The 72,089-nt window shown below is 32.5% G+C and overlaps 4 protein-coding genes across 6 annotated transcripts in view; 1 reads left to right on the top strand and 3 right to left on the bottom strand.

The window, feature by feature from the left end:
* LOC108463186 (serine/threonine-protein kinase RHS3-like) overlaps positions 1 to 2,367 on the bottom strand; it is a 2,589-nt gene extending 222 nt beyond the window's left edge. The window contains exons 1-4 of one of the 2 annotated variants that reach the window (XM_053023829.1): positions 2,097 to 2,367; positions 1,801 to 1,871; positions 974 to 1,710; positions 1 to 894 (exon numbers count right to left, since the gene is read on the bottom strand). The exon at positions 1 to 894 is cut by the window's left edge and continues 222 nt beyond it. In XM_053023829.1, the coding sequence (XP_052879789.1) occupies positions 24 to 894; positions 974 to 1,710; positions 1,801 to 1,845 (1,653 nt within the window). In that variant the 5' untranslated portion in view covers positions 1,846 to 1,871; positions 2,097 to 2,367 and the 3' untranslated portion in view covers positions 1 to 23. Of the gene's footprint in view, positions 895 to 973; positions 1,711 to 1,800; positions 2,032 to 2,096 lie in introns of those variants that run through there. The other variant, XM_017763132.2, reaches the window with a different exon arrangement.
* A 525-nt stretch (positions 2,368 to 2,892) lies between these two features.
* LOC108464203 (uncharacterized) lies at positions 2,893 to 8,631 on the bottom strand. Of its 2 annotated transcripts, none has more exons than XM_053024118.1 (22): positions 8,306 to 8,631; positions 7,942 to 8,089; positions 7,782 to 7,861; positions 7,617 to 7,703; positions 7,477 to 7,527; positions 7,265 to 7,382; positions 7,117 to 7,173; positions 6,956 to 7,020; positions 6,777 to 6,860; positions 6,632 to 6,682; positions 6,482 to 6,544; positions 6,327 to 6,373; positions 6,077 to 6,146; positions 5,927 to 5,989; positions 5,629 to 5,718; positions 5,505 to 5,543; positions 5,160 to 5,387; positions 4,986 to 5,071; positions 4,822 to 4,870; positions 4,650 to 4,730; positions 4,425 to 4,518; positions 2,893 to 3,748 (listed from the first exon to the last, which is right to left on the bottom strand). In XM_053024118.1, exons 2-22 carry the CDS (start codon positions 8,057 to 8,059, stop codon positions 3,561 to 3,563), a joined length of 1,809 nt encoding a protein of 602 aa, XP_052880078.1. In that variant the 5' UTR covers positions 8,060 to 8,089; positions 8,306 to 8,631; the 3' UTR covers positions 2,893 to 3,560. The 2 variants fall into 2 exon arrangements, with proteins under 2 accessions (XP_052880078.1, XP_052880079.1); XM_053024119.1 differs by having other exon boundaries at positions 7,942 to 8,086.
* Positions 8,632 to 49,383: 40,752 nt separating this feature from the next.
* On the top strand, positions 49,384 to 55,621 carry LOC108464033 (lysine-specific demethylase JMJ26-like). Its single transcript, XM_017764099.2, has 14 exons — positions 49,384 to 49,947; positions 50,025 to 50,108; positions 50,198 to 50,298; positions 50,421 to 50,520; positions 51,049 to 51,190; positions 51,287 to 51,350; positions 51,446 to 52,157; positions 52,270 to 52,599; positions 53,045 to 53,618; positions 53,815 to 53,966; positions 54,280 to 54,352; positions 54,433 to 54,518; positions 54,876 to 54,995; positions 55,356 to 55,621. The coding sequence occupies exons 1-14, from the start codon at positions 49,570 to 49,572 to the stop codon at positions 55,419 to 55,421; spliced, it is 2,982 nt and encodes a 993-aa protein (XP_017619588.1). The 5' UTR covers positions 49,384 to 49,569; the 3' UTR covers positions 55,422 to 55,621.
* Positions 55,622 to 57,161: 1,540 nt separating this feature from the next.
* Positions 57,162 to 65,552, bottom strand: LOC108464034 (zinc finger CCCH domain-containing protein 37). Its single transcript, XM_017764100.2, has 12 exons — positions 65,162 to 65,552; positions 64,187 to 64,434; positions 62,549 to 62,608; positions 62,373 to 62,450; positions 62,225 to 62,287; positions 61,938 to 62,132; positions 59,919 to 59,956; positions 59,776 to 59,822; positions 59,521 to 59,672; positions 58,227 to 58,280; positions 57,819 to 57,950; positions 57,162 to 57,640 (listed from the first exon to the last, which is right to left on the bottom strand). The coding sequence occupies exons 1-12, from the start codon at positions 65,334 to 65,336 to the stop codon at positions 57,503 to 57,505; spliced, it is 1,380 nt and encodes a 459-aa protein (XP_017619589.1). The 5' UTR covers positions 65,337 to 65,552; the 3' UTR covers positions 57,162 to 57,502.
* Between the last annotated feature and the right edge of the window lie 6,537 nt (positions 65,553 to 72,089).

Below are 72,089 nucleotides of genomic sequence, written 5' to 3'. Positions count from 1 at the left end.
GAATTAATGGGAGAAATGTGGTGCTAAAAGTACTCAAATTGTACATAGTCAGAGGAATTGGCTTTTTGAGGAGCTCCAGGATCTCCAAGTTCATGTTGAAGATGATGATTCCTCTTCTCTTCCTTTGCAGACAACAGCGAAAAATCCACCGGTTCCGGCACGTGCGGCGGCATTGCGCTCCTCACCAGTGCCCAGTTCACTCCTTCGAAGAATGGGTGCTGCTTTATCTCCGTTGCTCCCCTTTTGCATGCGATTCGTTTGCTGGGTTCCTTAACCAATAGGCCTCGTATAAGGTCGCGAGCCACGAAGCTTACTTGTGGAGTTTCCGGAAATCTCAATGGCTGCCCTACTACGTTGAACAGAGTGGCTCGGTTCCCTTGGCCCTTGAATGGGGTCGTCCCGTGCAGGAGTTCGTACAAGAAGATCCCGAAGGTCCACCAGTCGACTGCGCTGCCGTGACCCTCGCCCCGGATGATTTCCGGTGCTAAATATTCGTGTGTTCCGACGAAGGACATGGATCGGACGTTGGTGGGTTCCGCCATTAACTCCGGCATGGAGCCTCCCACGAAGAGACCGAAATCTGATTTGGATTTGCGATTCTTTTTGCCAGGCAAGATGCGGGGGAAGAATGTGGATGGCTGCATGCAACCATGCGCGGGGACGTGCTCGTTGTCCAAGATGCCACCGGTGGAGCCGCCGCCGTTGCTCGCTTGATGACTGGATGAGGATTTCACCAGTGTCGGACTAACGGAGCAACGGAGCGATAAGTCGAAATCTGAGAGCATTATATGGCCTTCATCTCTTACCAACACGTTTTCTGGCTTCAAATCCCTGTATACTATACCTAGCATATGCAAATACTCCAGTGCCAGCAACACCTCTGATGCAAAGAACCTGCAAAACCCAAATCAAGCATTAATTAAGCTGAATCTCCAAATCAATGGCCTACAACTCCAACTAAATCGATATGAACCTTGCAGCTTCCTCGGTGAAATGCTTGTTGGGTTGCTTTTGGCGGAGGGAATGAAGATTGCCCCCACTGCAGAATTCCATCACCAGACAATAGAATTTTTCAGTCTCAAAGTAGGAATAGAGAGTTGGCAAGAAAGGGTGGTCAAGAAGGCCAAGAATCTCTCGTTCCGTTTGGGCCCTCAGCAACTTGTTCCTGCTTGCCAGGGATGCCTTGTCCATCACTTTCATTGCGAAATACGCATTGGTTCCTCTAAGTTCAACCAGGTACACGCTCCCTATGTCTCCATATCCAATGCGCTTCAGAAGCCTAAAGTTGCTCAGACCAATAGGACCTTTGGCACTCACAGAATTAATTGCATCCCACCGTACATCACCCCCGGTATGCGGCCTAAGCGGCGCGGTGGTGCTCTCCATGCTGTCACTGCGATTGCTGTTCCTACTCCCTTGATGATTGGCATTTCTTGCATCGTTGGTTTTGGCCCAGGAGCTGTGAAAGTCAGCATCTGATGGGGTATTGGGCATCTTAACAGGATCCATCATTTTTGGGGCATAGTGGTGGTTAGATGACACGTTTTCATTCACTTTGGACCCATGTCCATGATGTGATGCACCACTGGAACTGTTTTTACCCATCCCTTCCACTTTCCTTTGGTCTTGAGGTGGTGGATTGCAAGCTAAGCTGTTCTTTTTCTTGGAATGTTGTGAATCTGTTGCTGCTCCCGATGACATATGGCTCGACTTCATCACATATCAACAACACCATTAAAATTAAGAAAAAAAAAAAAAAAGAAAGAAAAAGATTGTACCAAACAGTTACGCATACGCTACCTCGGTATTGTCAGAGTTGAGGGTTTTGTTAATTTTTGACGACATGTACCAATTAGAAACTCGAACGACTCCTGATCAACACATTAAAAAAACACACACACAAATCATGTTTTGCAATTGCATGCATGTTTTGATCGGTTAAACACGTTTTCTAAGATTATGGTAGGCACGTAAAACATGATCCATGCATGTAATGTAAAGACAAGATCTTCAAAGAACATGACAAATAATTAGTATATTTTTTTTTTGTATAAAAAAGGGAGAAAACAAAAGGAAGGGTGAAATGGAGGACTGACCAGAAGGAAGGGAATTTAGTTAGCATAAATTAAATTAAAGAAGTCTAGGACACAGCAGGCTAACAAGATTTTGGTCGGAAATGAAAATGGAGGAGCAGCGGCACCAACACCCATCATAGATGTACAGATCTATCTAATGGGGAAAAAATAAGGGAGTTTAATTAATTATGATTGTTTTGGTAATGGGGAGAGAGATTTGAGGGATTAAAAGAATAAATGAATTGTGAGAGATAATAAACAACAAACAAACCCATTAGCTAATTCAAGTATTTCAGGATTTTTTGAATGGTTCACCGTTTAATCCTCGGCTTTTATGAAATCGGAAATTTCTGGTTAAATAATATTTATGGCAGAGTAGTTGCCTATACATTTCCTACCCTCAGTTTTTCCTATATCACAGTTACCTTTCCTTCCTTTTGATTACCATTTAATGTTGTGTTTTTTATAAACAACCATTATGTTGGTTTTCGCCTTGCACGTATGAATAATCTACAACTAATTAATCTCTTTGTGATACTCAACAAACTAATGTCTGGTTGGCAACACGAATTTGCCATGAACGACTTCATAATATGATATTCTATTTATGTATTTGTATTTGTATTTGTATTTGTAACCTCTTCATCCAGTGAGATTGACTAATTTGATTCAAGTTCACGTGAGACCTAAATTTACAAATTGAATACGTTAAAAGAGATAGCTTAACAAAACAGATAGCTTAACAAAACAAAATTGGACTCAAATATAAAATCCAAATAATTCGGAATCAAATATTGAAACTCAAAGCAAGCACAAGTTTTGTTATTGAAGATTTGGATCCGATATCATGATCAATTTTAACTCCATAACAATGATGATAATATTTGTCTTTATATCAGAGAATAAAATCCAGAAGTAGGCTTGATATGAAACTGCAATACATATATCATAAAACTCAAAACTCAAATCAGTTTGAATGAAAGATCAACCTAGAATAATATAAGAGAGATTCCAATTTCTCTAATCTAAAATGCAACATCATCAGCATCTTCATCATCATGCAGTTTCTTCTACTGCAAACACAAAGGCTTGTGTATAGTTGCAGAGGAATGCTAGGTCTTCAATTGTTGATAGAGCATTCTCTTCTTACAATCTAAATGAATTAAAGCCAAAATCCTAGCAAACAGAGGATATTAAGTTCAACTTTGGACACCTCTTGTCCATATTCTCTAACCTCCTGTTGCATATAATGATATATATATATATATCCGTTTCATCAAACACCAAAAACCCAACAACTCCCTGGAAAAAAGTATGTTTCTCAATTGCTAAACCCTACTTGTACTCAACCACTGTACAGACACGCCCAAGTTCTATTGAAAAACTCTTGGGGAAACTTAAACCCATAATAAAAAACGTTGTCCATGTAAAGCTCTTGGAGACGCACACTTAAACCCATAACCAGAAGAGTTCTATCCAGCTTCCTTAATGGTGGACACCATTACCATTGCTGTATACACCATTTAATGATCCGTTGGATGACTTGAAACAGTTTCCGTTTGCCCGGGGCTTGGAAGTTGCTTTCCCATTTATCCCATTTGCCATTCCATTGCTCAAATGATCAGATTTGTTTAAAAGCAAGTCCATTTGCCCACATGATGCAGCGATAAGCCCTGGAGATTTACAAAAATTATATGGTGACCTTTTGACTGCCAAAGTTGAACAGGTGATTTTTAGGTGTTCCTTTGTGAAAGAGAAATATCCTACTGCCAAGCATTAGTATAAGCGATATTCGTACATGCTAGAGACATGACATAATCACAACCCAACAACAAATTCTCCAATCGTGTTATGCACTTCAATGCAGATCACAGACGTCAACTGCATTGAAGTCAATCACCTACCTAACATATTATTCAGAATTAATCCAGGCAAACTGTCAGCAATCTAGGCAACTAATTCTCCAGGTTACAGATTCCAATGCAGCAGCAAGATGCACTTTTGCTGCTTTGGCATTCTAACTGAGCTCATTTATGGCACAACTAACAAATATGCAATACTTCAAAATATGGAGGAAATATTTTTGTATTGAATGAGAATCAGGAGCAACAAGAACGAAAACAGCACATCACCTTCAATTGTTGCACATTACAAAATGGCCCAAATGTCCTACATGCAGTGGCACCCCTAAATTTAGCTAACTGTTCTAGTGGACTGTGGAGAAAATGCAGCATTAAGCAAGTGGAGGCACAACACATAAAGATGAAATAAGCTTAAATACCAAATGCAATTATGCTACAATCACCGTAAACCCTTTATTCCAGATATTACAAAATTGTGGATAAGTACCTGAGAAAAGTGCAGATGGTTTTCCAGGCCTGGACTTGAATTCAGGATGGAACTGAACACCAATAAAATATGGATGACTTGGTAGTTCTACAATCTGCGCAGCCAACATACAATGCTCATAAACATCAAGCACTAAATTCAAAAGTAACAATCAGTGAAAATGTAGAGCCAGGGAAGTATGGGCTTTCATATAGATAAACTATGCTACTCTTGTATGTAAATTACCTCCATCCGCCTACCACTTTCATCTCTGCCAACAAATGATAGACCAGCTGCTTCAAGTTGTGATATCATATCAGGATTGACCTACAAAGGATGAACATCATTCTTAAGAACTTAAAAATAAACAGTCTTCCGCTCACATATAAATTGCAATTCCCATGCATGAGTAGACTACCTCATATCTATGCCGATGCCGTTCATCAACAAAGGTTGCATCACCATACCTAGAATAAACAGCTATTAAGAAAAAGATATGATGCATAGAATATAAACCTAAAAATTTCATTAAGTTTGTAACTTCACATATAAGCATTAAGCTTAAGAGAGCCACGTTCTTACAACTTGGCAGATTTGCAGTCAGGAACCTTGAAGTAAGTCCTCCTTGATCCCAGACGCATTGTTCCTCCCATATGAGTTTTAGAACCCTGTGAAATAAAACAAACAATACATAATATACTTAATGGTACTAGACAAGGGTTTTTTTTTTTTTTCAAAAATAATATGTTTATAAACCTCTGGCATAAATATGACACAAGGATTTGGGGTTTGAGGATCAAACTCTTCAGTATTTGCATCATACAGGCCAAGAACCGAACGTGCATACTCTACTACAGCTATTTGCATCCCAAGGCAGATGCCCAGGAAAGGAACTTTGCTTTCACGAGCATACTTCGCAGCAAGAATTTTCCCTTGCACTCCCCTATCACCAAAACCTCCGGGAACCAAGATACCATCAGCACCCTACAGTAAAAGACCTTTCAGAGGTTCTTTCCGAGGAAATAGCTCAAGAGAAACTGAAGGATATAAACACAAATTTAAAATAAATCATTCCAAGTTAAAAATTGTGGTGAGAAAAACCTTCAAACGATTCCATGCTGCTTTGTAAGTGTCAGGATCCTGTAAGGTGGTAATTTATAGACATTGTGAGTATATAAGTACTACAAGTTAAAAGTGGTAGGGAAGTATTACAATCAAAACTGACCTCTTTAGCAGTAATATCTTCAAGATGACTTGCTTCAACCCACTCGACAACTAGCTTCTTGCGGCAGCGAACAGATGCATGCAAAAGTGCCTATCACAGTGAACCGAAAAAATTAGAAACCAATTTCACTGCATGCCTATTTGCTCTTCCCAACTAGGATTCTGTAGGGAAGCATTGTAAGAGTAGAGTAAGCAGCACTAGCTGAAATGACTTGGTAGAAGGGGCAGAAATAAATAAATGAACAACAACCACAAAGGATGGAGCTTTTCATATTTTTCAGAACAAACAAAGCTTTCACCTTCAAAACAGAAAGGTAAGAATCTTTAAGCCCAACATATTTTCCAACCATGGCAATTTTAACCTGCAATGTAAAAGAATGCAAATGCGTTATGATTTTCACCATATGCAAATAGATGCAGATAACAATTTACTGATGCTTTGCACCCACAGGATCATGAAGTATGTCATAAACTTTGGTCCTAGCAGTCCACTCTGTTAAGTCAGGTTTCCTTGCAATCCTGCAATTCATACAAGTGTAAATATATGTACCAGAAAACTAGATCCAGAGGTGGCAAAATGAATAAGTGTCCTCATCATAGCCAAAACATAAAGAGAACATAGACGAATTTGAGATAGATCATGCAATCAGAAGGAAAAGATATGAATGCAGGGTGGATTAGAGAGTTCATTGGACAAACCCTAGGAGGTTCAGTTCTTTCAAGAGTGCTTCATGTGCCTTTTGATCCTATTCATGACCAGAAAAATAAACAAATGAATTAGTAAATAGATATTGTCAGTTCTAGTTTTGTCCTAAGATGGTAGACTACAAATACTCAAAAAGTGAACTACTTACCCTTAGTAGTAAAGGAATGTGCCAAATATTTGGAACGTCATAGAGTGTGACAATATTTTCTGCCTGAAAATAGGTCATATTGCTTAATAACAGTAATTACTGATTTCAGAGATGGACAAGAAGCAGACAAAGAGCTTTATGTTGCATTACCGGCACATGGCAAAACCGAGAGAGCTTTTCCTTGACATTTTCATCAAGCGCCTATTGCACAAAAAAAAAAAAAAAGGTGAGTGAATTAAGAAATGCCAAATCAGCACTGGAAAATACATTCGAAAAAGAGAAATGAGAGTAGAACCATTGTACTGCGACAAGCAAGAATATTTGGTGTCAAGCCAAGTCCTCTAAGTCCACGAACACTATGCTGGGTAGGCTTTGTTTTCTGTTATTCGATTTGGTAATAATGATAATTAGAAATAATGACACGTCAAAACAGAGAAGTTCATTTCATGTAAAAGATAAAGCATCAAGAAATACCTGTTCACCAACAACGTTGAGAACGGGCACAAGGCTGACATGAACCAAACAGAAATTGCCAGTGCCTAAGACGAGAAACACAAAGTAAATCCCACCAGCAGATCATTCAAAAGAATTAGTATAAACCGGTTAGATAAGGATGCATAACAGAATAGTCTTACCTACGCGGTAGGAGAATTGCCCAAGTGCCTCAATAAATGGCATAGATTCAATGTCCCCTGGACCAAGAAAAGTTGCAAGTAAGAAACATAACAAAAAGAAAAAATAAAAAAGAAACGCAACAAAGACACAATCTTGAAGTGAATGTACCTATTGTTCCACCTAATTCAATGACACAAATATCGGCAGGACCTTCCTTCCCATCTACTGGTATCAATGCTGCACGTTCTATCCACTCTTGTATCGCATCTGTAATGTGAGGAACAACCTAAAGCAAAGAAGGAAAACAAAATTAGGAAATTTAAAGTATAAAAGATGTTGGGAAGCTTTCTTGAAAAAATACCACAACCTCTAAAACAGACCTGAACAGTCTTTCCAAGATAATCTCCCTTTCTCTCCTTGTTAATAACATACTGTCAAAATCAAAGGCATGTGAGTGATAAGAGACTTTCAGAAGCTAGAAATCTTGAATTGAAAGAGAAAAAAAAAGATGAGAATAGACCTGATAAATCTTTCCTGTTGTTATATTATTGTCACGCGTTAACGTAATGTCAAGAAACCGCTCATAGTTTCCAAGGTCTAAGTCCACCTTCAAATGCAGAACAGGGTTTAATTTGCATCATCAACAGCATTTGATGATAAAAAAAAAGAAAAAAAAAAAGATTACCTCGCCTCCATCATCGAGGACAAAAACCTCGCCATGCTCAAAAGGGGACATTGTACCGGCATCAGTATTGAGATAAGGATCTGCAGATGGTATTAAAACAAAAGGGTTTATTCTATAGGCGAAAGCATTGGGATTTCAACGTAGAAGAAGAAATAAGTACCAATCTTAATGGAAGTGACGCGAAAGCCGCATGATTTAAGGAGAAGACCGATACTGCTAGCGGTTACCCCTTTCCCCAGACCGCTAACAACGCCTCCAGTAACCAGCACGTACTTCATATTTTTTTTCTTTTCCTTGAGAAATGCCTTCTTTGAAACAAAATTAAAAAGTGGAGGAGCCAAGACAGTGGTTATTTATAGCAGTAAAAAAAAAAAAAGCAAAAAAGCAAGCTTTGGTCTTGCTGTGATAAAACCAAAGTCCAAAGCCAAATCCAAGGCCTAAGCCGAAGGGCAGCCTCTAAATCGAAATCGAAAACGAAAACGAAATGAAAATCAAAAGAAACAACGACAGGTGACGGTGTTTACGATAAATTTCGCAGTATGGGAATGAGAAATGGAAAGGAGGGAATGTGGATAAGAGAATCAAAATCAGGAAAAGCTGCCTCCCTCTGTTTATGCTCAATGCGCTTCAACAATGCAAATATATATTTAACTTAAACTTCAAGGCGGCGGGTGAGGGAAAGGGATGGGATGGGAAGAAAAGGGTTTTCATTTTTTATATCTATGTATGCACACGAGCGACCAAGTCACAGTTTTAGATATTAAGCATAATCACAATATTAAGGTTACATGTGGATGAATGAATAAATCACTTTGATTCGGTGCTGTGAGATTCGCATGAGCCCTAAACTTATAATCTATACATTTTTTCAAGGTTTTGGAGTTATGGTCATTATTTTATCTGTCCATATATCAATAATATTACTTCAATTCAAAAATTTATTAAATTATCTTTTATATTTAAAATAAATTATATTCATAAAAAATATAAATTTTATATATTTTTGGGATTTAAATTATATATGTGTTATTATTAATTTCAAACATTATGCTTAATTATTTATTGTTTGATTATTTTAAACTTGATTTTCACACATACACGAATGTGGTAGAATTTTTGGTACTTATATTAAATCCTTTATTGAGTTAGAGTCACGAAACAATCAGCACTAATTCAATTGAAAAATTATTAAAATTATTTTTAAAACAAAAATAGTAAATAGTAATACATGAAATTTTTTATCTTTACATATTTTTAAAATAAAATAATACTATGGTAAGGTTTGCATTTAAGAGACGTGCATGATAAACTTTTAACTTTGTCATTATAACTAAAGCATCATTTAAGCTTTACCTGAATTTCTAATAAATATGTTTATTATAAAATAAAATTCACATGCATCATACGTGTATCATAAATTTAATTTAAGCTTAAACATTTTATTAAAATGCTATCAATCACTAATTACCAAAAACACTTACTTTTAAAAAGTAACAAATATTATTTTAAAAGTAATATTGTTTTTCATATCTCTATACAAAAAATAAATGTGCAAAACCTCGTTACATTTATATATCTTAAATAATTTCGTATAATATTATTTTCCATATATAATTATTTAAAGAAAAATTTATTTTAAATAATTATTAATATTATCTAAATCAAGCTTATGGCTATTGACAAACAGTGATTTAGACCATTAGTAATGACATCTATGTATAAAATTTAATATAAAATAACCATATTACAAATAATTGCACATTAACTTCATTTGCCATATATAATTATTTAAATAACTTTTTTAAAAAATAATAATTTGTAAATTTGATCTAAATCAATAAACTACTTTTAAAGTAATGATTTAAAATTTTAACAACTACAAAATAGATGCATGTAAAGATGATTTAATAAATTTATATGTAAAACATTTGCAACTAAAATTAAACAATTGATTTAGATCCTTAGCAATAACACCATACCTTTATACAATAGAAAAATATTGGGAATTTTATCCCTGTAACGTAATATAGCAAATATACTTCAATCAAGATCAAAATGAAATAACTTTCCTAAACATTAAAATACAAATAAATATATACATAAATATGCACCTTCTCAAAAAGATTTTGTAATTGTTGGACACTACATGGAAAGAGTAAATATAACCAAATATTCTCAACATATCAAAATATATGCATGATATATTCACATAAAATACATTTATCATTTGGTCATTGTATGAATACGCAATGATATTTTATGCAATTCAAAATTATGAAAAACAGTAGATTCATATTTATTAATTTTAAGGTATATAAATGTGCAAATTTCAATCAAAATTAATAAAAGATCAATAAAATAAATTTTACAAAACAAAATCTTAAAATAATAAGTCAAACATAATTACCATGAAAGCTTGATAAGATATGGATAATGCTTCCAACTTCTTATGCAATTAGCTAGTCTCAATAGTAACAAGTGGGCATAAAAACGTACAGAACTAGAACTTATCTATTGCTTGTAACTTGGCCATGTAATCTCACCTCATTTAACACTTTGAGAATGTGAGCTATGTGAACCTCTCAAGCTTGTTCTAGTAAACTGCTAATGGCGCAAATCAATGTCAAACCACTAGCATTTAAGGTAACACCATTAAGGGCCTTAGTAACTTCCTCATTATCACACTCCAGGTAAAACTTCCTATACCCCAGGTCCCAACCAAGGTTCAAACCATCCAATACTCCCCATAGCTCCACATGCCTAACCAACCAAACCCCCAAATCCCTCGTACATCTTATGAGCCAATTCCTATCATGGTCTCAAAAAATGCTTCTCTCTGCAGCTCAACTAGAATATTGACTGACATCATCATCTGAGTTAATCTTCACCTAGCTCGTAGGAGGTATTGTCCATCTGTCAACCCCCGATTCTTGTTGTTATCTTATGTCTATTGCAAACCAGGCTTGCTTTAGATGCCTTGCCCATGCCCAACATTGCATCATGATCTCGTCCGCACAATGTCTAACACCCTTTAAAAAAGTATTACAACGATTCTTCCAAATCCTCTAACAAATTATACTAAACATAATTTCTCAATTGATCACATCAGAAATCAAACAAAACTGATTTAGAACATTGAACAAAATCCATTGCTCAGTTGGTATTGAAAAGAACGCACCCTATAGTTCCAAAGGTATCACCCGATTCCAAATAGCTTTAGCAATCACGCCGTCCTTTCAAACATACATCAATGACTCATCATGCAACAGACAAATACCACAACTAGCATCGACAGGTAGCCCCCTTTTTGTTCTTTCCTGATTTGTCCATATCCGGTCCTTGAGAACTAATTAGAGAAAAAAATTAACTATAAGAAACATTCAACCTCCATGTAACTTACAATTTAATCTCTTTCAGCCCCCAACTAGACTTTGAAAACGTAGCATAGATTCTACAACTAAAAATATACCATGCTAGGACCATCTCCAAGCAAGTATGTCTCACTTAGCACTTGAATTTGGAACAAGTACAACAACCATTCTCAATAAATTCTTGTTGCTTAAGTACCTCAAGAATTTATGCCATGACTAGTTGCCATTTAGAGTCACCATCTCACTAACAGTTGCTTTAATGTTCAGAATTGGTGGTAAACTAAAATTCACAAGCGGGTCTAACTCAAGAACCCACGAATCAACCCAAAACTTCACATTTTTACCATCTTCCACATCCCAACAAATATTATCTTTTAAAGAGTCCTGGATCTTTGCCAATGATTTCCAAACATATGAACACTTAGCACGTTGAAGCTGGTTAGGAAGAACATCATGAACTTTATACCTCTTTTGTAGAACTCAGATCCAAAAAGAGCTCGACTCAATAATCAAATCAACACCAAGCTTAAGGAGAAAAGACTTATTCTGATTATGAAATGGCATATGTTGTATCTGGTGCCCTAAGTGTAGTATATTCATTTGTATACTTGTAATTTTTCGAACAGATTGGTTTACTAAAATTATTCATGAATTACATTAATACTCTTTGTACATTGCCCTCAATGGTTTTTGCATGCAAAGCAAAATAGAAAGAAATATTAGCTCACTAGTTGTCTAATGGTTAACTAATACTATGTGGTATTACATGGTTAGATCGTAATACGGATAGACAACTTATATTAATAAATGAACCTAAACATGTCATTAGTCTAATCGGAAATGAGCAAATCGATCGAAAGACTAATATGTTGTCTATCAGGTCAAATTGGGGAGATGTTTTGTATTGAACATTGAATAAGTAAAGAACTGAAAGCTGGTGCATTGGGTATACGACTTCTACAGTATATAACATCATTTACAATAAATGAGTTTATAGCCCAATACATGGGTAAATGATATCCTCTCATTGGTATTACATGATAGATGAAAAGTAAACATGGTCACATGTCATTCGTCTTTGTGAGGAATGACTTAATTACTTAATAGTAATTGACTTTTCATGAAGGAAAATGTAATGATTGCCGTGAAATAAAATATGATCATATTGGGAGAGTAGATTTATCCTAAAGAAATTAAGGATATTCTATGAGGGTAACACACTTATGAATAGATTATTGGACGAGCATTGATTGAGTAGCTTTGGCAATGATATGTTATTAGAAAGAGCTCAATCACGATACTATAGTGGAATGACTTCATGACTAAATGATTTTATATAATTAATAGGCGAAAAGTTGAAACTTAATTATAAATCATTTGAGTCTAATTATATAAGTCTGATCGATCCCTTTACTAGTTTGTTGAAACTAGAAATGAATTGTCTGTTAAATCAAATGAACAAAAAATGGTTGGAAATGATATAGTTATAGAAATGAGTTACATTTGAAAAAGAATATGGTTTCTTACTAAGTATGGAAATGACTTGAGAGTTAATTTGTAACATCTCGTCCGATGAAACCCTGTTGTTCAAATAATGTCTAACGAAGTAAGGCGTAAAGAGTAAGTTTTCAGTGAGTGTAAAGTATAAGAATTATTTGAACGAGTTAATAAAAATTGAGATCGTAAATTGGGCCCGAGATCCCAAAACTGATACTAAGACCCCAAAAACCAGTTAAACTGGGCCCGTTGTGTGAAACTGGGTTAATGGTCCAACTGATGGCTAGGTCGAACTTGTTGGGTCATCACTGACCCAAACCAAACTGGCAGCAGTTGAATCGGCTCTGGGTGTCGTAAGGTGTGGGCATCTGCAGCATCGGACACATCGGTGCCAACGGTTACGACAGTGGATCCCGGTGCCCAACGGTGGTTGGTTGTCAATGGTTAAGCAATGGAAGAGTTACACTCCTACTAGAACTCTACCAGAGAATTCGATTTCAGATTAATTATTCCAAAAAAAATATTATTTTAATAGTTCAATATTAAATTTAATTTAATACTTATCTTAATATTATTTTATTAATTTAATATTAAAGTGATTATCTTAATATTAAATTAAATCTAATATTTGTCTTGATAAATATTATATTAATTTAATATTAAAGTGATTAATTTTTTTCGATAAAAGCTATTGGATATTATTATTAGAAAACCAAACCAAACTAAAACAGTATACAATTCAACAAACAAAACAATAACATAAATCCAATAGACTAGGCCCAATCCAACAACCAACCAAAGGAGTGTGCTCTAGAATCTTTTACCCAACTGCAGCAACAATTAATAAAATGCCTCGACTCTTAAATTTTTTTTTTAGAAAGAACAGTAATAAAAACACCCATCTAAAATGTTTTCACCCTTTTATCTACCTCTCCCTCGTCTCCCAATCTTCTCTGATTCCCATCTTGCAGATCCAATCTTCTCCAGTCTTGGAAGCTAAGAACCTTTGACAATCCTTCGGCACTTCTATTGCTACATTGCTACCTTTTCAGGTATTGTATATCTCATATCCCATTGTTCTCCTCTCTTAATTCCTTCTGTAGCCAACAGGTGTGCTACTTTGTTCACAGCCCTAAACCCATGCTTGAAATGACAGATCCGAAACCTCTTTATAAACAAAGACAATCTTAGATGATAGCATAAATTTATGATTTATCTTCTATTTTCATCTACAATTTTCTAATAATTGTTAATGAATCTCCTTCTATCTCACAGTCTATAGCCCCCTATCTAGACCCAACTGGCTCCCTTGTGCTCACGCTAGCGCTTCAACTGCAAATAGGAAAGGTACATTTTCATTTAGCACTGTTCTTGAACCCACTACACTTCATCAAAAATCCATTATCACTATGCCTAAACAAGACTTGTTTTTCAGTTTTCTATATGTAACATCTACATTGATTCTGACCAATAGATCTACTAGCAGTTTCCAACTATTTTGCCTCAAAGTTGGCCTAGGCAAGGCATTCTCTAGCCTATCCAAATCTGTAACGTAATCCTTCACGAATCTAGCAAGTTCAACCCCTGATCTTCTTTTTCGTTCATGAACCTATTTATTTCTATCAGTCCACAGCGCCCAAATCGCACATGCAATAAGACAACACTATCGAGTAGGATTATTAACAAAGAGCTAGGTAATCCACTCAAGGAATCTTGTTCTTTTTAGATCAATTGACCATGCACAGTTTATCCATTACTATATGTCCTTTTTCGCAGCGCAGTCTTTGAATATATGCTATCTAGACTCAACCATCTCTCTACATTTTGGGCATGCAACACTACTCACCAATCTTTTGTAGTGAAGATTACTAAAACTAAGGCTAATTTTTTTAGCACCTCTATTTTGTAAATTTTAATTTGGAAGGCAAATATAAATCACATACCTTTTTGTAAAATTAATTGTAATTTGCATGGGCTAGTAATTGTTTCGAACTAGTAGATTTCTGTAATATCTGTTTGTAAGCACTACGAACAGAAAAAACACCAGTGGGTTCACCTCGTAAGACTAAAAAATCAGTATGTAGGGTCTTCGTCAGAGGGATAGACATGATCTTATTGGCATCTACCTCATTAAAGGTATTTTCTATTATGTCCATTTTCTACTGCCTTGAATCTTCATAGATGAAATCTACCACCATCAACGTATTTGAAATACTATCATTTCTTGCAATTCTGAAATCAACCGAACTAGGTACCTAAGAAGAGTCTCTAACTGGAATGTTTGTACCAGTGCCAACTCTCCATCACATCCCTTCTTGAAGTATACCCTTGGTGGACCAAACGCTCTTCCAGGTATATAAAGGAATATTCCCTAACTCTGACTATAGAAAATCCGAATTGGGATAATATTTTACTTTTAAAGTATTGGTTAATAATGAATCTGGAAATTTCAAAAGCCTCCAACCTTGTTTAGCAAGTAATGACAAATTAAAATGTGATAAAGATCTAAAACCCATACCTCTATTTATTTTCAATTCACAGAAATTTTGCTATTCACTTCAATGTATACCACGCCTTTCATGCCCTTTTTGCCACCAGAATTTGGCAACAGTGCTCTCTATTTCTTAACAGAGAGATTTTGGGAGTAAAAAATAAGACATTTCATAAACAGGAACAAACTATAAAATAGATTTAATGAAGATCTCTTTTCTGCCTTGAGATAACTACCTTGTGCTCCAGCACTCAATTTTGCTCATTAACCCGTCTTTAAGCAATTGGAACATAGTTTTTTTCCTATTGCCTACCATATTAGGAAGGCGCAAGTATTTTTCCAGAGTAGCCGAACTACAAATATTAAGAATCTGAGTCACCAAATCCTTGTTTCGAGGTAGAGTGTTCATACTATAAAAAGTCGTTAACTTATCAAAATTCACACATTGGCCTAAAACTTCCTCATACTGTTTCAAAATGTTTTTAAGCACATTTACCCCTCTCTCTGACGACTCTCCAAAGAGAATACAATCATCGGAAAATAAAAGATGGGATATCACTAGTACTCATCGACAAACCTTAGCTTATTTTAAAGAACCATCTTGTATCGCCAATCTTATTAAAGAAGACAATTCTTCACTACAAATCAAAAACAAATATGGACTTAGAGAATCTCCCTGTCTCAGTCTTCTAAATGGTTTAAATCTATGACCTTCTTTCCTATTTAGCACAATTGAATACGAAACAGAATGATTCATTTCATGATAAAATTCACCCAGCCAGTATCAAAGCCCATTTTTAGCATCATCTATTGTAAAAAGCCCCTTTCAACCCTACCGTACGCCTTGCTCATGTCCAATTTAAGTGCCAACGAACCTATTCCACCTACTCTTTTTTGCTTCAAAGCATGAAGAACTTTAAAACCTAAAAGAACATTATCGGTAATCATACGCCTCAGGAAAAAAGTACTTTGGGACTCATCAATAAAAAATCCAAGACTTCTTGGAACCTAATTGCCACGGCTTTTGAAATAATTTTATATAAAATTGTGCAAAGACTTATTGGCCTAAAATTATTCAAAGCCGTCGGTTGAGCAATTTTTTCTATGAGCACTATATTTGTGATATTAATGGAATCCAAAGACATACCTCCGTTTACCACACTCAGACAAAATGAGCTAACCTCCTCCCCAACAATATTCCAAAATTTCTAAAAAAAACTTCGGACCCATGCCTTTCAGTGTACCTACCACCTCATCATACATGTAACTACACATAAGCACTTGATTCATAATGGTTGTAATGATCCTCTTTACTCTGGACAAAATCTGATCCAAATTTCCTACCCCATTGAAGCAATCAGGTCATTAAAATAGGCTATTGCAAAACTTTCCACATTTTTTTCTGTTGAAGCCACCTCCCCATCCTTATTTTATAGTCTGTGGATGCAATTTGTGTGCCTCCTTTGAGAGGCAAAGCTATGGAAAATTTTGGTGTTTTTACCCCCCAACCACATCGAAATTTCTCAAGCTCTTTGCTCATAGTATGCCTCATCTTTATCCATTTCTATATTCAAGTGAATTTTTTAATCTATTATTTTTGCAATGTTACATCATCTCTTTCACTTTTCATAAGGTGTTCTAGTTTATTAATCAGACTCTTTCAAACTTCTGCTCTTTCCCGTTTAATTTTTCTTCCCCAAATAGTTAGACTCGTTGCTACCTCCACCAACTTTTCTAGTATTGTATCTGAGCTACCCTTCCAAATTCGTTTTATTTCCTTTTCAAAGACTCCTTTAGCATCCACCAAGACTCAAATCTAAAAATTTTTCAATTATCACATAGATTCTCTTTATCAGTTTTAATTAACAAAGGGCAATGATTAGATATGGAATGTGATAAATGTCGAATTTAAAAATTAGGAAAATAATCCAACCACTCTGCATTGGCCACTCCACGATCCAATCCTTCACGAATATTCATTTCAGGTAAATTCCCCCTCTCCCAAGTGAAACGAGCTCTAGAGAAACCAACGTCTATTATTTGACAGTCTTCTAATACCCTTACAAAATTCTCCATTCTTCTCTCATCTCTTAGCATCCCAACTTTTTTTTTTCAAATGGGTAAAGAATTTCGTTGAAATCCCCACAAACCATCGAGGGAGAATGTTGGTTTCTCCCTAAATTTCTAAGCAACTCTCACCCTTCCTCTCTATGTCGCACATCCGAAGGCCTATAAAAACCTATAAAACACCAACTCTTATCCCCATAATCCATCATTATACCGATATCTATGTGATTCTTCGAGAAGATTCTTAGCTGCACTAAATCATTACCGTCAATGCTAGACTTAATCTACCTCTTATACCACCGGTATCCACATTTATGCCATTATTAAAATCGCATTTCCTGCGAACCTTATCCATTTGATTTCCAGTCAATTTTGTCTCCATTAAGAAGACAATTGGAGATTGTAAATCTTCAACATATGTTGAAGTCTTCTAATAGCCCGCAAATTCCACAATCTATAGACATTCAAGCTTATCATTTCCATTGCTCCCGGTTAACTTACTATTAGCAACCGCTTATCCTTGTTCAAGTAGAACATCAGTGTTCTCTAAAATAGAATTTGACGAATTTGATAAAATAGAAACATCACAATTCCCAAAGTCTAACTTGAACCTTTTAATACCCCCTCATGACCCATGGGTTTATCCAACTTATCCACTAACTTTGTGTCACACTTCCTTTTACCCATCACCATTCCTTCAATATTCATATAAAAAAATCCCTGTTTTAGTCATCTTTTTCCAACTATTTTTTAAAAATAAACCTTCATTTCCTAAGAACCAGCAGGCCCACTTAAAATCTCTCTTTTTCCACATTATTTACTACATCAATTTGGCATTGACTTTTCCCCCATCACATCTAAATCAATGGCATTAAATTGAGGATGAAAATTAGCAATTGAATCCCCAAAAGTATGACGCACATTATTAGATTCCAAAAAAATTAGAAGTCATCACTGATTCTAATTTCTTCTCCATATGTTGAGCAAATTCTGGCACCTCTTTAACCAGTGACTCACCAACGCTAGTCACAGCATCTTCACCCAAGTAATAACACTATTTCATTGATTTCTTTGTGAAAAAACTAATTTTTTTACTTTCTTTACCTAACAAGTTGGACTCTGCTTTTAGCGCAATTGAGTATGGTTGTTCATCCTCCCCTTTTTCTCGTGCCTCAGATGAAATTTTAGTGTATTCCTTAAGCCCATGACCCAAACAGCCACACCCAAAACAAAAAATTGACAAATTCTCATATTTGAAGGAAAGCCAAACTTTTTCTTGTATAGCAGTAGAGATAAAAATCACTCTCCTTAAAGGAATTTACACATGTAACTGAATTTTTAAGTGACAAAACTCACATTTTTTCTCCGATTGAATAAGTCCTCCAAAAATGGTGCCAACCGCATGCATCAAATCTTTCTTGTCACACTCCGAAGGACACGACCAATCTTAAGCCAGTAAGGCGAACATACAAGTCGAATTTTACTTTTTTAATGGGATGAGTTAAACTATTAAAAATAATCAATTGTCTTAAAAAATTCCAAGGACATCCTTCTAATATCAACTCCAAATCCTTCTCATGTTCAAAAGAAATCAGAAAAAAGCTTTGATCCATCACTTAGATCTCAAGCTTCTTTTTCGTTTTCCATATACTCTTCATTTGTTCCCAAAAGCTATTCGAATTATAGGATTTCTTAGTCCAGATGGAGCATATCAATAATGGATTTTCACTCAGAACAACCAACGAACTTTTCACTGAAAGTTGAATAAGTTCCTCTTCAAAAAGGGACATCTTATCCCCCCATTCTCAAAGTCACCACTCACCTCCAACCCAACCATAAATATATTGTTTCTCTGAAAAATTGAGAGAGAGCACTCTTGACTTTTCTCATAAATGTAACATCTTACTTTTTGTATCTCATAAATGTTACGCCTATGTGGCCATGCCGTGTGTCTCACACCGCCACCAGACATGCCTATGTCATAGGCTGTGTGGCATTCGAAATTGGAGCACATGGTCGTGTTCCAGCTCGTGTCCGACCCCGTGTAACTCTCTAAATTGGGTCATACGGCCAACATACACACCCATGTGGCTAGCTCGTGTGCTCTAAAAATGGCTATACATGCCCGTGTGCCAGGCAGTGCCAAACCTATAGGGTATACTTACTTATGCCATACGGCAAAGTCACATGCTTGTGTGTGAGGCCCTGTGGAGCATACTGACTTGATTTCAAATTTAACACCAAGGGATACACGGCCATATAACATGACCTAATGTTACACACGATTGAGACACACACCCGTGTCCCTGCTCATGTGGACAAAAATAGGCTATTTACCATGCCAATTTGCCACCCAAATTTGCATGTACCTACACTAACCCAATGGCACAAGTTCAAAACATATATGGGCATCCAAATCAACCACAACCAAAACAAAAATATACCATTTCCAATACTAACAAACAACATGCTTATAAACTCATGTTTTACCCAGTCAAAACATACCAAATACCAATTACTTCAAACATCAATATGACCAAACTTAAATAAGCATTATTTAGCCTAATTTCATAAGTATACTAATATCCACAATTCAACCGTTTGAACACTTGTAATATCTATAGCCATCAACCATCAAACAATTCATAACACAAGGCATAAACACACACACACACACACACACACACACACACACACACACACACACACACACACACACACACACACACACATATATACATAATTCAACATGTCAAAATAGACCAAAATATGCCATCACTCATGGCTATTCATACAACCCAAAACATATACATTTACAAGCTAATTCATTTGGCCAAATTCATTATCAAGTCATAAACAAAATGACCAAAGTCCCTATATATGCCATATACTTAAAATACCAATTTCATAGGTACTGATAGATAGGTGGATAGTGTGACGCGATTTCTAACGATCCCCGAATCTGAGCTAGCTTTGAAAATTATAAAACACAGAGAAATACACAAAGTAAGCTTTATAGCTTAGTAAGCTCGTATGAAATAAACTTAATGAAATCTCAAGATTATAATTCAGCAATAAGTAAGCTTTATAGCTTAGTAAGCTCGTATGAAATAAATTTAATGAAATATCAAGATTATAATTCAGCAATTTAAATATAACAACAATTAGCATATATATTGGCTAACAGACCTTTCACATTCACAATTATAATATTAATTACATTCTTCACAAGTTTCTTCGAACTAAAACTTATGCAAATCACGTACATACCTGTACCATATCATACCTTCTCATAGTCAATCATTTATTTCATTTACCTGTTGAACCATTTGGAATAGAAGTCAGATAACCAAGGTTTTCAAACGGTAAGTACCTAAACCATGGCCCGAAGCCAAATCAAGGTAATTTATCTCTGAAGTACTGATATTATGGCCCAAAGCCAAATCAATCGATATGCATGGCCTAAAGCCAAATTGGTATAACTCGCACCCAAAGTACTATATCATTGCCCGAAGCCAACTCAATGTATCCCCTAATGACATGTCACTAGCATCCTAAACTATTTCTAAGGTTCAACCGGGATTTCGAATGTCAAATTGTCATCGAATCACTATCGTTTATATCTACAGTCTCGTATTAGCAATTTATACAATATCAAAGCATATAAAATACATTTTTATTGAAATTTATCACATACGAACTTACCTCGAGTGTGAAAATGACAAATTAAGTCGATTAGTCAATAACTTTAGTTTTCCCCCGATCTAGATCCAAATTTTACTTTTCTTGATCTATATATATTCAAAATTAACTTATTTAATAATCTATTTACTCAATTCAATCCAAAATTAACATTAGGGCTATTTTACACATTTTTCCCTAAACTTTCATATTTTTACAATTTAGTCCTTATTCCATAAAATCACAAATTAATGAAATTCCAAATAATCCCATGCTAGTCGAATTACAATTATGCCCCTAACAGCCTATATTTTTCATTTATTTCACATTTTAACCAAAAAATTTACATATTTCACAATTTAATCCCTATTTTGCATTTTCCCTAAAAATCACTTGACAAAACTTATATATCTATCAACAAGCATTCATAATCTATCAAGAAACTCCAAAATACACATGTATTCATCAATGGCATCATTTAAAATCTTTAACATTTTTGCAAAATAGTCCCTAGGCTAGCTAGACCTAGCTACAACAATCTCAAAAACGTAGAAATCATTAAAAACGGGACAAAAATTGTACCTTAATTGAAGAGATTAAGGTTTCTGAATGTTGAAGACAAAAATGACTTCTTTCTCTTTAGGTTTCAGTTGAAAATGGAGAAAGATGATGAGAATTTGATTTTGTTTTATTTTAATTTAACTTAAATCAGCCAATTTACTAAATTAACCCTTAATAACTTTAATATTCACATAAATGCCAAGCCACTAAATTCCATTAACTCCATATTGGTCTAATTAATACTTAGGGACCTTTACTTTAATGTTCTATAGCTATTAGACACCTTTAGCTAATAGAACTCCACTTTAACGCTTTACGCGATTTAGTCATTTTTACCGAATTAAGCATTCAAATTATAAAATTACTGAACAAAAATTTCACACAATCATTCAATCATGCTGTAAACATTAAAATAATAATAAAATAATATTTGGACCTCGTATTTGTAGTCCTGAAACTACTGTTCTAATTTGACCAAAAACGGGTTATTACAAAGAGTTCTTTTAATACGAAAAGTATAAGTGCCAACCAACCTTTAGAACTTGTGCCCATTGATGTAAGTGGCCCCAGAGCATCAGCGTCCGAGGAGGTTTAGATTATTACGTGACTTTTACCAAATACTATTCTGGATATGGATCTGTGTATCTAATGCACCGAAAAAGCGAAACCTTTGATAAATTTCGAGAGTTTCGTGCGGAAGTGGAAAAGCAATTAGGTTTATCCATAAAGAATCTTTGGTTTGACTAAAGTGGGGAATATTTGTCCGATAAGTTCTTAGGATACCACATAAAGAATTAGATTTTATCACAATTGACTGCGTGAGGCACTCCACAGTAGAATGACGTAATTGAAAGAAGGAATAGAATCTTACTTGACATGGTTCATTCAATGTTAAGCTATTCACTACTTTCTACTTTCTTCTAGGGATATATGATACAAATGGCTTGCTATATTCTGAATGATGTGCCAACTAAGTCTTCTTGTAAAACACCTTATGAACTGTGGTATGGAAAGAAATTCGCTCTAAATCACTTTAGAATTTGGGGTTATCCAGCACACGTTCTGGATAAGAATACAAAAAAGTTGGATGCATGGACAGAATTGTGCATGTTTGTAGGATATCCAAAAGGAACAAAGAGAGGATTATTCTACAATCCGAAAGATAATACAATTAAAGTTTCTACTCATGCTACTTTCTTCAAGGAAAGTTACATGGATAACTTTAAGCCTCAAATTAAAGTGGTACTTAAGGAACTTTCGGGAGTAGTAGAACAATCACCAAGTTTAATTCTTGAAAAAGTTGTAGAAAAACCTGCAAATGGTCAACAATATAGAGGAATTTGTCATAGTGAGAGAGTTTCTAAAAAACCAGACTTCTTCATCTATGATAGTAGTATTTATAATACGGAAGTCAATCATAAGGATGTGATCCACTCATATACGAGGAAGTTATGTAGGACGTTGATTCTAAGCTCTAGAAACAGGCCATGGATGCCAAGATAGATTCTATGAAATCTAATACGGTGTAGGAACTTTTAGACTTATTGATTGGGATTAAACCCATAAGGTGTAAGTGTATCTACAAGAAGAAGAGAAAAATAGAAGGGAAAGTGGAAACATACAAAGCTAGACTTGTAGGGAAACTCTACACACAAAAAGAAGGTATCAATTACAATGAGACCTTTTCTCCTATAGTCATGCTCAAGTCTATTTGCATACTCTTATCCATTATCGCCGCTGTTGGTCACAAGATCTAACAAATAGATGTCCAGATAGTATTCTTGAATGGCTATCTTAATAAGACCATTTACATGGCTCAACTTACTAGCTATGTTGTCAAAAGAAAGGAGCAGAAAGTTTGCAAACTACTAAGATCCATTTATGAACTTAAGCAGGCGTCCCGCTCATGGAAGAAAAGATTTGATCAAACAATCAAGACTTTTGGATTTGAGACAAACGCTAATGAACCTTGTGTTTATAAGTGTATAAAGGACAAAAAATATGGTATTCCTCATTTTGTATGTCGATGATATTCTACTTATCAGAAATGATGTAAGAGAATTACCATCGGTTAAACTGTAGTTAACTCAACAATTTAGCAATGACTGATGTAGCTAATTATATTCTCGGGGGAAGCTAATTAGATTCTTGGAATTCAAATCCTTAGGGATGCAAAGAATAAAATGATAGCTCTATCTCGAGCTTCATACATCGAGAAGGTACTGGAACATTTTGTAATAATCGATGTAAAGCCAAATGTTTAGCCGACTGTATCATGTTTTCATTTTTCTTTAAATGTTTGTCATTAGACAGTGGAAAAAAGAGAGCATATGAGTAAGGTTCTATATGCTTCGATAGTTGGAAGCTTTATTTATGCGATGCTTTGCGCATGTCCAAATATTTGTTTCATAGTAGGAATGGTTAGTCGATATCAAACGAATCCAGGTTTCAGGCATTAGCAAGCTGTAAAGCATATATTAATGTATCTTAAAAGAACCAGAGAATATATACTTGTTTTTTTCTAGGGAGGGCCTTACTCCTGTTAGATACACAGACTCAGACTTCCACACCTGTAAAGATTCAAGGAAATCGACGTCGAGAAATGTATTCGTTCTAGGCCGTGGAGCCATAATATGGAGAAGTGTAAAACAAACTTCCATTGCTGACTCTATTATAGAGGCTGAGTATGTGGCTGCTTCTGAGGCAATGAAAGAAGCAATATGGCTTTGAAAGTTCTTAACCAAACCTGAAGTTATTCCTAGTATGGAAAAGACTATAACACTATATTATGATAACAGTGCTACAATAGCAAATACCAAAGAAATGAGAAGTCACATGAGGACGAAACACATTAATCGAAATTATCACTTGATATGAGAGGTAGTAGTCGAAAGAATTGTAGATGTGATGAAAGTGGCTTTTAAAGATAACCTTGTAGATCTGTTTACTAAGACTTTTGTCACTAGAAGTTTTGACAAACACGTCGAGGATATGGGAATGCAAAACATGACACATTTACTCCACTAAGGCAAGTGGGAAATTGTTGGGAAATGTGCTCATATTGTAGTAAAATGTAACTATTTTCTATTTATTTGGACGATGAATAAATAAATAAAGTTAATTTCACATTTCACTATTATATCTTTTGTATTTTTTGTCTTTTATATTTTTCATGCATAGCAAACTTGTGACAAGCAAATATTAGCTCATTGATTGTCTAAAGTTCAAACTAAAGATAAGTGGCATTGTAAAAAACGTTTACATTGCAAGAAAGACAATTTACTTCAGTAGATAATCTAAATGAGTCCGTAATCTCGTAAGAGAATCAAAGTAAGCATTTGATTCAAATATACTGAGAAGGATTATTATGTCGTCTACAATTCCAACTAGGGAGATGGCTAGTCTTGGCTATCGGAGTAGTTGACTCTACGAGTAAAGACATAAATGTATTCATTGGTAGAATGATACATTGGACTGGACTCAAGATGAATTAATTCTGAATCCATTTGTGAATTGATTCACTTGTGACTTTCATGGTGTGATTTACCTAAATCCTGAGTTAGTCATTGACCATGCGTATGCAACTCATATGCTTTGATATAAGTGGAGGCTTATACTTTAAAGATGATCGAGCTCATTGCCAATATGTTGGGTACATGACTTGTGTATGACATAGCTTTACGAGCAATAGTGGAATTCATAGCTCAGTTAAAGAGTTAATAATATCCTCTCAATAGTATTGTATGGATTGATAAATATTGAACGTGGCCACGGGTTGCTTGTTCTCGAACAAGAAACTTATCACAATCATTTGTTAACAGTGATCATATTAATCATTAAGAAGACACAATGGTAACAATGAGATAAAATAGGATTGTATTGAGTGAACAGATTTAACTTAAGAGAATGAATGATATCATATGAGGGTAACACATACATGACAAGGTCATTGGACAAAGCAATTGGATGAATTCCATTCATAAAGAGTATACAATAAGGATTTTTCAATTATGGTACTTCATGTAGACCGACTCCATGATTAAGTACTTGCGAATTATTGGAACAATGCTTCTACACATAATTGCAATCACTAGAGCCTAATTGTATATATCTAATTGGTCCCTCCGCTACCTAAAAAAAAGCTCAATTGGACTGCATTTGAATCAGAAGTAAATCATACGACTTTTGGAATAATTTAATTGAGTCAATTTATTTGATGTGGAATTAAATTAGGTGGTCGTGAGAATTGTTCAACTAAAGAATTTGATTAAAGAATTTTCTTGAAAAATGTAAGTGATTTTCGGAAAATTAATTTTGATCAAATAAAATTAAATTAATAAAATTAATTAAAATTAATATAATACATTTTGAAAGTCAATTTTCAAGTCAGACAATTAGCCTACTGGGTAATTGAACTTGAAAATAAGACATGTGATCTTAAATTAGGCCTAGGAGCCCAAAATCGAGATCAAGACCAAAAAATTAGTCGAACCGGGCCCGATATGTAAAACTAGGCCGATGGTCCAATCGGTGGCTAGACCGGACCAGTCAGGTCGTTATTGACCAGAACCGAATCGGCACAGGATGCCGTAAGGGTGTCGCACATGCATCATGGGACACGGCGGTGTTGACGGTTGAGACGGCGACGGTTGGTCGGCGGTGGTTAAGTAGTGGAAGAGTTACACTCCTACTAGAACTCTACCAGAGAATTTGATTTCAGATTAATTATTCCAAAAACATTATTTTATAGTTTAATATTAAAATTAATTTAATACTTATCTTAATATTATTTTATTAATTTAATATTAAAGTGATTATCTTAATATTAAACAAAATGTAACATTTATCTTAATAAATATTATATTAATTTAATATTAAAGTGATTAATTTTTTGAATAAAAGTTGTTGGATATTATTATTAGATAACCAAACCAAAATAAAGCGAATACAATCCAACAAACAAAACAATAAAATAAATCCAATAGACTAGGCCCGATCTAGTAACCAACCAAAGGAGTGTGCTCTAGAATCTTCTACCCAACTACAGCAACAATTAATAAAATATCACAACTCGAATCTTCTACCCAACTGCAGCAACAATTAATAAAATATCACAACTCTTGAAATTTTTTTGGAAAGAACAGTAATAAAAACATCCATCTAAAATGCTTTCACCATTTCATCTACCTCTCCCTCGTCTCTCCATCTTCTCTGATTCCAATCTTTCAAATCCATTTTCTCTAGTCCTAGAAGCTAAGAACCTTTGACAATCCTTCGCCACCTCCATTGCTACATTGCTACTTTTTCAGGTATTGTATATCCCATATCCCATAGTTCTCCTCTCTTAATTACTTCTGTAGCCAACAGATGTGCTACTTTGTTCACAGCCCTATATCCATGCTTGAAAGATACGAAAACCTCTTTGTAAACAAAGACAATCTTTAATGATAGCATGAATTTATGGTTTATCTTTTATTTTCCTCTAAAATTTCTAATAATTGTTAATGTATCTCCTTCTATCTCGACGATCTATAGCCCCATATCTAGACCTAGCTGCATCCCTTGCGTACACGCCAGTGCTTTAACTACAAGCAGAGAGGGTACATTTTCTTTTGGCACTGTTCTTGAACCCACTACACTTCTCCGAAAATCCTTACCACTATGCCTGAATAGGACTTGTTTTCCAGTTTTCTATATGCAATATCCACATTAATTCTGACCGATGGATCTACTGGCGGTTTCCAGCTATTTTACCTCAAAGTTGGCCTAGGTAGGGCATTCTTTATCCCATCCAAATCTATAATGTAATCCTTCACTAATCTAGTAAGTTCAAACCTTCATCTTCTTTTTCGTTTATGAACCTATTTATTTCTATCAGTCTACAGCGCCTAAACCTCACATGCAATAAAATGACACTGTCGAGTAGGAGTATTAGCAAAGAGCCAGGTAATCCACTCCATGAATCTCGTTCTTTCTAGTTCAATTGGCCATGCACATTTTATCCACTGCCATATGTCTTTTGTTGTAGCACAGTCTTTGAATACATACTCTCTTGACTCAACCATCTCTCTACATTTTGGGCATACAGTACTACTCGTCAATCTTTTGTAGTGAAGATTACTAATACTAGGGATAAAAATTTTTGAGCACCTCCATATTGTAATTTTTACTTTGGAAGGAAAATTTAAATCCCATAGCTGTTTGTAAAATTGATTGTAATTTGCTTGGGCTTGTAATTGTTTCGAACTAGCAGCTTTCTGTAAAATCTGTTTGTAGGCACTATGAACAGAAAAAACACCAGTGGGTTCACCTCGCCAGATTAAAAAATTAGCATGTGGGGTCTTCGCTAGAGGGATAGACATGATCCTATTGGCATCTACCTCGTCAAAGGTATTTTCTATTTTGTCCCTTTTCCATTGCCTTGAATATTCATAGATTAGATCTGCCACCATCAATATCTCTAAAATACTGTCATTTCTTGCAACTCTGAAATCAACTGAACCAGGTAGCCATGCAGAGTCTCTAACTTGATTGCTTGTACCAGTACCAACTCTCCAGCACATCTCTTCTTGAAGTATACCCTTGGTGGAGCACACATGTGGAGTTGTTGACCTATATTTATTAAAACTTATGGAATACTAGAAATCAATTGATCTTTGAAGGTACCAAATAAAATCATTTAAACATTTGGCACAAAGCTATAAAAGAAGCTGAAGAATTAAACTTGACTTTGGAAGTTCGTAGACTGTTGTCAGCGATTTCTACCTCTCAATAGATATCCCCTGGCCAAGGTGGTATTAAAAGTAATTGTGACGCATCTTGGTGCTTATAAATAATGATAGCAAGGACAGCTATCATATCCAGGGATTAAAATAATATGATTATTGTGTAGGAAAATCGGGTTTGGAAAATGCAGTGAAAAATAAGTTTAAGAAAAAAACTAGAGTTTTAAAAATTTTCCAAAAATAAGAACTTTGTTGTGATATCTAAATTAATAAACTCTTAATTAAAATCGAACCCTTTGATTCATTTAGGATGAACGCTTCGACTGAGTAGTCTTCTTCGTTATCCTTAAGCTCACGTCTTCTGAGTGTGGGCTAGCTTTGAATCAGAAAAGTTTTCACAAAATTACCAGTAGGGTAATTTTACAATTTCTCTAAACTTCTGTGTCAAGTTGTAAATAAGAAACATATATTTAGAAATCTTTTGAAACAATTTTTTAAGAGAATTTTCTCTCTACAGTTTTCTCTTAAATTCAAGTGTGAAAAATAATTACTTGTGGCTCTTTTTATATAGGAGAGTTTAGAGAGTTCAACTATTATTAAACTTAATCACTTTAATATTAAATTAATATAATAGTTATCAAGATAAATATTAGATTAAATTTAATATTAAATCTATTAAATTAAAATAATATTTATCTACAAGATAAATATTAAATTTAATCACTTTAATATTAAATTAATAAATACTATCAAGATACGCATTAAATTCAATTTAATATTAAAACTATTAAAATAATATTATTTTTGGACTACTTAATCAAAAATCAAATAATCCCGTAGAATCCCAATAGGAGTGTGATTCTTCCCTGCTCATCCATCGAAGGACAAATCATCGGCCACCGGAATGTCATTGTCGCCGTCGTTGGTACTGTTGTGTCCGATGGTGCCATCGCACATGCAACACCTCGAGTCGGTTCAATTGTTCTCGGTTTGGTCTGAGCCTAGTGATGGCCTAGCCGGTCTGATCTTGCCACCGGCTGGACCGTTGGCTTGGTTTCACATACCAGGTCTGATCCGAATAGTTTTTGGGTCTCGGCCTCGATTTTGGGTTCTCGGGCCCAATTTCCTATCTCAGTCCAATTTTTAAGTTTAATTACCCATTGGGCCAATTGTCTGACTTGAAAATTAATTTATAAAAATATCATATTAATTATAATTAATTTGATTAATTTAATTTTATTTGATCAAAATTAATTTTCCCAAAAATCATTGAAATTTTCCAAAATTAATTTTTCAATAAAATTCTTTAATCAAATTCTCTAGTTGAACAATTCTCACGATTGCCTAATTTAATTCCACATCGAATAAATCAACTCAATTAAATTATTTCCAAAGTCATAGAATTTTCTTTTGATTCAAATGCAGTCCAATCGAGCTTTCGTGGAGCTAGCGGTGGGACCAATCGGACATATACAATTAGGCTCTAGTAATTCATCTTGGGTCTAGTCCAATGTATCATTCCTCCAATAATTACATCTATGTCTCTACCCATGGAACCAACTATTCTGATAGCCAAGACTAGCTATCTCCCCAATTGGAATTGTAGGCGATATAATTATTCTTCTAAGTATTTGTATCAAATGCTTACTTTGATTCTTTTACGAGATTATGGACTCATTTAGATTATCTACTGAAGTAAGTTGTCTTTCTTGTAATGTAAACATTCTTATAGTGCCACTTATCATCAGTTTGAACTTAGAAAATCAATGAGCTAATATTTGTTTGTCACAATTTTGCTATGCATGCGAAACATAAAAGACAAAAACAAAAAAGATATAACAATGAAATGTGAAATTAACTTTATTTATTTATTCATTATTCAAATACATAGAAAACAGTTGCATGTTTACTACAATTTGGGTACATTTCCCAACATATCGAAGATGCAAATTCTATTATTATTACCCCTTATGTTCAGGTTGTAGAAGATTTAGCGGTTCGTCTTACAGCTTCATTTATTGCGAGAAGAAAGTGGAATGATGTGGTGTTTGAATTTGACAACAACGATCTGATCACTTCTTTTAAAGATGACATTTCATTGTACTGGAAATCTCGTGAAGTTGAAGCTGAGATTTTTTATTTAACCAGTCCTTTTAATACTTGTTTCAGATGTATTCCCAGGTCTTGTAAAAAAGTTGTTGATTGTATTACGAAACTAACTACAAAAATGTTATGCTTAGTGGATTGTGTTATGTTCCCCTTGATTCTCTTGCTAAAGTTCTTAGCAATGATGCTTTTCATTAGTAATGAATCATATGTTTCTTTATGAAAAACTTTTCTTTTAATCCAATAATAAAATCTTTTTAATCTAAGCTTCTCTATTAAAATAATAATAAAAGTTTTCATTATTTTATCTAAAATTACAATCATCATTCAATGATTTGATTAAAAATATCTAAATAGTTTAAGGGATTATAATTGATACATTGTCAATAAATGAGTCCTATGCACTATCAATGTACCACAATTGTCACGTCATTAATGAGCAAAATAAGAAAATATTGGAGGATTTTTAATAAAAAAAATAAGAATTGTTTAAACATAATTTAAATTAATTAAATTTCTTATCTTCATCTCTTATAACAACACTAAAACCTTTTTATTTAGGGTTCTCAAAATTTTTGGGAATAAAAACTATACCAAACAAAGACAATCCCTTTTTTTTTTAATTTTGTTGAAATAATCAATTTAAAGTATGATTTTACTTCACCATAATCTTGATTCATGCTTTCTTTTTGTCGAATGCAACAATTTTCCATTAAAGAGGGAGGGTGTTTACAATATGGAACTGAAATCAAGATTGAAACTTTCTTCCTTTTTGCTAAATATGATTTGTTACAAGTAAAATTATATTTTAAGTCTAACTTCATGCTTATATTCATAAAACATTATTTGGTATAAGTAAAATAATATTTTAACATCCTTTCCCTTTTTTTTTTTCAATTTCGAATGTCTATACTAATAAAATTTTGTGTGGGAGAGATAAGAAAGTCACAAAGGGAGAAAATATAATTAATTTTAAATAATTTTTAGGTATTTACTAAAAAATATTTTTATTTTTTATTATTTTGCTCATTAATAATATGGTGAATTATAGTGCATTGGACTTATGCACTGACAGTGCGTAAGATATAATCCCAAGCTTTAATGTCTATAACAAATGAACATATATAAACGAGAGTCGTGTCCAATTGCCACTGTCATATGGAAGCTCCCTTGTCAATCGAAAGTGCAACTTTTAATCTGGGTGGCTAGAGAAACAGAATTATGTGTAATGATAATCGAAAAACTAGGAATTTAACTAGTTTAAAAGCATGTGATGTTTGTGGTTTTGGCCAGAAGGACGTTATTTTGCAAGATTACGTTACTTATAAGGACGTCTAGCTACAATTCCTAGGAAGTTCAGTTGTTAGCAACTTCTCTTCTTTTATGGTTGATCATTGGTGGCATTGGAACATAATTGAAACCAAGGACATGATGTTGGGGATTGGAAATGGCCTTATGTTTTTGCTTACATTTGTTGGAGACTTTGGAAATGGAGAAATGGGACTTGTTTTCCAAATACAACCCTACCACTTAGTTGTAAGATCAAGTTGATTAGTAGCTCTCTTAAGGAATTTTCTTATTTGTGGAGAGTTCGGGATCCAATGAAGTTGAAGCATAAGATGTTACTACATTGGGAGAATCCAAAGGCTGGCTGGTACAAACTCAAAGTGGATGGTAGTTGGAGATCAGAGCGAAATTTTGCAAATGTAGGTGATGTAATATGGGATAGCTCAGGGCACTAGTCTTTTGGATTTTTGGTCAACCTTGAGAATTGCAGCATCAATAAGCAAAGTTTGATTTAGGTTGGTAACACTCCAATTTGCGCTTTGATTGAGGTTGGAAGACGTTCTGAGTTTGCTACTTATATAGAGGTTTTGTAGCAAATGTCGAGCTTTCATTTGGCATTACAAGTTTTGAAGGACAGACCATAGTTTTTTTTATTACTATTCCTTATGGATTTGAAGAAGTTGCTCTAATTTTTTTTGTATTTTATCTAGTGCTCTCTGTCGTGCTTCAAAGGTGTTAGATAAGATTTAGAATTGAGGAATGCATTTGGAGTGAGGTTTGGCTATTGTAAAACTTATGGTGTGGCATTAGTTATCGTTAGCTACAGAAATATTCATGGCAAGTTATTAACATTTAGTGGTCTAAATTTGTCTAATAGAGTACTTATTCTGAGAATTGCTGGATTGGTTATAATTACATATGGTAGTTTAATATTAGTTTGCAAGTTAGTGGGAAATGACAAATTAGTGTGAGGATGTAGGTCAATGGTTACAATATTATAACTTTGGCTAAGTTGTACCTAACTAGTCAAAAGACTTATGGAATTTTTGAATGAACATACCATGAGGAAGGGTCACTAACTAAGGTTGTCTAGGTATTCTTAGTGATCACCAATTTTTTAAGGGATTTGTTGTCAGGGTAACTATGGGTGATTAAAAGGCATTTGTTTAAAGCGATTACCGAGGTTCAAGGTTTTGTGTGACATTAATGGTTAGTCTATGTTGCTTAGTAGAAGAGTTTGACTTTTGTTCAAAATGGTTCCCACAAACGGTGCCAATTTTTAGGTCAATTTTATAGAACTAGGTTAAATGGATTGTTGGTGAGATGGAAATAATTTGCAAGAAATTCTTTAAAAGGCACCAGATTTTAATCTTTGGAGCACCTTTCAATGCTTAAGTCAGTAACATAGTTTTAAAAATCAAAGTGAAATAAGGTTTCAAAGTTATTGGATGAGTGTACCTTTACTTATGATGTACGATGGGGATTTATAAGCATTATGTTTCTTGCCAAAAATTGTTTGAGCAAGTGTCCTATCCCAACTATTTGCACGCTTATCTTCATTCAAAAATTTAGGGTTGTTAAATCCCTTATTCATTTCGTGCTAGCAGCTAAAGCTTTTAGAAGCTTCTTATTTTTTCAAGAATATCGAATATGATGCTTTTATGGAAGAGTCTTTATTGTAACAGCATGATTTTCAATGGTATCAAAAAAGGCAATTTCAGAACCCTATTTTCATAAATTGGGTCCGTAAATATTAAATTAAAATGTTTATAGAGTCGGTATAAAAGAATATTGAAATTTAGTCATTCAATTTTGGCAATTAATTGCTTAATTTAGATTCAAGGACTAAATTGTAAATTTGTTATTGCTATAGTTTTTAATTGGCCAAATATTAAGGGACCTAAATTACAATTAACCAAAGGTACAAAATGACAATTAAATTATTTCCTAATATGTGATAGTGGATGATTATGTTTAATCACTAATAAAGTGATTAGTAATTTAATTAAGTTAATTAACCAAATTTAATTAAGTTAATTAAGACATATATATATTAAGATAAGTGGAAAGAAAGAGAGAATGTTCATATTCTCATTCCTTCCACCACAGAAATAAAAAGAAAACATAAAGAAGAAAAACCTTTGAAAGTTTTGTACATTCAACCCTTGATTAAGAAAAATTAATTTCTAAGGCTTTTTCTTGTAACTTTTATGTTTTTGAGGTCATGAGAGCTTGATTTAGCTAGTGCATATACCAATTTGCAAAATTGTAAAGTTTTTGAAAGTTTCCATTGATGAATTCTTGAAGAAATTGGTGTTAAATTGATAAAGTTTAAGTTTAAATGTAAAAAAGGACTAGATTGTAATGTTTAATTGTTAGTTTTTTACAAAAGGATTAAAGTGAATAAATTGTGAAATTTCAACAATAATAGAAATTAGAAAGTCCCTAAGGATGTAATTAAGATCGATTTTCAAACCAAGGCTCAAAATTGAAAGTTATGACTATTTTCATTTCATGGACTAAATTGAATAAGATGCAAAGCTTAAGGTAAATTCAAAAAATAGAATTAAATAGGTTCATGCATATTTTGGCATAACAAGAAAATGTTTGGTATTGATGAATTGCTTAAAATTATTGACTAGATCGAGAATTGGATCAAATTAGATATAATCGAGGAAAAACCAAAATTATCAATTAGTCCCTAGAGATTCAACTTGTTTTTTTTTTGGTCAGGTAATGTGGTTAAATAATTATGTGTTTGATTTATATATGTATAGTTGATTGTGAATTAATTGTTGGTAAATTGGTATGAAATGTGAGATTTAGACTAAATTGTAAAGAATGTTAATTTGTGTAATAGATGTCTATTTGAACTTAGTAAAGGTTAGGATATGATTGGCATGCCAATAGGATTTTGTGCGTGCTTGTAAAAGATTGATTACATATGTTACTAAGATCCAAAATTTTTTGCGAACTCGAAGATATATGTGACATAAGTTTAGTTTGGACTAGTAACCTGATGTCGGTTTAAAGGTTTAGCCCGAACGGGGAATTTTACATGTATATTTTCCATTTGGACAAACAATCAGATGTGTCATTATAAAGGTTTAGCCTAGATTGGTAACCTGACACGAATATACTTAGCTTGGACGAGTAACTGGTATGGCATAGATACCTATGTATCCGAGTTCGTTTACTAGAGTTCATCGGGCTATATGATTATAGTTAAATGAAAAGTTGAACTTGGATGATATGAGCTTGATGTTTAAATGGATAAATGTTAAATTGAGAATGAGCAAGGTATTGGAATATTGCTTTGGAAATGAATTGGTTTGATGTATGATTGAGAAATTATATGTTTGATTATATGTTAAACTCACCTTGTTGATTTTGTACTTTGTCATATCTAGCTAACTATGTCAAATTGTGGTAGCTTAATTTATTTAATTGAAAGACAAGGTAAGTTGTTGTTTAATGCCTGTGAACTTACTAAACATTTTATATGCTTATCAAAATATATTCTCTTTTCCTTGTAGATTGTTATCTTATGAAACACGTCAAGCCAGGTCATTTTAAAGCTCACACTATCCTTAATTCTATAGTTATTTAGTTATTTTGAGTAAAGGATTGTGGCATGTATATAGGTGACATGACATATTTATTAACTTGTGAATATGGTTATTTTTGGCGAGTTGTTTTAACCATGTTGAATTGGTGTTTTGGCATTGCTTATGGTGTTGGACATATATATGCTTATATGCTAAAGATTTGATATTCAATAAGTATATGAACGGAATGTGGAATATCATTAAATGAGTTAGAAATGGTAGCTTGATTGGTTAGTGAATGGAATAGTCATGTATTTAAACATTAGCAACTTAAAACATGCTTATAAAATATGACCTAGTTTGGATGGTTAATAGATACGTTTGAAGCTTTTATGCCATATTTATGTATAAGATTCATAAATCTAGGTAAATGAAATGAAATGCCTTGTTTCAAAATGGTATGGTATAGGTAAAGTTAGATGTTTGAATAATTTGAGGTTGGTATGCCTTAATGATATGAAAATATTTAAGTCTAAATGATGCTTAAGTGGTAAATGCTTTGTTGAAAAGTTGAATATGAGCATTGAACTTGTTTGGTATGATTTTGGCATGTTCTGAACTAGGTGAAGTTAATGTTTTGTGCACCAATTGATAGGTTTGATGGAAAGCATTGAAATATGTGTCAAATGGTTCATTTTTTTACCAAAGACAAAGTCTAAACGAGCAACCTACCTCGTCACAACATCGAATGATAGTGAGTCACGTCGTGACATCGAGTGGCCTGAGGTCACAACGTGACATTGTTTTGGCGACTTCATGACATCAGTTTTTAACTTTTAAAATTTTGCAATTTGGTCTTATTTCATGCTCGAGTTGTCAAAAAAGCTTTCGTAAGCTCGATTAAAACTTGGAAATGAGATATTATTGTATTTAAATCATGATTGATGTGTAAATGCATGTGAAAATGATTATTTTATTGTAAATCTGATTGTAGTTACTCCGACAACAAATGTGGCATCCCATAGCTTGGATCTAGCGATCGGGTTGGGTGAAGGGTGTTACATTTGTGCTTTGTAAGGGAGGGTCTCTCATAAGGCCTTTGTGGTCGATCTCGTTATGTATATAGGCCAAGGACTCCTTAAGGGCTTTTGCTATTTTGGTTAGCCTACATTTTAGTTTGAGTTATTTATGTTTGTCTAGATTTGAGCCCGTGCATATGTACTTGGGTTTAAGCTTATAATATATTGAATATGAACACAAGGCCTCATTAGGTAGATAATCAAAGTATAACTAAACTTAAACTACAACAAACCTATATAACACTTACAATGATAGACTTAAATCGGTAAAAGTACTATGTAAGCCCCTATACTAGGCGTCGGATTGTATTTTGCCTCTTTTACTCAAAAAATGGGTAAATTAGCCTCTGTACATTAGAATAAATAACACATTCGTCCTTCTATTAAAAATTCTATCCATTTCTACTGTTAAGTGATGATGTGGCTGATGGAGTAAGTAGAGAACAACATGTGGCATGCCACTTGTGCCTCATGCTAATTGGCATTTTGCCACGATGGAAAATATTTTAAAAATTTTAAAAATCTTAAAAAATAAATATTTTTAATAATTATTTGAAAAACCACGTCCAAAATGAACCCAGACACCTGGACGCATTTTTTCAAATAAGTATATAAAAATATAAAAACATAAATTTGCTTAAAAATATTAATAATTATAAAAAATATTTTAAAACTAATTGTAATTTAAAATAAAGTGTCACGCCCCAAAATTTTAAGTTTTAGATATGTTGGGTTTTATCAAGTAATGTGTTTAGTTTGGGTGATTAAGCGCTTGATATATTTGTTTAAGGTTTGGGGTTCAAGTCTCTTTATGTTAAGGGATATTTTGTTTTGTTTTTATTTCCACGTTTATTTTCTTTGTTTTTTTCCCCAAATCATGCCACCATCAATTTTTCGATTCTTTACTGTTCATTTTGTGTTCGGTGTTAGGAGTAGTTATCACTTTTCGTCAGGTATTTTCTTTTTGGAATTTTAGTAAGTTGGGAGTTTTAGTTATGCTTTATAATGGAAAGGTTTATTAATTGTGTTATTCGTTTTAAGCTCTATTAGGGGAGAATCGTGAGTTGGGTAGTGTTCCTCCAGCGATTTAAGTGTTATGTGGTTGTTGTACGTTGACGGTAAGTGTACAAATGCGTTGTTTGGTATTGAGAGGCTATGTTCATGGACAATTCTTGTTTGAGTTTCATAATTCTTTACTGAAATTGTCATTGGAATATTGATTTTAGGTGTTGGGAATCTCGTGGTTGCATTCGTATCAAAATCGAACTAGGTGTGTAATGAGAAACCCAGAAACCAGCGAACGACAAAAGTCGAAAAACAACACTGTCGACATCATACGACCGTGTGACAGGTCGTGTTCTGGGCCATGTGTGACACATGGGCTAGTTATTTGGGCCGTGTGGGCCACACGGACGTACAGACCCAAAATTCAGAAATTTTCCCCAGTTCCGTACACATCGTTCCAATCAATTGTGGACCTTCCGTGGGTTCTGTATGTGATTAAATAATCTGTAAAACATGGGATCTGGTTATTTATTAGTATACTTCTGATTATATGTATGTGTATTTTAGATAACATATGATACGTTAACTTTGTAATAGGCTATCTGTTATGACATGCATGTATAAAAGTAGCATGTATAATTTCTATTCTGATTATATCTGCATGGGGAACAGGTTATATTATGTGGAGGAAGTGTTTCTGTGAGAGGCGATATCTCGCCTATTATACTGGCAGCACAACTGCAAATATTCTGAAAAGTGTCATAATGACACTAAGTGGTGTGTACTGTGTAGGATTGGATTGGTGTTTCATACCCTATATGGTGTGTAGGGTTGGTTGGAGATGGTGTGTAGCAGATGGGAGCAGAAAAGCATGTCTGTACCTGTTTTGCTTTGATATAATTTTGTTTCTGCAAAATATGTCTTATATATATTATCTGTTAAGTTATGTGTTACACATCGAGTTCGAAAACTCATATTTTGTTTGACTGATATTTCAGGTAATTTTTAGACTTAGGCGGGTCGGTGCGACGGGAGCTCGGTTATTAAAGTTTTGTGTTCATTTTAGATATTTTTTTAATTTGAGATTTAAGAGATTTGTAAAATTTTGACTGATTTGAGTTTTGGACTTTAGTTTCGTTTCCATATAATATTGTTTAAACGTTTTATCGACAACGATTATTTTTTGCAAAAACAACGGGTTTCAATTGACAATTGTGTTTTAAAAAATACGACTTTCTAAGAATTTCCACTACAAAATAATAAGTTTTAGAAATATATTCAAACATCGTTTTCAATGAAATAGTTAGATAAAATATGATTTTGAATAATCTGAGATTTTAAGAGTTTGTGACGATTTTCAAGATACACGAAAACCAAATTTTCAATCATTTTATGTAACAACCCCAAATTTAACCATAACATCTAAGTCAGATTTAAGGTATTACATAAAAAACCAACATTAAATTAACCCTCACCAAAACAACAAAATATAAAAATAAAAGAATCTATACCCTTTTGTTTTTTAGTAAGCAGTATTTACATTTCACACCATTTACTTTGACCATATTTCCTTAAATGTTTATTGTTTTTGTCCAAATTTATAACATATTTTCTCATATTAATCTAGTTAGCAATGGACAAGATGCAAGGTAAACAACTTCTTAAAACAAAAGCTTTCTCTATTGATAATAATTCATCATAATAATTATTAAACATTTAAACAAATTGTAACTTGATAATGATACTTAATTTGCGATTTGAATATTTATCGTAATTTTAAATAATTTATATAAAATTTTAATTTTAATAATTTTAAATTCTTAGCAATTTTAAATAATTTTATAATTATTTGAAAAATATGTCCAAAAGTTGTTCAAGTATATTTAAATCTAGACAACTATTTACTCAAAGTTGGACAAACGGTTTTTTAGTTATATTTGAACTTGGAGAACTATTTGACCATGTTAAGTTTGGACATGTTTTTTAAAATAATTACTATTTATTTTTATTTTTTTAACTACTTGTCATGTTAGTATAGGTATATTTGGCACGCTAGGTGTCATTGTTTACTTATTTCATGAGCCATATGTCATCACTTAACACTTGAAATGGATAGAATTTTTAATAGAATGACCGACTTGTTTTTTTGAACTAACATACAAGGGCTAATATATCCATATTTTGAGTAGAGGAATCAAAATGCAATATGACTTCTAGTAAATGATTGGTCGAATCTTACATTACAAATTGTAATGTTACATTCTGGAATGAGATTACGGTATTTGAATTCTAACATTTTGGTCATCCCATAATCTCAAATTCCTAAATAATGTATAAAGTGTAATCTCATTATGACTTATTTATTATTTATTAATTTATCTAAGATTGAATCTGCAATTTTAAACATCATTTATTTTAATATTACTTTATGGTTTATTGCACTTAACATTATGGTTTTACTACACTTGTTAAGGATCTATTATTATTTTTTAAAATTGTTTGTTGATTGTTGTAAGAGAATGAGTTTTTAATAAATTTTGAATTTTGGTCAGCTCGACTATGAACTTGAAATTGTTAGATTGATCTTACTTATTAGTTTCTTGATCAATCCTTACTTGGCATATAGGATCATTATTATACAGCGATTAGATTGAAACATCCACAATAAAAGCTTTATATGTTTTTCTTTAAACAAAAGTCTCCACCTTTTCTTATTTTACATTAAAATTTACAAATAAAGTTATAATAACTTAAATTAAAATTTAGATTACCATAAACATTAACATTTTTTATAAAAAGAATTTAGACTATTTTAAAGAAAAACACTTAATTTTCTTAAACTTATTGAGAATCTCAAATCGAATTAAATAGAACAAAAACTTTGAGATTTATATTAAGAATTTTAGTTTCAATTTTCTAAATTGATCTCAATCTTTAAAATGTTCTAATTATATTCTTAGAGAGAGAGAGAGAGAGAAAGATGGGGGGAAAGGGAGAGAGAGGGGGAGGGAGAGACAGTGAGCGATAGTTTTTATACAAGCTTTGAAAACCTCAAAATTAAGATTTTTACAATATTCATTTTTATTTAAAATTTTCATTTTAAATCAAGACACATAAAATTTTATCTCTCATTTAATCGTCAAATTAACGATTTTAATTACGAAAGGCCTTATTGATATAACATCGATAGTTTGGGATGTAATTAGAATGTTTTATAATGTAAAGATTAATTTATAATGATAATCATAGTTTGGAGATATTTGGTGCAATTAACTCTTAAAACCATGTAAATAAACTATCATAATGTGGTTCAATAGTTGTTCAATTGAATTCATATGATAAAATGGGTGTGTAATAAAATATATTTCTTAAGTTATTAAAATTTTATGCAAAATTTAATACTAAAAATGTTATACTTATAAAAACAAAAATTCTATAATAATGATAATTTAATAAAATTTATTTTTATATAATCTTATATTTTATCAACAAACACATAAATTTTATATTTTAACCAAATAAATTAAATAAAATAATTCTATATTTCATTTTTAATTTACATTTTCGTAACCTAATATATTTGAATTAAAGATTCATGGTTTATACAAAAAAAAAAAAAAACCTGAGTATGATTAGATCTTTATTATTTTATAAATATATAATATAAAAATATGAATTATTATCCTATAATTATTAGTGGAACAAATATGGATTGATGTAATATGTTTTCAGTATATAATAAAATAATTAAAATAAAAGACAAACAACATCAAATTTTTTTACTTCTGGATAAATAGAATAATTACTAAAAAATATATATATATTAACTTTTAATAAATTATAAAAAATATAAAATTTTAATAATAGTGTAATTAATACGACTTAAATTCAAATAACACTTGATATAATCACATCCTATCATGAGTCTAACACGGTAGATTCTTGATATTATTTTTTTAATAGTCTGACGCGGCGCTGCCTGCTGTGTGCATGGGAATGTGTGGTTAAAAATGCCGGGGGGTGATCTGAGGGAATCTTTAAAGCCTGCATTTGGTAGTTTCTATAAAACTACATTTTGGAGTTATTTGAAGAATCAAATTCAAACATAAAAACCAAATACCGACTCATCCACTCACACATCCGACAAACCCCATTTTTAAAGCATTGTATTGTATACAAACAAAACAAGAACAAGAAAAAACAGACCAAAGCGGGCAATTACTATGACCAAACGGTAATGCCAAAACCATTGTCGTTGCTTTACTTTCTTCATCTTTATGTTTTTTTAATTAACCAGTCTTAAATATATGAGTTTTATAACATTATCCCATACTTGGGTTACGCTCTTGCCTTCTTCTTTAACTTTACATCCTTGACGTCTTTCCCACATTTGCGCCTCTCTTTCAGGGTCTATCTACAGTATTAATGAAATTGGATAGGAGTGAAGTGAAACTAAGTGGGGCGGAAATTACTTTGTTTATTACGTGGATCTTATATGCTAACATTGGTTACATCTACGTCACCCCACTCTATCCACTTTACTTCATTAATGTTTTTAATTTAATCTACTAAACGTATATACTTATTATTGACCATGATAAAAGTATATACCTATAGTTTATTCATCAACATAGTTTCAATATTATACAATTTGATATTACAACTAAGTAAATAATATAATTCCTATCACATGAGTATGCGTATAAAAATTATATGTACATTTTAAAATAACATATAGTGTATGGCTTGAAACTATTTAATAATTACACGTAAAATACGTTTAATATTAAAATAAAAAATAGATTAAAATTTAGAGTAAAATGAAATTGAAACACATAAATATATCGTATTAAGATTACTAAATGTACTATAATTATTTATCGTGATGTTGCCATCAACCCTAAGTTGATGTTGAGTTAATAAAGTATGTGTACTCGGATAAAATGTATAAAAAATAAAATAAAGTTTTGATTGATAGGTAAAGTTAAAATTTTACTAATACAATTGATATTATTTCAAATTTAACCACGTGTAAATAATTTATTGGCTTTTAAAAAATAAAATATTAAAATATTATTGAATAATATAACTTATTTTAATGATAGAAAATATTTTATAATTTTTAAAATGAATTGATGTTGAAATGTTTCATGATATCAACTCAATTAGAGAAATAAATATTAATATAAAGCCATAAAATCTTGAAAGAATAAAAATTTAATCATTCAAGAAAAAGAAAAGCAAAACTTTATTAAAACTGTCATACTCCAAAAAATCACATTATTTTGTATCCCTTACCAACTTATAATAAATAATTATTAAGTATTAAAATTATATTTATACTACATAATAAAATATGTATTAAAATTATTTATTTAAACAAATTAAAATTAAGTTTATGTCAAAAATTGAAATAATATTTTTAAAATGAATAAGATTTTAAAAAATAGCATCTCTATTTATATCACAATTATATGTTTAATAATGTATTACAAAATGATATTTTTTTTATTTTTTATACTAAGAGATAAAGATGACACAGCTTTTAAATGCGTTGACTTTAACTCAACATCATTAAGAAAAAGTTAATTTGAAGGTAGTGGATGTTATGAAAAAGAAGGGTAAAATAGGGAAATGCCCTCTTAGAGGAAGATATTTTTACTGGGTGAAGCATTGAATATCCCGATGAAATTAACGGTATTAATGCGTTGATAATAATCTGGTTCATTGCCATCCATGTTACCCAAACATGGGTGTCAGTTGGGGCATCAAGGAGCCCTAACCGCACCAAAGTGTGGTCCCATTTTTATCCCTTTAGTAGTTGAAGATGGTAGTTAATCCCAACTTCCATTGCATAATTACACTTATCCAAAAGTTGACTACTTCATTCATTTTTTTCCAATTTATATGAAAAAAAAATGTGCTTAAGACTGATTTGGTCTAACTTTAATTATTATTATTTATTAATTTCAATTTTTTTATATTAAATGAATAGTAAATTTGAAGGGAGACACCAGAGGAGGTTAAGTCAAAAATGATTTTGAACAAAAGAAAAATAAAAAAAAATTGACATCTTATCTGTCCGACTCATTAACAGATACTCACTAGCTTGGAGTAGTTGGACAAGTAGTCAATTCAAAATTAGAGGGGGCCCTCGAAACCCTAAAGGAAAAATAATTTAATAATTTGGATAACATTAATTACAAAAGATAACAAAAAGGAGCACCAAGTCTTTCAAAATAATAGTGGAGGTAAGAGGGATAGACTTGGACAGGTAGTCTAACACATACCTTAATACGGGAGGGGACACAACAGTTACCTACTACTACCCCTCCCTCCTTTTGCAAGCATGCTACAACCACGGGAACATTATTAAATTTTTATTTTGGACCCTTTCTTTTTTTCTTCTTCCAAATTGCATGATCTTGTCTGCCCACCGAATTCATGCTCTTAGGTTCCTTTTCCCACATATGCTACCGCAATTTTTGTGTGTTGCATTCATTCCGTTGTGAGATTGGGGCCTAGTGGTGAAGTCAAATTTTTTTTAAAGGGATCATATGAAATTTTAATTTTTTATAGTTTATATTTTTATAATTTGTAAAGGATTAAATCGAATTTTTATAATTTTAAGGGGTCAAAATGTAATTTTATTTTTACTAATTTAAAATTTTTAAAAAATTTTAAGGACTAAAAATAAAATTTTACATTTTAAGGGGGCCGGGGCCCATGCCAGCCCCCCTCTGGCTTCGCCCCTATGGGGGCCCATAAGTTTCTTTTTATTTAAAAAGTTATACTTCAATATATTATTTTACAAAATTCATACATTATAACTTGTTATACTCCTATCTTGATTTGCACATGTAACAATATGAGAAGTGATCGAAGAAACACCCACAGAATGCCCTCCACCTTATGTTGTTCGGATGATTATCCAATGACCAACCACCTGCACGTTTCGTATCACTTACAGAAAGGATCATCCATTATTAATCACTTAGTTGGACTGTCCGTTAAGCCACTTACTAACGTAGAGGGGGTCCTCTTCTTCCTTTTCAAAAATCCTAACATGCTAGCCTTCATCCTTCTTTTCATTCTTTGACTTCTTAGACTCATTGTCCTTCAATGGTGAACTAGCCTCTTTTATACCACCACTTTCTCCTTTTTACATTCTCCATTATCGTTAGCCATCATCAACATGATTAAAATAAAATCTAGATTAAAAACTTACACATAATTATCAACGAGGTCTTAGCTCAATAATGATGACAAAGTTGAGCTTTGGGACCTTTGAGGTTTTAAGCTCGAATTCCATCTTATATAAAAAATGTGTGAGTCTTCTTAATTATAATTAATTATTCAATTTAATACTTGTAATGATACAATTTAACTTTAAAAAAAACCGGCGCATAATTTATATTTGGTGAAGAAGGAAACTAACTACATGTGAGAAAATTATATAATAAAGTAGCATATTTTTTTAATGAAAAATCTATAAATGATCCGCTAAATGATGGAAACTGTCTTTTTCCTAGAGCAAGTTCTGTTGCGGTTAATGAGAGAAAAACTGTTGGTTCACGTTCCTGCAAAATAATGGTTATTTAAATGAGGACGGTTGGAGTTGTGGCAGTGGGTAAGTTTATGACCAAAAGATGATAATTTTCAGTAAGCATGTGACTTTGCTTGTCATTGCATTTCCTGCATTTTAAGGCACATGGTTTGCACCCCAAGCTCAAACTGTATGTTAGCCTAACATGGACTTGTCGGCTATTATTTTGATGCATATAGAGATTTTTCATTTTTAAAATTTTGTCGACATTAAATTAGGAGGCTTTTGTAAACCAAATTTGTTTGAATTATGTGGGTGCCCAAATTCTTCGTCTGTTTACTTTGTAGATCTTATGGTAAACTCCAATGGCCCACTCCAAGTAAGGTCTCTTTCAACTGATTTTGCATCTAAAAATAACGATATAGTAAACAAAACTTCTCACCTTCTTCTTCTTATACATATATAATTTCTACAGTTTTTAGATTTTATGGGGCAGGGTTGAAAAAGTGATTAATTTCTTAATTTATTTTACAATATTTTAATGTGGAATTTAAAATTATTTTTAAAAATGCTATAAATCTTATTATAATGCTAATTTTAAATATTTTTATATAAAATCTTCAAATAAGACAACTAAAAAAATTAAAAATTTAGACATAAATAATTTTTTGTACAAGATTCAAACTCAAATTCTTTTTAAGGAAAGTGAACACTTCACCAGTTGATCACAACTAAGATTTCATGAACATGAATCCTTTACTACTACACCAATGATTTAATTAATATATATATGTTTATATAATTTTTTTTCTTTTGGACATTTTGTTATTGTGGCATAATTTAGTAAAATCTATAAAAGAACAATTTAAACCTAAAATATATCTTAAAAACCCCACATGTGATAGAGCTTGAACCTAAGATATCAAACTTCTCAAATCTTCAATTTTTTTTTTATTTCAACCAAAACTTTATTTTGTTTTATGTAAACTATTTACCATATAAATCGCATTAAAATTTAAAGTCTAAAATTATATTATAATAAACTCATAACATAAATTAATTTAAATAAATACCTAATTAGGTACAATCAAAGGACAAAAGCTCATTATTAAATGTAAAATAAATATATATTATAAACGAATTTGAAGAATTTTTGAATCGATTAATATTTCTTTAATTGTTTAATTAATATATTACTTAATTTTTATTTTAAATATTATAATATTATAATATCAATGTTACAATTTAAAAAAAATTATACAAATATTTGGTCAAAATAAAATAATAATTTAATCATTAAGTATAAATATTTATAAGATTACTAAATAAAATTGTAACTATAATTGAAATTGAAATTCATCGCTACATTTTATTTTGATTGATATTTGATATTTATATTTTTTTATTAAAAATAAATTTATCATAACTTAAAATTGAATTTTTCCACTTAATTTTTGTTTGATAAGATTTTCCTACTAAACTTTAAAATTTTGATTGAATTTTCTCACATGAATAACTAGAGTGGTAAAATTTAATAAAAATTAAAATTATGTTGTAAAATTTAATTACATAAAAGTAAATGATAAATTTGTCTATATTTTAAAAACCCATTTGCAAAATTTAACCAACATAAAAGTGTTCATGGGTCACATTAGTCTACTTGTGATATCAACATTATATATAGTTATCCCAACTTGATTTGACTTAAAATATAATTTTAAATTTTTCCCAACAGCCAATCATATGAATTAAAATTGATAAAATTAAATTATATATATTAAATGTATAACTTTTATAAAATACAAAGATTAAAATAGATAAAATCTATATCTTTTGCAAAGTATAGAGAGTAATAGTAGAATATATAACCTTTGTTTTTTTGGATGGATTTCAGGCCAGAATTTGGGCCCTATTCCTTTGTTTTTCTGGGGTTTCTTTGAGCCTGTTCGACTGTTCCTCCTTCTATGAAAAGCAACAACTAAGAATAGGTTTCTCAATTTACCCATAAAAACCAAAGGATTTGACTTAGATCATTGACATTAATCACATTTTTTATTCATTTGATTAAAAACACTAAAATTTATAAATTAAGGGTAAATATTAAATTTATACGTAAATTTTAATTTATTGTACAATATTATACATAAAATTCAATTTTATGTGATTTTATACATGAATTTTTATGTGTTTCAATTTTCATTAATAACTAACAATATTATCACATTAGTATAACTTTATGTTGATATATTACATACACAAATAATTATATTAATCTAATACGAAAATAAATATATGCATTTATTTATTCAAATGTGTACAATTAAATCAAAATTAAAGATTTATGTATACATATGAACTACAATTTAAATTTCATATATGTAATTGTACCAAATCAAACTTCATGTATCAAATTATATATTAGACCAATGTTAATATATAAATTTAATATTTATCCTAAAACTGATGAAAAAAGGTTATTTACAACTCTTTCTAAGAATTAAGGTAATAGAAAAAGATTTTCTAAAATAAAATAAACCATTCTTTCAACCGACTCGAACTTATATTATCTTTTAATAAATAATAATTATATTGGGATGTTTTAATTTTTTCTTAAAAGTTATAATTTTAATCACTGATTTTAATTTTTTTTGAAATAAATAAGAATAATTCAAATATAATATATATCATGTTTAATATATATTGTAAGCAGTTTACAATGTCAATAATACCACATTGCAAACACATATATAATATAAAAATTTACATAACAAATTCTTTATAATTTGTGTAATTAAAGTAGGTGCCTAACCTATTGATTTATACATGAGCACTTGAGCTTTTTAATTTTATTTTTAGGAATAATTATTTTATATTTTATTATTAAAAGTTGTATTTGAATCAACATATTTTAATTAATGTAACTTTCTCCAAAAATTTCAAATGAAGAAATATAATTATATAAAGAAAGTGTAGTATTATGAAAAAAACATACATTCTGCCATAAAGTATGTATAAAGAGAAACATAATTTGGTGCTCAACCATTCATTGCCTATACGTAGTTCAAATTATATCATTTTTATGACTTTTTGTATCGTATAGGTAAAATAAATTTTAAAATTTCTTTTTATATATTACAATTTACAAAGTATACAAACATCTATTATAACTTTTTAATATAGAGGTTACACCTCTCTACTATTGAAATATCAGTATTCACAAGGCATAACAAATTATTTAGTTTCCATTTTGTACTGTATTGCTTATATTAGTGATTAAATGTTGGGGTGAAGTCAAAATAGTTTTTAAAAAGTCAAATAAAATTTTAATTTTTTATAATCTATATTTTTATTAATTTTAAATTTTTTAAATTTTTAAAAGGTCTAAATAATAATTTTCCGCCCTACCTGCGCCTAGATTCTCCTCTTATTAAATGGGAATAATCCATCTCATTTGTGATAGCAGGGTATGCTTTCATGCTGTAAATTGAGCTATATTATTAAGTTAATGATCTATTAAGTGAAAGTTGAATGCTTTTCATGTATTGTTTTATTAGTCCAATGCATCAGACTATCGGAAAACAGCTGTTGTGAAGCAAAATTTTGGTAAGGCATTAGAATGACCCTTCCTTATAGGCTTTCTAAACTTATACAAATATTTTTACAGCATTAAATATCAAAAGAATTCCAACTAATCAATTTATACTGTATTTAATTATCAGTAAAAGATTTTTTAAAATATTTATACTATTATTATATCACGAGTTAATTTAATATCAATTCAGTTAAAAAATTACGAAAATATCTTTCTATAGTTAAAATAAATTATATTATGGTGAGATTTGGATCCATGACATTTGAGTATATAAAATTTTAATTTTATCACTCAACCAAAAATTTGTTTTAAAATATTTTGTATGCGTTTTAATTTTATCATGCACAATTTGTTACCTTTAGCAATTGTATATATTGATATTATTATTGATTGAATTGACGTTACAAGTTAACTCAAACATTAACTTAAGATTGATGGCAACGCCGTAATAAACAATTGTAGGGTAGTTAATGTTCTTAACCTAATGTATTTATATATACTAAAATTCATTTTTAGTATTATACATATTGCATGCAGGGGCATTGCTAGGGGGGTTGGCAGGGATCTCGACCTCCCTTAAAATGGATTTTTTTTATTTAATCCCTTAAATTTAAAAAAGAATTAAATTAATAAAAATAAAATTATACTTCAAACCCCTAAGTATGATAAAATTTTGATTTAATTCTTTAAAATTATAAAGATATAAACTATTAAAATATATTTTACTATCGTTCCCTAAAAGAATTTTCGACATCACCCCTAATTACATGTGCTAGTATTAATTAATTTTATTATTTATTGTACATTATTTTTAAACAAATTCTTACATTGTAAATAAATAATTTTTAAGTGTAGTAGAATTAGAAATTTGAGTAATATTATAATGCTTACCATTATAAATTTATTTATTTATTTAAAATGATGTAAAACAATTAAAAATACAACTTATTGCAGATCATTTCAACATTAGAAAACGTTAAATTTTCAAAAAATCCATTCAGGTAAGTTGTTTTCGAATTCACCTTTATTGAAATAAAACCAAAAGCTAAATTTTGTTTCTTAGCTCCCAAGCTAAACCAGCATACGTCATATCGCACATCCTTTAAAAAGAACAAAACCCCGCTCGTACATTTATATCAACTAAGGTGCAGACTGAGGAGGAAACTGAAGAGACAGTTTTTCACTGTTACTCTGTTACTTTCATTTGACGAACACTGAACAAAATCAAAGGCATGAAAGAAGGGGAGGTTGTGGGAGAAGAGTCGTTCTGGAACGGCGAAATGGTACCTTTTATAGCACCTCCGGAAGAGCTTCAGTGTGCAAGAAACGGACGTAAATGGCGTTGTAGCCGCTGGAGGATCCACGGTGAATCATACTGCGAATTTCATTTTCTCCACCAAAAGAACCGTTGCAAGCAAAACCCTGCGAAAACCAGGCCACATAAGAAGAAGAGGAAGAGGACTAATCAAAATGAACGAGTGGAAGAAGAAAAGGGTATTTCTGTTTTGGACAAGGACTATGGGAATGGCGGAGGAGTTGAGCCTTGGTCACGGAGGACTAGGAATGCCAAGTTTGCAGCGGAGAAACAAGAGAATGGCCCCAAATCCAAGGTGTGTTTTACTTGTTCTGTTTTGTTTTTAAAGAGCTTTGTTTTGAAATGATGACTTTTTTAATGTGAACAACTCAGGGGAAGAAAGATGGAAACGGTGCCAAAAGCGAGTCATTTTCAAGGACTGGCAATGTCTCCTCAGCAGAAAAAAAGGAAGTTGCGGTGAGCTTGCCCGTTTGGCTTTGAAATTAAAGGTTTCTCTCTTCTTTTTTTCCTTCCGATTAAAGGCATTGTTTTCATTTGGAAAGTAGGGTGGTGGTTATTGCCATCAGTGCCATCAGCTCAAAAGCCGAGTGCAGTTCTGCCGCAAGTGTCAACGTAAACGCTACTGTGATTCATGCATAAAAAAATGGTACTCAAATCTTCATCTTTTTTATTTTTATTTTTTATTTTTTAAAGCAACGTTTTAATGGCCAACAAAAAAAATGTCTTAATTCAGTGTTTATTGTCACTAATGAAGAGATTCGAATATAGGTACCCGCGGTTTCCAGAGAAAGCCATAGCTGGGTCCTGCCCATTTTGCCGTAAAATTTGCAACTGTAAATCATGTTTGCGTTCGGACCAACTCATGAAGGTTAATATTCGTAGTTTGCTATTTAATTATGTTTCTTTCAAGCTATAGAATCAACCTGAAATGATTAAATGGAAAATCTTAATATTTTATTATTAAATAAATGCATGGAATAAGTCTATAATAACAGTAGAAATGATTGCAAAGTAATAAAGAAGAAAAATAAAAAATATGCAGATTTTATGTGCAAAACGATAATATTGAAAAACAACAATACAACAGATTTGCGGCTATGTTCAGTTTTTAAGGGATAAACAACCCGTCTAATAGAAGAAGTATAGTTCTATACGAATACAACTTGTGCACATTGAACTTTTCAGACTGGATCAAACAGGATTGAGTCACACAAGTCTGACATGTCAAATGAACTCTTGCATAGTCCTATACGAATACAACTTCTGCACATAGAACTTTTCAGGCTGGATCTAACAGGATTGAGTCACACAAGTCTAATATGTCAAATGCACTCTTGCTTCTATTTTGTGATTTTTATTTTAATGACTACCAGTGGGTTCTTACACATTCTAATAGGATGTCAAAAACTCTGGACTGCCATTGAATAAAGAAGAAAGAATTAAACACTTCAAGTATCTAATCTCCTTGTTGTATCCTTTCCTGAAACAATTTAATGAGGAGCAAATGAAGGAAATAGAGCTAGAAGCCAAGATCCAAGGTATGAAATGTTGGGGTTAACTGATTATTTGAGTTGAATCAAAGACACCAATAATTCAAAAATATTGTTAATATCAAATGATGAATGTTGCGGCAGGATTAAGGTCATCAGAGATGGAACTACTTCGGCCTGTTCCTAGTGATTACGAACGTTTGTATTGGTGGGTTTCATTCTTAATATAATAAGAAGAATGTTGGAATTATTTTTGGTCTTTGTTGAAATTAGCTTTGTATTATCTGTTTCATTTTATGGCAGCAATAATTGCAAAACATCAATAGTTGATCTCCACAGAGTCTGCCCAAAATGTTCATATGAGCTTTGCCTCACTTGTTGTTGGGAAATTCGGGGTAAATGCTTGCGAAGTGGAGATAAAATGGTCCAAAGATATCTTGACAGAGGGAGAGCTTACTTACATGGAGGGGAACCTTTATCATTAGATAAGGAAAAGAACAAGACAAGCTCTAGGAAACATGTCAAGCTACCATCTGAGTGGCAAGTAAAGGGAAATGGTGACATCCCCTGCCCAGTGGAGAAACTGGGTGGTTGTGGACACAAGTGCTTGGAATTGAAATGCATGTTGCCAGCCAATTGGGTTTCTATGTTGAAAATCAAAGCTGAAAGATTGGTTAAGTTGCATAAACTTGACAATGGGCTTGGAACCTTAACAGGACATTGTTCTTGTCTATTTGATAATGAGATTGGTGTTGTGAATGAGGCAATACAGGAACACAGTAGTAACGAACGCTTGTATTCTCCTTTGGCCAAAGATTTACAACAGGGGGATCTAGAGCATTTTCAGTGGCATTGGATTAAGGGAGAGCCAGTGATTGTTAGGAATGTTCATGAATTAACCTCTGGCTTAAGTTGGGAGCCAATGGTACTGTGGCGTGCATTCCGTGATATATCAAGTAAGAAAGGTTCTTCAAACGTTAATGTGAAAGCAATTGATTGTCTTGACTTGTGCGAGGTAAGTTGTTTCGATTTGCTATTTGCTTTAATGATCATCATCAAATATACGTGATCTAAATGAGTATCATTATGTTTCTGTCAATTGATATTAATTACATTTTAAAATGCAGGTTGAACTAAACATTCATAAATTTTTCATGGGATATTTAGAGGGTTGTGTACATAGTAACTCTTGGCCTCAGATTCTGAAACTAAAAGATTGGCCCCCATCAAATCATTTTGAGGAGCTCTTACCACGCCATTGTGCAGAATTTGTCAGTTCCTTGCCATTTTTGGAATACACGAATCCTTTCTCAGGCATCCTCAACATGGCAGCAAAATTGCCTGCAAACAGTTTGAGGCCAGACCTTGGTCCAAAAACATATATAGCTTATGGGTTTGTTGAAGAGCTTGGGCGTGGAGACTCAGTGACCAAGCTTCATTTTGACATGTCGGACGCGGTATGAAAATTTAGTATATATTGCAATATCTTGCTAAGTGGTTCGTTAGAGAAATGCTTTTATTGGAGATTTGGTGGCTTATGTCATATTTTTGGAATCATCAAGCTTTCTATCCTAGTCTTTAACTACATTTAGGATTTTGTTAACAGTTTTCGGTATATGTTGCAATATCTGAGTTTGAATTGCTCATATGTGAAAGAATATGAGCCTTTAGCTAGCAGCTTCATTTTAAATTAAACTAATGCAACAATGAATCCTATAGGGGACAGCCCATGGGCTAGAACTTGAAACTCTCAACTTTGAAGGCTTAGGTATGAATCCTGCAGAGAGAGGCAATTACTTGGATTGAATTTTCTATTATACTTGCTCCTATCGTCTCTGCTGAAAATTAAAGCATTCTTCTTATATGAATACATAACAATGTGGTTGCTTTTGTACAACTCAGGTGAATGTTTTGGTGCACTCAGCTGAAGTGATTCATACCTCTGACCAGCTTGCTGACATAGAAATTTTGAAAATGAGGCATGTAAGACAAGATCAAATGGAGTTATATGGCAATTACAAGGGCTCCAATTTGCCTTTGGAAGAGCAAGTAGGTATGGACTTTTGGCCAAAAGTTGCGAAGCATTCGAAGATGAAAAGTATAACTAGCAAGAAGGAAGTGAATCCATGTCAATGTTCAGATTCAACAACTAAATTGCTGATGAAAACTTTAGAATTTCAAAATGAAGAGAATTCTAAATTGGATAAAGAAAGCAACGGGAGAATTAAAGAGGCTCATACCAGTGATACCTCATTTTCAAATATGCATTCTCCTAATGGCTGGGACGAAGATTCTTGTTTGCTGATGAAAGGGCAAGTTGATGCTGATGTCATGGTTAAAGTTGTGAAGTCGCCAAAGAGAAAAAGTAGAACTAGAAAGAAGAAGGTGAAATCTTGTCAAACATCATTGTTGGTTCAAAATGAAGAGGAATTAGAAGTGGGTGAAAGTAATGGGAAAATATATAAGACTCATTCTGGTGATTCTTCTTTCTGAAATATGCATTTCGATACAATTATACCTGCTTGAGTTTTGATTTCTCTTTTCATCATTTTCATTGAGTTGGACTGCTCTATAAATCTGGATACAGTGATCTATCTCTTTCATTTCTCCTTTCTCAATAATGCCTATGAAAACTAACATTTGCTTATTTTGTTTCTCTTCTGGTTCAACAGATACAGCTATAGATGCGTGCTTAACAAATGAAGCATCTGGAGGTGGGGCTCTTTGGGATATTTTTCGTAGGCAAGATGTTCCCAAACTTGAGGAATACCTTAGGAAGCATCATAGAGAATTCAGGCATGTTTATTGCTCTCCAGTGGATCAGGTAGCTACCCTTTCACAATTATATGCTTCTGCACATTGGCGTGTTTGTAGTGTCCCATGGTAAACACTTGGATTGCCATGTACCGGTCATTTCTATTAAATGTATTACAATTGTTTTTCTGGAATGATTGATTATAAATTTAATTAAATCCTAAAGTTGAATCATAAACAGTTTTTCCTTGCATTTTAAGACTGGTAAGCAAAAGATCATTCCCTTTTTAGCCTGATAGACCTACTATCTGATCTTATCTTTAAGAATTTTGTTTGTAATATATGATAGTACGAACTAGAATGAAAATGAATTTATGTGACAGGTTGTGCACCCGATTCATGATCAAACTTTCTACCTGAACATGCACCATAAGAGAAAGCTCAAGGAGGAGTTTGGTTAGCACTTTATTGGGTGTTGCTCGGTTGCCTTGAGTATTTCCCTTTCTGTCATAGAAAATTTATATGCTTCTTTGCAGGAGTCGAGCCTTGGACCATTATACAAAAACTTGGAGAAGCGATCTTTATACCTGCTGGTTGTCCTCATCAAGTGAGAAATCTCAAGGCATGTAAATTCTTGGAGATACCTTTTAATACAAAGTTGACAATAACCTAACTTTGATCTGAAATTGCATTTCAGAGTAGTGACTTTTTGTTGATAGAGATGAATGCAATTTTCTATGTTAGTTGGCCTCAGATGAGAGTATATAATGTTGGGTGTATACAATATGGTTTCAAGTTAGAACTGATATCCTTCCATGCAAGCTTGGTTGACCAATAAGTTTTGTATTTACTTTCAGATTTGTAGTGCATTGTTTTGTGTGCTAATGTATTATACACTTCATAGGAGTTTCAGTTTGATTGCATCCTTGCATAATATTGTTATTATTATTCTGATTATGTATATTTTGCCCCTTTGCAGTCATGTACAAAAGTTGCTCTTGACTTTGTGTCTCCTGAAAATATTCGTGAATGCATCCGTTTGACCGAGGAGTTTCGAGTTCTTCCACATGAGCATAGGTCTAAAGAGGACAAGCTAGAGGTAAATTATTTCATAACATTATTTTGTTGAATTATATCGTGCACTTCATGGAACTTTCTTATACATCATGTTTCAACTTTGAAGATCATTGGCCTCCTGGTTTTAACTTTTCTAATGCATGCATGTTATTCCCTTCATATTCATGCTCTGAACAAGTATTATGAAATATTACTTTTCCTTCAGTGTCACAGCATCAATGCTTAATGAATGTAAAAAAAGACGCATGACAAAGTAATGCTCAAAACCAAGAAAAATAGTTCTCATATATATATATACCAAAAATGAAGCTTAGTATGTGCATGTTATCCATCTACAAACGGGCGAACGGTGTTTTGATATTACACCCTTTATGTGAAACAGGTGAAGAAAATGATGCTTCATGCTTTGAAATATGCCGTGGAGGAATTGGAGAAGCTCACTGCATGAGTCTCTTAATCCCCATCCTTTGAAATATATTTATTCTAAATATTGCCAGGCAGCAACAATGGCAGGTGTCATAATTTTTGCAAACAGATTTTGCACCTAGCTTGTTAGAAGTTTCTTCTTTTCGTTGGAGGTCTGTATTTACTCTTTTCAGCCAATGCATGATTTAAACTTATTATATTGAGCCAATGGTTTAAGAACAACCTCTTAATTTTTTGAGATTTAGCATAAAGCATCTGTGTAATGCAAATGCTGGCAATTTAACGTGCATAATGAGAAAGATTATACATGGATGCCAAATTTATGTGTTCTATTTTATCAACCTTAGCATTCTTCAAAGTAACAAAATCTTGAAGATGCTAATGGCTGCAAAAAAGACCACCGAATTTTTATGGTGACAATTGCCACACGGTGGGTCGTCATCAACAATGTTCTTTGTACGCTTGACTTCTTAAAAATATGACGACTTTTAAAATCTTTTGGTGTATCAAGTTCATTAAGGTAGTGATTGAGAGTTTAAATTTGAGTTCGGATTTTAAAACAGTGTTTATAATGTATATATATATTTTATAAATTCAAGCTTAAATTTTAAAAGGATCTTAAAACACGTATTTATAATATTTTTTGATAAAACTCATACTATGCAATAATCTAAAGACATTGATTCTTCATATTTTTTTGATTTCAAGTTGTATTTTTTATCTCAAACTAAACACGGTGGTCATCAACGCAAAAAAAAAAAAGGAGAAAAGTTGAATTTGCTCGAGTCTTTTTAATGGTTTTTCCCTTAAATTGTTTCTTAAATTGTTTTATTATAAAATTATTATTTTCATAAATAAATGTTGAGAAAATATATATTTATTTATAAATTCTTTTTTGTAATTTTGTATGTATTTGTTATCAAAAAAGAATTTTTAAAAACTGATATTTAAAAGTTTTTTAAGAATCAAGACTAAATTAATAGATTGTATAAAGTTGAGGGTTAGATTTGTTGAATTGTTTAGAATTAGGACCTAATTGAAAAAATTTATAAACATTGGAGAGCTAAAATTTGTTATTATGTCAATAGAAAAAAGAACAAGCCAATATTTTGTTAATGATTTAATGGACGAGTAACCAAAGTATTAAAGTTCAATAACGTTAGTGACTAAAATATAAAATTTTAAAACTTGAATAACCAACAAATTCATAGGCCTATAGCATGTCCATATAGTAATTATTTTCAACAAATTCATGTTTTTTTTTTCTTTTTACTTTCCAAATATATATATTGAAATCTAATTAATTTATTCATATTTTATTCTTACCATATATAGCAAATGAAATCCAAAATTTCAAATTTAAGTTCCCAAACATTACATAGAAATCAAACCTTTCAGCAAAGTAACCCTAAGATAAGAGATTTTACTTTCATTTGATGAAATCGACCAGAACCCTAGTATAAGAAAACATATGTAAGCAAAGTTTACATCAAATTTGTAACCCCAAAATCAGGATATCACCTAACCAAAGTTGAAGTTGGATTAAGGATCAAGTGCACTGCAGTGTCAATCTTCACATAATGTTGACACATTACCAATCCAATACTATCGAACCGTCTAGCAGCAACTTAATCTAGTCTTCTAAGGTTGATTAAGGGACCAAACCATATCCGATCATAAGAAAATCTGAAAATTCAACTGATCCTGAAATATATCTAAATGGAAATTCAAAATTATTAAGATGCCAGAAAACCCTAAAAGATTTCTACACGACGGAGATGAGCCAACATCATGTGGATGATGAATAACTCAATCTTCCAATCCAATACTTCAATTTCAAACGGGAACATAAAATTACCGAATATCTATTAGTCCAAACAACAATACAACTGCAAGCAACAATTCAAATACTACCATGGCATTGTGTTCTCAAAAATTAATTGACAAATACATTAAATTCACATGGTCCACTCTAGGTACATTCATATTGCCCATCCACTCTAGGCATCATGCTAACAGACCTTGATACAGAAAGCCCTATAAACCCGTCTAAATCGTCATCACAAAGTAGCTTCCCATAGCTGAGTTTTCATATCATGTTCCTCATCCCGACATTGTTGTGGATGTTCCTTGTACTCCAGTCACAGACATGACCTCCCCAGGGGGCGGGTGATCAAATTTGCATGTTGCACCATACTTGCATGTTCCAGTTTTCATGTAGTACGGACAATGAACAGATCCCTGTCAATGTATCCCATGATTATCTCAATAGCATTGACGAAAAGAAAATTACTATCTAAAACTATAATCTTTATGCTTGAAGACAAATCCTAGACGGATGGAAATCCAACAAACAGAGAAAGAAAGGCACAAGTATCATAACCAAGTACCAAAACCATTAGGGAAAAAGAAAAATCACCTCTCTTCTAGGTAATCCAGCAAGAGTGAGCTTAATAGCTTGCTGAGAAGCTTCGTTGGTTGTTAACCGATCAATGGGGTGATGGAACTTGCATCTATCTCCAAACTTACATTCCCCGGTCTTCATATAGTACTGCAATGTAAAGAATTAAATGGGGAAAAAGTCATCAATAAGCATATTGATTCCTATGATGCAGGTAACATTACAAAGTAAGCCAAAAGTTTTTCGAAGGTAATTTGGATGCTTTATAGCATGAAAGAATTCTGCAGCTCTAATCCAAGATCAATTGTATGAGAACTATCTTGATGGTCATTAGAATACTGGGTGACAACAAGATATTCAAAATAATAATTAAAAGACAGACATATTACAGCTAGAAATTTAAAAACATAATGGATTAATGCGCACATCACATTCAGTCTGTCCAGGTCTCTGAGGATACACAGTTTGAGTCCCTACCAACTGCAATATGTAAACAAACAAAATGCATCAGCACTTAAGCAAACAATAAAAATTCAGAATCATCAAGCAAAATATCTCCAAAGAGAAAGTTATTGTTATTCTACAGTAGACATTTTGGCAAACCAAGAAGGAAAGGTTGAAGCTAAAGATTACTCTAGATTTTGGAAAATTGTATCTAAAAGCAGCCTAACACAAAAAGGTTAGGAACTTGAAACCACAGAAGACTGAGTGAAACTAGAGAGAGAGAAAATGCAACTCTATGAACTTGAACAAAAGAATGTAGCATATGAGTGACATTAACAAATAGTAGCCCTTGGATGAGACTGTGACCCAGTTCCAATTGGTATTACACTGAGATTGCAAAATCAGGCAGAACTGCAGTAAGATTGGAATTAGCAATGGCCCCATTATTTCATGGGAACACCTGCAAACCAGTGACAATGTAGTGGGAAAATGACCTGACCCTCAAGAAAATATTACCAAAAATTATTATTAATAAAATATTTACTAGTTTATTTTTCATTTTTTTTTTATATTTGAAATATTTGGAAAAAAATCTGTTAAACTTGGCATCTTTGTTATTTAACAATAATTAACTTCAGCATTTGACCCAATGGTAAAAGCAAGTATCCTCTGCTGAAAGACAGCTTCAAACAACTCCTTGCTATATATATAGACCCACCCCTCCGACATATCGAAAAAAGGTAATAGAACTAAACTCTCTAATTCAAATCGAATAACTATGCTTAATTTCAAATTAAGATTAAAACAAGAAACACTTCACCCTTTTTCTAGCCACCCAACCTTGTTTAAATTGTATAGCCTTAGAATGGAGAACCATATCTGGATCATACTAATGCCAATCTAGCTAGCCATGACTGAATCTAATCATGGCAAGCCAAACTGAAATCTAATAAGGCTGATTTAGGACTCAGAGAACTAAATGCAGGAATAATAGAGAAGAAAAAAGAAAGAAGAAAAATAGGAAAAAGAAAAAAAAGGATAATTCCTTTTACTGTTTTAAATGAAAAAAGATTTCAAAGATAAAAATTAAACAAATTTGTCAAGGAATCATCTTCATATTGAACATAATTTTATGAGGAAAAAGTTTCTGGAGCAGGATGGGCCTCTCACAAAAAAATGGCCAATAAGTGGTTGGGGGCCCTTGCCACCAATAATAAGAGGGAGAAAGGAAGAGCCCCGGGGAATGGCTATCATGAAACATTAAATCTCTCATTACCGTTGGCATTGTTTGCTGAGCAAGTAGAGTTGTCTGACTTAATCTGGGGTCAATTGTTTGATATAGAGAAGAAGCTGGATTAACAACTCCAATGTTCAGATTACTGGCAGATGCTATAAGGGAATGGCCTAGTGCTACAGGAGGAATGAATGCTGCACAAAAGCTCAAATAATGTGAGGCACAAATACTGAACATGACATTTGGAAACTTAAATTAATTATATATTCAATATCACAAACATTGAAGTTAACATACCATTCCTATCAGGATGATTGTACCGGCAAGTAGAACCATACTTGCAACTAAAATTGAAAAGATAAGTTAGAAAAGTTAGAAGTTCGGATAATACTCTATTGTTATTAGATTTTAAAACAATTTGCCATAGGGCTAATATATACCTGCCAGTTTTCAGGTAGAATGGGCAATCTACTTCATCCTGTCAAAAGCAAGCATAAGTTATCTATGAGCTCTTCATAAACCATGTACTTAAGTTCATAGGAAATACAGTACCTAACTACCACGAAAGTGAATAAATGGACAAAGCAAACAACTGTAATGTTGATTAAGTGCTTTTTTCCTAAATATATGTATGGATAAACATTCTAAAGCTTGAAACATCCTTCAACATCTATTTTGTGTTTCTTCAATTTCATATCTCATCAAAAGAAATTTGACATAAAATGAATTTAAGCAAACATCAAAATAGAGAATAAATTGAAATTTATAACAGAAAAATCAACACAAACTATTCTTTTATAAACCAGTCTCATATCAAGGACCAGACCAGCCACACTCTCCTTGAACCATCTGGCTTATTGATCTGACAACATATATGGAACCGTCAAAATGGATCAAGAAATAGATGAACCAATGAAATTGTAAGCCATTGAACCAGAATTAAGCCAAATGGATTTTGAGATTGAGCTTTAACAACTTAAAGACTTTCTAGCCTAAATCTTAAATTTCTGCACTCATAATTCATAAATTAAAGTTTAATCTACCACCAGCCAAAAACTTCAGGTTACCTAGCAGGTTACTGAATCATATAAAAAAGCATAACTTTGAAGCTAGATCTACAGTTTTCCCATCATCCAAAAAAACCACCACAGCTTCAACCAGTTATGTAAATGAACCTTTAAAGAGGAGATTAGGGCTGTACAGTTACCTAATCTAAATTTAGTAATGAAGCTTATCATAGGGCTTTAGTTGCAGAGAAATTACTAGGACTGTTTCCCAACATTGGACTTCATTTCAGTTTGACAGGTGTGGCCAATCTGGACGAGTTTTTATTCTCAAAACTCAAAAATAATAGCAGTACAATGAATATGGAATTTTCTTCATTTAATCCAACTGCTGGTTAAAAGGGATTGCAGTGGTTCTTCAATTTAGTGTTCTCAAGTTCATTGTCAAGACCATAGAGCTTTGTATGTCAGGAAGACCACAACGAATATTGCAGACCAAGACTTTGAGGAACCTTTAGATAGAAATGTACAACTACTAGATCCTATTGAATACCTAAGAATAAACTTGATCTTGGAAAGGATAGTATAGCCCACCAAACTAATATGATAAGAGATGATTTGGATGTTAGAGGCTGCTTAGAGATCGTAACAGGAATGAGATCATCAACAAAGATGGTCTACCCACTGAGCGTACAAGTGAAGTCCCTTTAGAGTGTTATTTATCAAAAATATATTGGTAAATTGTGATTTGAAGTTTGTTTTGGTAGGGCTGATCCTATGTTTGAACATAAATTTCCTGATAGAGTTCATTTCCCTGCCTCGAAATCAAAACCACAAACCTCTTGATTTTAATCTTCCGCAAGACAGTTCCAATTATTAGGATGCTTCTAACCAATTGTTTTATCTGCTAGTATTCCTAAAAAAAATTGTCCATTGGCAGGGATTCTTGATGTGCTTGCTGCTTCTTGCCTTGACAACTATCAACATTCCATTTGTTTTGCTCTTTTTATGGATTTTCTAAAGCAGACAGTATTTACATTCTAACTTTCCACAGTCAAGTTTTTTAATTCGGGAGAGAATGACATTCACTATTTAAGACATATTTTATTAGTGTTATTTCTAATTTGGGATATACATGGTACTTAGCATTTTATTATGGTTTTTAGTTTACTTATAATACATATGTTATTTTTGTTTCAATTAGGTTTTGTTTCAATTAGGTTTCAGATGAAGAATATTTGAGTCATTGTGATTTTCTTCCCTTGTTGATTGTATTCTGTTTTCTCCATAGTTCTGTTTCTGCCAAAATTTCCTCTATTACTCTAGATTTGTTTCAGTCTATTTCTGAAATTTCTGTTCTATATTTAATTTCTTTTCCCTACTTATTCTACATCACTGATGCATCTACTATTTACTAAAAGGGAAAAATGAATGCATGCCAGATCTACACATTACCGGTCTTACTGGAAGTCCTTTGGAATTATGATATAGTGCCGGCTTAATATCTCCAGATATTCCCCCAATCTTCATGGCTATATCACTCTGCTCACAGTTGACATTGTTTTGTAGGGATAACTGTATTTGGATATCTTTTGGGTGGTTAAATTTGCAGGTTGAACCAAATTTACATGTTCCGGTCTTCATGTAGAACTGCAAAAGTTATAAAATCAAGGATGGAAAATTTAAAATCATAATTGGTACAAGGGACAAGAAGCAAAAACCATATGAGGTAAATATCTTACAGCACAAGGGGGTTCAGAGGGCCTTTCTGGTAACCCAGATACCGTTAAATTCTCAGAATCACCCTGAGAAAAGAATCATGACATTGTCATAAAGGGACAGAAATGAAAATAACTGCAAAGTAAGGAACCCTGGATGAATGGAACATACAGGAGCATCCAGTTTATCTTTTGGATGATTGAACTTGCACTTTGAACCAAACTTGCATCTTTGAGTTTTCAAAAAATACTGCAAAACCAATCAGGCAATAGAATGGGATATTTTAAGAACTAAAGTTCAACCCATTAAATACTCAAAAGCATAAAATTATAAAAATCACTTCTTACAGGACAATCTGGCTCTCCTGGTCTCTCAGGGAGGGATTCACCAGCTGGAACAGGTGGAACCTAAAGAGAAAAAAGAAGGAAATCAAACTGTATCACAATAATGTACACTAACTTGCCTTTTTGGCAATACCAGGATAGAATTTCTAACATAGAAAACAAACATGAGTAATAAGCTCATTGATGTGTCCACATGAGAGAAAAAAAAAAAAAGGTTAGACCAACAAATAACAGTGCATCTTTAATTGGAACAACCACATACTGCTTGTCCAGACAGGCATGCAAGTTGAACTAAAATAACAACTCGATGATCCCTATTATTAGATATGCACATAGTAAAAAAAAACAAATTAATAAGTACAAAAGTATATATTAATGGGATCTGCTCAGGAATTTAGAACCACAAGCTACTCCAAAAGAGCCAATCAAACTTAGACAAGCAGCAGAGAAAGCATGTTATTAATCCTAGGGTGTATCAACCTCTCCCTAGTTCCTCCACTACATTGAACCTGCCTAGCAGGAGAGACTGACAGCCATAGAGGCATTCCTAGAAATGCATTGACATGCACCAATCAGTGAGATGGGAGGTTGCCCCTTTTTATCACAGTTTTTTCTAGGGCTGAGGTCAGACAATGTCTCAGCTTCCTTAAAGTAGCTGCCAGAAATTCTTGAGGCAGGACCAGAAGCCCACTTTCTGCATTCCATCATTCTAGGTTGGTCTTATTAGTAGTTCCCCCCCAAAATCTCCAACTCCTATATTTATGCCCAAGAAGAGCTGCAAAAGGTAACTTGCTTTCTTCCACTCTCATTCTTGCAAAGTTTGAGAGAGAGAAAAAGAAAATACTCTTGGATAGTTGTGTCTATCTTTTGACTCCAGAAGAGGGTGAATCCCATTAGTCTCATAGCAATAGAAGGATGAAAATTTAGATTTACTTTCAATTTTGTAAACTTTAAATAAACAATGGAACTCCCAATTTCTTTTCTATTCAAAATATTATATTAGATGAAGTTTCTAAACAACTATTTTGAAGATACATACATAAGCATTGAATTTGTATCTTACAAAACCAGGCCATTATCTAACAAAAGCATACATCTAGGCCTGAAGATTGTTTAACGTATTGGGAGTTCCAAAGAAAGAACAAGAAATCAGATAATTATGATATTAAGTCTATATATAAATAATATTAATAATTATTCAATTACAATAATAACAAGAATGCAAAATTCAAAGTGAGGATGAATTTTTGGAACCAGTCTTGAAAAAGGGACCATTTCTCCATTACTTGGTTACTAGATATAGTTTAGTATACTGATTGAATTTTATAAAACATGCAAGCATAATGCTATAGTAGTACAAAATCTTTTAAATACTGGTAAAACTAAATACATAATCAGACAAGCCTCATAAATATGCTTATCCATGCATAATAGCAGCAATCATATACTTTAAAGGCGATAAGTAACATTTATATGATAATACTTTTCTTATTAATATAAAAATGTGTAATATATAAAAGTTGAAAATAAAATTTCATTCAAATAGTAATGTTTATATTGTACCCAAAGAAAAGTAATTTCTATAGGTAAACTCCAGTAAGATTCATTATCATTGGTGTAAAAGATGGCAATAAAGGTCACCTCTTTCCAATATGGGATTCCACCCTCAGGAACCCAAATAGGATGGTCAAACTTGCAGCTATCTCCAAACTTACAGGTTCTTGTGAGCATATAATGAGCACAATCCTTTTCTCCTGGCCTTTGAGGATATATAGGTAAATTGCTTGCACTCTCCAATCTAGGTCGCTTGACTAAAGAGCTAGCAGAATACCAAGCTTCAATCTGCCCAAGTGTGTTTTGGGCATCCAAAACATTCTGATGGTAGAGAACTATAGTACATAGTAGTTATATACAACAAAAAGAGGAAATATATACGTTAATAATATAAGTTTAACATAAAAAAAATGCTTTTATATAAAGAAGATATAATAGTTTGGCAATTATATACCAAATAACAGTGTTAATTACAAATACTTTAAACTTTTAATTTGAAAATATTACTAAACTCTAGAATTAATTAGAGGTACTGGGAGATACCTAACGTTGTTAACAGTTAAATACGGATCTAGATGACTTGAAATAATTGTACAAAAAATACATATATAAAGTGGAGTCAATATTTTGAACAAGCTGATTCAGGCCAAAAGCCCGTGGGTTCCCTTCCCAGATTGCATTAGATTAAACACCATATTAGAGTGAAAAGTAGAAATGTTAGTATAGGAATAAGCTCAATAATCATGTCATCATTGCTCCCTTCAGTGAGGAACGACAAAAATATGCAGGGATCATAGTTGAGTAGTTGGTATGATTATAACGGCATCAAAATCATTTAGTAGACAGAAAAAGAGCTAATCTAAAGTTCAAAATACAAGTAAAGGTTACCGCTAAAGATCACCCTTCCCATCAATATTCTTAACGAACTACGGCATCTAAGATTGTAGCTTCATAACAAGAAAAACATTCAAACACAATTAATAAGAAAGAAAGAAAGAAATTAAACTGAGAATCAGATTTGTGTAAGCAATCCGGAAATAAAAGCAGCAGTAGTTTGGTCACCTTGAGAGGGGCGTTTGATGAGTGAGGCGGCAGCAGCGGCAGCGGCAGCAGCGGAGGGGTGGAGTTGTTGAAGCAAATGAGACTGAGACTGAGACGCGGCGTCGGAGTCCAGATAACGGTGGAGAGTGGAGGCGGAAGGTGATGGGGATGAGTAACCGTAAAACTGGTTGGCCATTTGGCCACTGCTACTAACCCTAATTCACAAAATTTTAACTATGCCGTACACTCACTGCTGAATTAAATGTCTGAAATTATATTTTCTTCATTTTTAGATTCTTTTTTTTCCTTTTTATTATTTTCGAAGGCACCCCGGTAACAGCAGTAATGCCGCGCGGTAGGTCAGCGTAGCTCAATACGCTCTGAAAATTATTATCAGAAACGAAATAGAAATTTGTAAAATTTATTTTTAAAGTTCGAATTATATTTTTCCTAGGAAAATAAAAGAAATCAAATCAAAGCAAAAGAAAGCATGGTTAAACGAGAGAAAATGATGTGTATTTATTTTATTTAAGGGTAAATTATAATTATTTGTTTTCAACTATAAAAACTTCTAATTTTGTTACTGATTTATTTTTATTTTGTTTTGATCACCCGTAAATTGTTAACAAAAGTGTTAATGTGATTAGAGGTGTTTAAATGGTTAATCGAACTAAAATTAAAAAAAAAATTAACTGAACCGAAATTTATATTTTTTTTTGGTTTAATCAAGTATAAAACATATAAAATAAATAAATTTATAATGTTCATTTGATTAAATTAACCGAACTAGTAATAGCCTAATACATATAATATATATAATATTATTTATTAAGTTCGGTTAATTCAGTTCGAATCGGGTGATTAACTAAATTAACCATTAATCGAAATTTCAAAAAACCTTTAACCGGCTTCTGACTGAACTAGATCTGTTAGTCTACCGATTAACTGAATTAAATCGGTTCGGTCGGTTAATTCAGTTTTAACTGAAGTTTGAACACCCCTAGATGTTAAATTTTAAATAATTTAACAAATTTAACTCTTTACATTTACAAATTCAATCAATTTGATCCTCAAACACATGTTCATCATGCATCTAACCCCACCTCCATTCTGCATTCATTATTTTTCTCTCTTCTCTAAACTAGGGGAAAAATACCTAAATGAATCTGCTTTAGGTTTTTCAAAATAGTTTTCAAAAACCTAAATCATTTGCAATTTCATCTTAAAGGAAACATGGTTGTTGCTTTTTGTTTTTGTTCTTCTTCTTTTTCTTCTTCAACCTGTTAACTTCTCAACTCTACAACTCCAAGAAGAAGCCTTACTCTGACCTTTCTATCAACACTCTGAAATTGGGTATTTTTGCATCTCTGGTTCTTAATTTTAGTGTTATTATATGTTTTCTTTATATATATTTGCAAAATAAATTTTGAGAATTTTGTCAAATTGATATGGAAGAGTGCAGATGAATGCGGAAGTAGATTGTAAAGTTTGTTCAAGTCACAGACTTGACTTAGGGCTCTAGACGTTCGGAAAGAAACTTAGATTTTGACACAACCTAAAACACAATCAAATCCAAATAAAATAAAATAAATAACTAAGATAATAAATAGAACAATAAATCAAATATTGGAATAATAAAGAAGAAAATAAAAAAAATAGATGGAAAAAATAGAACGTGATATGTAGAAGTTTTAAGAAGCCTTGAAAACACGAAGATTTCACAACCCCCTTCAAGTGGCTCTAATTTCCCCTCAAAGATAGAAACCTTGGCCAAAAAAAGTTTGAAGATGATCCCCACAATTTAAAAAGATTGTTAAAACTCTTCTAAAAAAACTCAAGAGAAATTCTTGAAAAGAAAACTCAAAAGAGAAGTTGAATAATAATGAATTGATTGAATTGGGTACAACTAGGCTAGCTAAATAAAATTAAAAAAAAACTCTTAAGTATATTAGAACTCTAATTAGCCTAAACAAAAAGTAGTTTTAAATTAAGCTTTCTTATCGACATAAAACTCTTAAATAACTTAAAATACTTAATAATTATAAAAATTCAGAATAATAAAATAATAAAATAATAAGAGCTGATAAATACAATATTGAGCTCATATATAATAAGAATTAAGCCTAAGACCTGAACCCAATATGATTTAAACTCGAATTAAAAGCTCGAAACTCGTAATTCCCATCATAATCCCATCTAGGAATTTTGCTCACACAATCTTCATTAAAATGGCCATAACTTTAGCTCATGAACTCAAAATCGAAAGATTCAAAGTGTGTTTCGAAGCTAAGGGATAGATATTCAAATGCCATGAAGACATCTCAACCGAGAAATGCTTGGATCCCATCTAAAAAGTTGTCGCGAGTCTGCTGATTTCTCAAACTTGAAAATTGGCAGCTTTGGTGAATGAAATTTAATAAATTTCACCCCATACATGCATGTATTAGATATTTTGAGAATTGAGATAACAATCCTTTTAGGTGTAATTTATAAGGAGGATATATGCTTTTTACTTTCAAATCTTAGTGTATTGTGTTTAGTCGTAGGGCAGTAAATGAATCAAGCTTGAACGAACAAACCTTTGTTCATGTTCGTTTGTTTATTTTTAAGCTTGTTCATGTTCGGTTTGTGTTCATTAAGAATTTTAAAATATTTGTTCATGTTTGCTTATTTAAAATCATTTGTGTTCAAGTTTGTTTGTTTAAGTTAAATAAACATGTTCGTAAAAATTAGATGAACATGTTCGGGAACAATGTTCATGAATAACTAACAAAGAATAAAAACATGAATATATATTATTTTTAGATATAAAATAGTCAAATATAAGTATAAATAATTATATTATAAATAAAAAAATAAGCATACAAACAATAATAAATTTATTAATATATGCTAATGGAATAATAAACAAGCTTGAAAAGATTTATTAAATGAAATTAAACGAGTTTGTTCATGAATATAAATGAATTGAGCAAGCTTTGTTTGTGTTTGGTTGCTTAATAAACGAGCCTCAAATTCTTATTCATATTCATTTATTTAGTTTAATACATGAACATAAATGAACAAAAATTGATCTGTTCATTTACAACCCAATGCTTAGAAGAGAAGCTTGTTATGTTTTTCGTAGTGGAATTGTGAGATTTATTGCATTAGTCTTTACCTTTAGAGGAATGGTAAATAAAATGTTTTTAACAAGCACTAAGTAACCCGAGCCCTCAAACCAATACTAGTGTCACGGGGCTAGAACTTTACCCTCGAAATCTGTGCAGCCTTAGGTGATCCTTTCGTTTCAAACACGCCTAAGTCAGCCTAACCACCAAACAATTAAGTATTCATAAAGAATTCCTCTAAGGCACCAGTTTATATAGCGGAAGCAACACAAATCAAAAGAAGGCTCAAAAGACAGAATCATGAGAGGTGTTTGAGTAAATGCTCTCAAAAAATTCTATTACTCTTAAGAATTCAAGATACAATGGATGAATGGATAGTTTACAAGTGAGGGAGAAACTCTTTATTTATAGTTTAGCTCCCCTCAAACTACTGGTATAGATCAAATTACATCGACAGATGAGATTAAGCCTATCCCTAAAATCAAAGGATTTACAAGATTACATAATCAAATTAAATCTAATCTTATCAGATATAATTCCTCTCAATATTCTAAGATTAGTTTCCCTATTACCAAGGTAGCCTAAATTCTCATATTTGCATCATTGGGCCACCCAGGCCTCTCCATCAATTTTCGAATAGGGTCAGTTCTCGTGGGTTAAATGATCCCTATCTAATTGATAGACCTCCATGGGATGCATCTTGTGTGACGGTTACGGGCGTTGCACCTTGGCCCATGACATTTTCCCCCACCCATTCTTACAATGCCCTCGTTGTGCCTTCGGAATGACACTAACTTAATTCACTTCGAAAATCTCTCAACGCCTTGGCTCTTTCCCGACTAGGCTCACTATCAAGTTATCCTATCCCTTGAAACTTTCACCTCAACTTCTTTCGCCTCTTAACTCGAACCGTTACATTCTTTGGTACATCTTATTGGCAAGAAGCCATGACTCTCACTTGCCCACACTTTGACTTGCTTCGATTGGAATCCTCTTAATTTTTACAACTAGGATTTAATATACCTACAGTCCCTTGGCCTCCTTGCTTAAGAACTTTGAAAGAGCCCCTATGATCTTTCCAAGCCAACAAGTCAGAATTCAAAACACTACCAAAGTGTTAGAAATGTACCTTACTCGCCACATTTACTCGTCTCGACTGTCTAGTTTGCATCGCTACTTTTTCCTCGAAGTTTGATGCACAACCCACCTTACTCAGAGGTGGTAGCTCCATTGATGACTCTACCGGCCTCATATCGATTTGATGCTCTACTAGCCTCTCAGCTGGACCACTACAAGAGAAGCACTTTACTGGCTTCTTCTCGCTCTCATTAGCCATCTTGGCATTGTCTCTACTCATGATCACACCAAGCTTCATGGGCACTTCCACCGGCTTATCATTCTCCTTGATAGTCGAAAACACTAATTTCTTCGAGCACTTTCGCGCCATGTGTGGTCCTCGATGAAGGAAGTATTTTATCCTTCTCCTATTGTCCTTTGGGTTGTTGGGTCTCTGTTTCCCAATTTGTGGTTCCCCATTGCCACTATCGCTACTACTATTGCTGCCACCATTGATATGTCCTTTATCTTCCTTATGGTCTCCCTCATATTGCCCTTCTCATTGGGCTTGGAAGACTTGAACTTGTCTTTCCTTGGACCAAGCTCAACAAAGGAATTTGCCTTGGCCATGGCTATAATAAGTTTGATGATACCTTACTGACGCAATTCATGTTTTGCCCAATGCTTCAACCTATCTTCAAACCAATAGAATGCTTATTTCTCATTCAAGTAAGAGATTTAGAACATTAGCTCACTAAACACGCGAACATACTCCCGAGTAGTGCCTTGTTGCGTAAGTCAAGGCAACTTAGCCCGAGCTTCCTTCTCGACATACTGTGGGTAAAACTACTTCTTCAACTTTCTTTGGAACTCTTCTCAAGTCCCAATCGCATTCGCACCATATTTCTCATCTATGGACCTATGACGTCACCACAAGAGAGCAACATCAGTAAAATAAACTAAAGAAGTATTTACCCCAATAACATCATCCTTGATGCTCATCGCTTGAAAGTATTACCCCATTTCTCACAAAAAGTTGTCCAATTCCCTTGCGGACCTTGCACCCTTGAACTTCATTGGTTTAGGAAAATCCATTGCTTGTTGCTTCAGTCTCAAATTCAACATCCCATTACTCAAAGCAGCCTTGTAAATTGTGAGCTCCCTCTTAAGCTCCGCGATCTACTTCAAGGTCGATACTATAGCCTCAAGAGCATCCTCCCTCTCTGCTAGCTTAATCGCAGTGGGATTGAGTATCCCTTTCATTTTTTCCACATTGGTAGTGTTTTGAATTGGGTATTAAAAGAAAACTCACTTTCTTTTCCCTAACTTTTCCCACGAATTGGGTAAATAAAAGGGTTAATATAACTTATAGTTTTTTTTTGTTCACTTTAGTATTTGAACTTGACAACTAGGTCTATTTTAATATTTAAACTTAGAATTTATCAACATTTGATTATGTGACACTTTAAGAATATTTTTAATTTTTAGGTGAAGATGTGGTACAATCTTAGAGTATCATGTCATCAAACTTTTATATTTGCCAAGTTCAAAGACTGAAATATACCTAATTATCAAATTCAAGTACCAAAGTGGACAAAAAAATATAGGTACCGAAATGCATCTAATTGTCAAGCTCAATAACTAAAAGTTGAATTAACCTTAAATAAAAATTAAGTAATTCAGGGGAAGGTAAGGATATTCAATTTTCTTTTCTTTACATTGTTTAAATAAAAGAAGTTATCCCAATAAAAGAAGAGATGTTAATTTCTTTTCTTTTCCTTGTTTTAATGTTAGCCTAAACGAGTTAATGGTTAAGCCTTCTTTTAATATGTTAATTTTAGGCTTAATATAATATTTGGTGTCTCAACTTTATTATTATTATTATTATTATTTAATTTGATACCTAAATTTGACATATTTTTCTTAATTTGGTATCTAAGTTTTCTTTGGCCAAATTTAATACTGAAACTTGTCAACGTTATTCAAATTACTCCAATATACTAATAGTTACTTTTTATGGGGAAACAAAAATAATCGATGTATGACCGACATGTGACAAATGACATGGTTTTTTTTTTTTTTTACATTTTAAGTGTTCAATTACTTTTAGTTGAATTTAACATAATGAATTTCTTTTATTTGAGGCTTTAAAACTTTTGTATTCTTCTTCAATATTTATTCATTAAGTATAAATTCAAAGAACACTTTTTTAACATGGATTTCTTATGATATTGATGATATTTTTGTGGAATTGAGGGCTTTATGAAGCCAAGCCATGCTTTAAGCATGCAGTCACTCTTGAAACATTTCTTCCATTAACTGTAAAAAAAATCCTAATGAAAAATAAAAATTTGAACATATTGTTTAGTGAAATAGAAGAAACTCCAAATAAATGTAATCATTTCTATCATTAAATTCTATATCATTTGCCACATGTCAACATACATTAGCTATTTATGTCCCTCATAAAAAAACTAAAACTAATAATTTATTGGGGTAATTTATGTAACATTTGACAAGTTTAGGTATCAATTGGGCAAAAAAATTTAGGCACCAAATTACAAAAAAAGTGTTAAGTTCGGAAATCGAATTGGACAAACAAAGGCTTAATACTAAATTAGAAAAAAATGAGAGTCAAATTCAAGTACAAAATATTATGTTAAACCTAAATTTTGTCGATTCTTCATAAAAATTAATTTTTTTTATAATTTTAGGATTTTACTATGCAAATCAAAACTTAAATATATGCAATTTTTACTTTGGTATTATAATCTAAGCTTCGC

Source organism: Gossypium arboreum, chromosome 13 (genome assembly GCF_025698485.1).
Source record: "Gossypium arboreum isolate Shixiya-1 chromosome 13, ASM2569848v2, whole genome shotgun sequence".
In the NCBI taxonomy this organism is placed as follows: Eukaryota; Viridiplantae; Streptophyta; class Magnoliopsida; order Malvales; family Malvaceae; genus Gossypium; species Gossypium arboreum.
The sequence above is the reverse complement of the archived record's forward strand: the minus strand, read 5'-3'. Positions and strand labels throughout refer to the sequence as shown.

Bases quoted from the DNA above. Each gene is read 5' to 3' on its own strand.
- LOC108464203 (XM_053024118.1), bottom strand. From the start codon at position 8,059: ATGAAGTACGTGCTGGTTACTGGAGGCGTTGTTAGCGGTCTGGGGAAA. The intron at 7,528-7,616 runs GTCTATTCTCAT...TGATTTTGACAG, and splicing joins CAACAGGAAAGATTTATCAG to TATGTTATTAACAAGGAGAG. The intron at 7,383-7,476 runs GTCTGTTTTAGA...TCTTTGCTTTAG, and splicing joins ATCTTGGAAAGACTGTTCAG to GTTGTTCCTCACATTACAGA.
- LOC108464033 (XM_017764099.2), top strand. From the start codon at position 49,570: ATGAAAGAAGGGGAGGTTGTGGGAGAAGAGTCGTTCTGGAACGGCGAA. The intron at 49,948-50,024 runs GTGTGTTTTACT...TGAACAACTCAG, and splicing joins AGAATGGCCCCAAATCCAAG to GGGAAGAAAGATGGAAACGG. The intron at 54,996-55,355 runs GTAAATTATTTC...TATGTGAAACAG, and splicing joins CTAAAGAGGACAAGCTAGAG to GTGAAGAAAATGATGCTTCA.
- LOC108464034 (XM_017764100.2), bottom strand. From the start codon at position 65,336: ATGGCCAACCAGTTTTACGGTTACTCATCCCCATCACCTTCCGCCTCC. The intron at 64,435-65,161 runs GTGACCAAACTA...TATGTACTATAG, and splicing joins CATCAAACGCCCCTCTCAAG to TTCTCTACCATCAGAATGTT. The intron at 62,133-62,224 runs GTAAGATATTTA...TAACTTTTGCAG, and splicing joins CCTCTGAACCCCCTTGTGCT to TTCTACATGAAGACCGGAAC.